This window comes from Uloborus diversus, chromosome 5 (assembly GCF_026930045.1).
Source record: "Uloborus diversus isolate 005 chromosome 5, Udiv.v.3.1, whole genome shotgun sequence".
In the NCBI taxonomy this organism is placed as follows: domain Eukaryota; kingdom Metazoa; phylum Arthropoda; class Arachnida; order Araneae; family Uloboridae; genus Uloborus; species Uloborus diversus.
This window is the reverse complement of record NC_072735.1, coordinates 76,530,328-76,602,416: the sequence shown is the minus strand read 5'-3', so window position 1 is coordinate 76,602,416 and position 72,089 is coordinate 76,530,328. Positions and strand designations below refer to the sequence as shown.

Below are 72,089 nucleotides of genomic sequence, written 5' to 3'. Positions count from 1 at the left end.
ACACAATAATCAGTATAAAGACTGTCCTATCCGGAAGAAATAGTCGAAAGAAAAGACAGAGATATAAATACAAAAGAAAAAAAAAAATTCACGTACGAGAAAGCTGACGATAATACCTATGTGAAGTTGAAAAAGTATTTTAGTTTTAGAAATAATGTTCTTTGTAATTCCAAGTGTCATTTTAGTAATCTATGTTGAAACAAATGATTTTATGGCACATTTCCATAAGTACCATTTATACGCTGCATAAATTAGACAAATTGCTTCCTTTTCTTTTTAATTGTCTGTCATTAGTTTATTTGTAGAATTCCTAGTTATTTCATTTTAGATAAACTGTTTAGTTTACACTTTAACTGTCTCTTATTAGTTAATTTATAGAACACCTAGTTATTTCATAGAATAACTAGTTAAAGTGTCAAATTTATAACATATTACACACTTTAACGGACACGATCAGTTATTTCATGGAATAACTAGGCATTCTATAAATAACTGCATTATATATTTTAACGGTAACATATACTATACATGTGAATAGAATTAAAATTTCTAATTGAAGTCATTCATCGACGTCAAAGCCTTTCTGTGTTAACATCAAAATCCATCGAATCCTACACTATTTTCCGCAGACTTGATTTCTGAAAAAAATTGTTTAAGTAATGGCAACGAATCGCGCGACTCGCTTAGCAATTACAAAGCAAATAAAAAGCCACGATAAAGATAAACCAATAAGCAATTTTTATTCCTTAAAAAAAATAATGATAAACATGCAATTTCTATTAGCAGAATATAATTAATCTGGAGCTTTTTACCATTTACTGGCGAAGAATATTTAATTTTGAAAGAATAAGATTGTATAGATCAGAGAAAATAAGAGAAATAAGTGGGTACAGTTTAAACAATTAGTATTTTCAAAGTTTCATAAATTTGCTTATCCTTATTATTTTGATTTATTTATTAATTATTTATTACTTTTTAATTCCAAACTTACTAATTTTTAAACCTAACGAAAAAAAGTTTTTTTTTTCTTCAGGAAAATTATAGAAATTTAAAATTTTCCATTTGATAATGATAAGTATTAATACGCTTTGCTGATTGCATTATATTGACAAAAAACTTTTTCTTTTTCCTTTTCCAATTGGCATCTGCGCGTTTTTAAGAACAATTATTTATCGAAACATTTAATGCAATAATTCTTTTTCAACAAACAAAGGAAAAAAAATACTCTTTCAGAAAAATGAAGGGATTTCTACTGTTAGGAATTCTTAGCACAATATCTAACCACTAATAGTGTCTAGTTCTTTTTTCCGATGTTTCTGAAACTGATGTCTTGGAGGGGTATTGAAAGAAGTTTCGAAAATTTTATGAATAAAATTTCACTTGCAATTTCAACAGAGGTAAAAAAAATCCCAAAGTTTTGACATGACATGAAATCGAAAAAAAAAAACAAAGAGAATAATTTTCAAAAGATATTTATTAACAAAATCGAAAAACTTTTTTGTGCATTTCCTACACTAGAAAGTCTTTCTGCTAAAGTTTTTTCGAAGATTATCTTTTAAACGGAGATCTATTCGGCAAAATTACCATTTGACGAATTTTGGAGTTCTATTCGGCAAAATTATCATCATTTGGAAAAATTTGGAGTTCCATTCAAGAAATAAAGGATTTCCCCCTTCCCAAACGTTCGAGCACCAGCGCTATGAACTTCTAGGCAACCCCTGTTAAAAATTCAAGATCTTCAATATTTGTCCCTTATTTTGAGTTCATTTGTTTTTATGAATTTATTCCTTTATTCATATATATTTTTAAATGCTTTTAGAAGCTATGTGGGTTTTTTAATCCTGGTTTTTATAATGATGTTGAAAATATTTTCAACTTTTAAAATTTGAGTGTAGGTTTTTTATTTATTTCTTGAAGTATTCTTTGGTTTCTCGGGCCGTGAGCCCCTCAGTAGTGCACTCCCTCCCCCCTGCCCCCGCACAGCGTGGTCTGCGAGTACGTACGTAGATCCGGGCCTGAGCAAATTGTAAAATTAAGGTGGAATCATTCGGAATTTTTCATGTGTTTACAATTATTGACACTAGATGGCAGCATTATATATCTGAAAACAATCTTCCTGATGCTGCTGGGAAGGATTGAAAGAAATCTCGTTTATTATGCCGACTGATGCGGATCGTACTTTTTCCGTACCGTTAAGTTTTTTCTCTCTCTCTCCCCCTCTCCAGGGGCAAATTAAGGCATGGGGCACGGGCCCAGGGCAGAGCCGGCCTTAAGCCGATTAGAGCAAAAGAGCCCAATGGGGCCCCGCGCCAGCAGGGGCCCCGCTCAAAAAAAAAAAAATTTCCATCGCAGAAATAAATAAGAAAATAAAGAAAATAAAAAGTTCAAATGAACTTAACTGATAATAATCATAATATACTTAACTGATATTTAAGCTGGGGGTATGAAGCTACTTTCAGTGTGATTAGGGGGTGTTCCCTGATACTTTTAGCATCCCTATTAAAGTAAGCAAGTATCTGTCCCTAGAAACCTATCTGAAACTAGTAGTATCAGATAAAGTTCCAGAAGAAAAAAATAAAACATACAGCCAGTTGAACATTTTTAAATCCTAACCCCCTAAATCCTACAGGCCGTACCCGCACATTTTTAAATCCTAAGGCCGTACCCGCTGTACCCTATAACTTTTGGTCAAGAGAAAGGAACTAGGTAGTGGGGAACCAAAGTACAAATTTTTAATGATTATCAGCAATTAATACGGGCCCCTATCCCAGGATCTTACTACCACATTGGCAATGCGGAAACTTACCCCCGAGACTCCGCAATTTCAGGAATCTCCAAAGCTATCTTTTTAATTTATTTAATTTATATACTTACTTTTATTATTTTTTTACTTTCTTTATTTGTGTCGATAAAAAATCTTAAAACTCAGCAGCAATGACATTTTTTTAATACACAATTAACACTAACGTAGGAGCGATTCTGAAAAATAAACAAAAGATACTTCAAATACTGCGTGCTCTTATTAGCGTAAAACATCTCCATAACAATTCTATAAAGCAAATTGCCATTAATCTTCTAACGTTTCTACATATAGCCTGGAAATAGGTTTTTAAATCTTCAAGCCCAAAAAATCTCTTGGGGCAAACACCAAACCCTGATATATCTCCTAACGTGACTGAAGATGCGTTTTTAAAATTCAATTTCAAAAAATTCAGGAGAAGGTTACTCAAATGCCCACCCTTACCTCAACTTTATCACAAAAAAACTGATTAAAATTATATTTTTCAGTTTCAATTTTAAAGGATTTCCAAGGAAGGAAAATTCATAAATTTCACCACCCTCCTCCCCTTCTTCTCCTCTAACGTAACTAAAAGCAGGGGCGTGCACAGAAATTTTGGGGCCGTCACAAATGACTAAATGACTTTTCCGGGCCCCCCTTCCATATTGTTTACTCCTATATTTCAACCCTAGTTTAAAAAATATTGGGTCCCCTTCAGGCTCGGGTCCGAGCCAACAAGTGTCCCATCTCTCGCCCCTGCTCCAAATGCAGCCTAAAATAGTGTTTTTAAGATTTAAATTTCAAAATATTTTCTGGTAAAGGTCTCTGAAACCTTTTTCCTAACTAATGACTCCTTTCTTTAGAATCAGAATAATAGCTTAAAATTTTCGTTTTAGAAAATACTACTACGAGAGAACCCTCGAACCCCTCTTTCTCATGGATAGCATAAAATTAATTTCAGTTTCGAAAAAAAATAAGGGAAGTATCTCTTCCCTTTTCCTCCATCGTTTCCAAACAGAGCCAAAAATTGAGTTTTTAACACTTCAATATCGACAAATTTTCGAAGAGTCACTGAATTCCCTAACGTCACTAATGATAGTCTAAAATTGCGCCTTAAAGCCCTCGATAGGAGATCACCAAATTCTTCTCATCTCCATTTTCATCAACATCACCATGGGATTAAAATTTCGGAAAAAAAATCTGAGAGGAGCCCTCAATTCCCTATCATTACCAAAGTTCATCTAAACTTATCTTAAATTTTAAAAATAATTCGGTAGGCGAGGAACCTCCGCCTTACTCCTTTCCCTTTTAAACAGAATTACAGAATTGTCCAAATTTGCGATTTTAGACGTTAGCTTTGAAGACTCTTCCGGGGACCGTGGGTTGTTTATTTGACCTCTAATGCCCCTCCCCCCCATCCATGTCTCCGTACCAAAACTGCTTTTTTAAAACTTCAATTTCGAAAAATTTCCCAAGAAGAAGAGCTCCCCCGTTCCCTGCAATTCCGTTCCACTTCTGACAATCCAAAGACGACTGATTTTTTGCATGTAGTCAAAATTCCTTTTTTAGAACTGATAAATTTTGGTGCACTTTCTTTTTCCGTCTAAGCTGTAAATTGCGTAGGCGGCTTGTACGAGAGGGGGGGGGAGGCAACCGCCCTCTCACTTCCAATGGTGAAGGGCATTGTCCCCCCACTTCTCATTTTCTCAAAGTTGCTCAATAATGATCGATACAAAAATGATTTTTTATGGGTGGATTGATTTATTCCAAGGAAATAAAATTCCAACTTAATGGACTGTTCTAGTGTTATTTCACGATAATCGAACTTTGAATTGGAAGAAGAAAGTCTACGGTGGCCATCCGTCCCGGTTTTGGAGGCCATATTCCACATTTTTTGGAATCAATTTAATCAGTCATGTTAAAATCCCACAATATCGTCCAATTTTACAAAAAAAAAAAAAAGGAACAAGAAATCAGCAGCCGGGGCGCCGTTCCCTAACCCCCACACTTCTCTTCATCCCCCTTTTCTCGTGCACCAAACGCATGTGATTGAGCATAAATATTCTCAGAGCTTCTTTCTTACGTTCTTAAAATTTACACTTATTTTTGTGGTCATTCATTCATTCATTTCTTTAATGCAAATAATAAAAAAAAAGAGATGCAAAAATCAAATGTGATATAGAAATTTGTAGGAAGACTGACAATTGCGGCAGTTTCGAATCCTTGCCCGAATCGGAAAAATCAGTCGGCACTTCTTGAATTTGTATCACCGTTTTGTAAAGGGCCCCGCCAGATCTCTCCAATCGGGCCCCCCATCTGCTAAGGCCGGCTCTGGCCCAGGGCACCAACAATTGGGGGGCACCAATTCTGTAGGTAAATTTTTGATTTGGGACTCATTCCATATCGCACTATAGCAAGATGTAAAGATTAAATCTAGGGCTCTAGGGAAGAAAAAATCCCTGTAAAACCTTCATCTCTTTCGCAAATCCCAAAAACACTCCAAGTTCGTCCTATATTACAACACTTTTAAACTTATACCATAGATAATTTTGATATTAATGGCTTTTTGTAACGAGAAAAAGTTTGACGACATCTTATATTATCGTAATTAGTTTGCTGCGCCATTGCCCTTTTTCTTTCAAATTATAAACCCGTAGATTCAGAGAGAAATGAGGATCTTGTAGGTTACTTTTAAGCAAGTTAATGTTTCTGTATCCTCCAGCCTCATAATTTATATACCTGTTGATTCACAGAGAAAGGAGGTCTTACAGGTTAACAACAAGCAAGTTAACTCTCCTGTATGCCCCTGTTTCATAATTTACAAACCTTTGATTCATAGAGAAAAGGGAGTCTTAGGTAAGTTAACTACAAGCAAGTTAACCCTCCTGTTTGTGCAGGTTTATCCTTCTGTATCCTCCTGTCTCATAATTTATAAACCTGTGATTCACAGAGATTCACCCTTGATTCACAGAGAAAACGTGATCTTATAAGTTAACTATAAGCAAGATAATATTCCTTTATCCACCTGTCTCATAATTTAAAATTGTTGATTCAGAGAAAAGGGGTTCTTATAGGTTAACTACAAGCAAGTTAATCCTCCTATATCCTCCGGTCTCATAATTTATAAACATGTTGATTCATAGAGAAAAGAGGGGAACTGAGGAATAACTGAAATCAAAACTTGATTTTTTAATTTCAGTAGTGAATTTCAAAGTAGTGTTCTGAATTTTTTTACAGATCTGGCAAGCGGTTCTGTCACTTGTATTTCCGCCACTGGCATTCAACAATGTATCCCAGCGCCCATATTTTTACAAATTTTTCACGTGTCAGCTGGTTGTCCGAACTAGTGGTTGAAATACTGAACCAAAAATACAGGTATTCGGCATTTTAACTCATATAATTAACTCGGACATGGTCAAATTGAGTGTTTCCAGTTGTCCTTATGTTCGTATGAAAGTACGGACGCACTGAAAAAGCTAGTAATAATCATTCGACATTATACCACAGTGGCGCACACAGGAATTTCTATCATACTCCAAAAATATTCTTTTGATTTTATCGATTGTCGGTAGTGATTGCAATACCGATATACCGGCACACGGAATACCGGTATTTCGAGCAATTTTGCAATTCCGTGATACCGGTATTTGCTGGGGTAAAATATCGGTATTTTCGGTATTAGCTGAAAAAAAAGGAATAGTTTCAATTAAAGAGTTTTCAATTTATCCTTTTAATATCTACATATATTTCTAATGCACGTTTCTTTTTCAATGATACAGAATCAAAGTCCACGATTGATGTAAAAATATAGTTTGAAAAGCACGAACTAATAAAATATCATTACATAAAAGTAGCGGAAAGATTACAAAATGATAATTATCACTTACAAAATGGTGAGATGAATCGCATTTTCGTGCGTTTTGTACACCATTTTTTTAATTTCTTTTTTTCCCTGATCACCACTCACTTTCTCTTTTGTGAAAGTTAATTTCGAGTGCAAATTTTAATGCCTTTGTCATATGAACAATTTATTAGGCTTAGAGACATTATGTGTTTTACTATTGATATTTTACTATGACATTTGTTCCTTCATTTTATATTTGTTCAAATTACGTTTTCATAAAAAATACAGATTTGCACAAAATTATGAAATGTGGCAACGAAACAACATGTTTTTAAGCATTTTCTGAGAAATTTCAAATACCGGTATTAATACCGGTATTACAGAATCTAAAAATAATCCGGTATCTCCGGCATTTAAAAATACCGAATATCGGTATTGAATTTTCAGTCTGGTATTGCAATCTCTAATTGTTCGGGAACAAAAAACATTAAAAAAAAAATTTACTTATTACTTCGCATTATAAATTCATGAATAACAAATACTCAGCTAAAATACCAGAAAGCTCAAGAATGAATGTACATACTTTTCTCATAGTTTAATAAAAAACATCGGAGCAAAACAATAATTCTAGAACAATACAGTTCAATTTTATAGGGGAAGAAAGAGAGAAAACAGGGGCGGGGTAAAACAGTTATTTTTCTAATCATTATCTTAGGCTATAATTCAAAACATGGAATGTCATTCTTAAGCTAAAATATAAAACTAAAGTGAAATGCAAAATATCAACAGCCCGGCTGTGGCATTCAGAAACTACAGTTTCGTCCTTGTTAAGACCTCATCTGCCTGGAATGGTCAATAACCGAGCTAGAAGCAGATTTCTTCTCATTGAAACTGAGAGTGCCAATAAAGAGGTAGCTAAAATAAATTTAGCATACCAGCGAGAGTCCACAAGGATTTTTATCGATTAAAATCCAACAAAAAGTGACGAAAATTTTTATAGTTAAACTAGTAAAAAGCACTTATTTTGAAGAGACTTTAATTTTCGCTGTGTTGACAAGTCCGTCCTAATCGTGAAAATTTAAGTCTAGCACTCTAAAAACAACAATTTCTAAAATGATGAAAAAGTACTCAAATTTGAACATATCGCGACTCAAGATGGCTCCGACTACGTGGTATTCAAATTTGAAGCATTCAGATACTCATCAAATGCTCAAATCAACATGGGTGCTTATTTTTGAGGTATTTGTGCTCATTTTTGAATGTGTAATAATTTTAAAACCGAGTATTTTGTACTCATTTTTGAGTATGAAATAATTCGGCATATACTATTTGAAAACATGGGTACTCATATTTGAAACAAAAGGTTCCAATAAAATTTGAAAGCATGAATGTACTCATTTTTGGAAACATGATTTTTCTCAGTGTCGCAAAATATATTTTTTTCAATAATACAAAATTTGCGAATTTTTTTTGAAATCTGCGGTTTTGTTATTATAAAATTTGCGAAATTTTCAGCACTCGAAATCTACGATATCTTCATTTTTTGTGAAATTATAGCTTACGAAATTAAGTGCTTTAACAGTATATGGCCGACTCTCACTAAATACAGCTTTAACTCCTTCTTTTTTTAGCAATTATTTTATCTTTGATACTCTTTTCGACAAATACTTGCATGCATTGCGCAAAAACGAGAGGGTTCGTTTTGACTCGCCTGTACCCTTCTGCCCCACTTTCTCCTACATTGTTCTTTCAAACTTAAATTCCAACAAAAAATCTTCGTCTTTTATTTCATTCGTCTATTATTTTTGAGTTGCATAAACGAGAAGGGATAAAAACATTGAGAATGCAAACCAGTTGAAATTCACAAATCTCGTTACTGCACAAAATCCAAGTGTGATAGCGCCACTTATCACCGACTGATATTCAAATTTCTAAATTGTTAAGATAATGGATGAGTTTCCACACTCACACACGGTATCGTCTGCCTAAAAGCAAAAATTGAGAAATAGGAGTGAAACCGGTTTGGCCCTTCACCTGCAACAGGTTGGAATTAGGCGCGATCTGTAACCTTTGTCGATGATTATATAATAGCAGACGCCTAGACAAATTATGCGGATATTTTTAAAATCCTGTCTGGGTGATTAGTGATGGTGGGTTGTAAGGGATGCGGATTGCAGCAGAGAACAAGATTTTCACGAGAACGAAATAGTTTCCCTGTCTGACCTGAATTTGGAGAAGATTCTAAGGACGAATTGCACCAAATAATGACTCAATCGTGTTTGAAAAACAAAATGTTTTACAAACCACAACTGTAACCATTTCTCACTATTTCAACTTGGGCGGGACATCATTCAGGAATTCGGAGCAGGGTTACGGAGTCGGAAGAGAAATGACCGACTTCGACTCCTGGACGTTGCAACCTATTAAATGTTCATATGTTGCCTATTGGATATTGTTAATTGACCCTCAAAACTAAAGATTCACCATCACCGAATTTTAAAACACCGTGATTGATTTTTAAAAATTCACGCGCAAAAGTGCGCTTTTCTGAAACGTCACGAGCTTACGTCACAGGCACTAATGGGCAACCTTCCGCCGAAGATCCCTTGTTTTCGCTACGGACATTTTGAGAGCGCTGAAATTTTTATTTTTTAGAAATTCAATAATCTTTTTGAACACACTATGGAGGCCGGATTCGTTAAAGCACAATCTAATAATCTTCCTCAAGAAACATCAATGATGGTATTCGAATATTTCGGAGAGGATGAGAGGTTTAATTTTCCAGAAACACGAGGAGTTAAATGCGAGGAGGTAAGCCTTACGTTTCGTCTTCGAAGCCAACTGTACGTTCTTCGGCTTCTCCCGCGGCGGAGGAGCGCATGACGTCACTTCCTGTGTCATTTGACGTCACAATCGCTTGAACTTTAAAAATTCATTAAAAAAACTACTAATCGTATAGCAAAAAATTTTTCACCTATGGTGTTCACCTATGGTGGTATGTTACTTTATCATATAAAAATAAAATTGAAAAATCGAAAACTTCCCTATTTGAGAGTCTCAGACTTCGCAGCCCTGATTCGGAGTTAGTATACACTGAGAGAGTTCGAATTTTTTTGAAATTCATTTAGGGGAAACTAAGGAGACTTTACCAATTTTTGCTTTTTTATTTTCCTTTATTTATTTATTTATTTATTTTTTGTTGAATAGTTAAAACGAAATAAAAAATATACACAAATAGTTTTCCATTTGCGCATTATTATGGCTAAAAATAACAGCATAATTCTTAGTAGAAATGATACGAAAAAATTATATTCGTCACATCTGCAAATGCATCAAGTGTCCCTAGAGCTAAGGAGACTTGACCCAACAACAGGGCCGTCCGAACAGAACAATAAGAAGGCTATGCATAATACAAATTAAAACACAAGCAATGAATCTGTTTCGAATATTTGCAAAACATTAATGTCCAAATACCTTTAGAAAAATAGAAATGTTGAAAATCCAAATATTTATCTAGTAAAATGTTATTTCACTAGATAAAAAACAAACATATAAAACTGAGTTGGTTTTTCCTATTGATCAAACTAAGAATGCGAATAAATAATTTGCTGATTATAAATAGAAAATGTATTTATCGAAGTAAATTACATCAAAATTAAATTTTGACCTGGACTCATCCAATGATACTATTCAAGAGTTTTTTGGTTTTACTTGTACGAACTGAATACCAGCTTTCATATATGTTATAAACAAAGATGTTATTCTTTTGCATCAAATACTTAAAAGTTTTAGGGAGAAGCCACAAATACTCAACATCGAAAATCGCTCAGAATGGTGTTTTTGGAGCTTTAATTTCGAAAAATCACTAGCCCTAATACAGTGAAACCTGTGTAAGTTGACCACTGGCGGTGCAGTACTTTGGTGGTCAACTTAGACAGGTGGTCAACTTATAAAGGTTTTTTTTTTTCTTGCACCATGTATTCATTTTTTGATTAATTGACACTTAATTCTTTCCGTTCAATTCACTTTCATTGTTTAACATTACTTTGAAACAATAATTTAAAATTTTATTCAAATATTTTTAGATGTTATTTTCTCAGAATGACCTATAATGTGTCATGTAAATTTAAAATTCCAATAAATTGTTTAAAAAAATAATTGTTTATAAAAAGTTATTTGATAATTATAGTTCCTAAAAATTCAAAGCTAATCAAAAATAACAAATTTTTCGCTTATTTTTTTTTCATATACATTTAATACATTTATAACCATGATGATCTACTTTTCAACAAAATAACTCCTTATTGAAGTTTGGCGCACTTATTAGACACTAGTTTTGGAAATTCCATATGTGTCAGCTAATTTTCTCTGGATTTCTCCCTTTTCAATTAATTTTAATATTTCATACTTTTTAACCGACTTCAAAAAGGAGGCGGTTATCAGTTCATACCGTATGTATGTTTTTTTTTTTTTTTTTTTTGTTTGTCCACTCATAGCGTCTCACCTAGAGAACCGATTTTGATTATTCTTTTTTTAATGGATAGGGGATGGCTCAACTTAGGTCCCATTACTTTGTTTGACCATATTTGTTCATTAGAAAGAAAGTTATGGGCAAAAACAGTACATTTTATGCAATTTCCCTATTAAATGATTAAAATGATATTATAGCGAAGTACGCACTTTTCATCCGTGGATAACGATGGCTCAGTGGTAGAATTCTCGCCTCCCACACGAGCGACTCGGGTTCAAATCCCGACTAGGACAAAGTGAATTTTACTAAAATTTCGTTTCTACTGTTTCCCGTATTTTCTCGAATGATCTATTAATTTCTGTATCTTCAAAGTCTGAAAAGTTCCAGCACTTTCTCAAGTTGTATATAAGGAGATGTAACGTGCATTCGTGGTTCTGAATAAAGATCTCGAGTTGAGACTAACGAGTATTCGCTTCATTTGGCTTTCACATTGTCTTCGCTATCTTCATCTACGCGACAATATGAAACTCATTATTATAAAAGTTTGGTGCCATATAATAGTAATTGTAATGATAATTTTGAATAAAGGCTTTTCTAAAGCAATACAGTGATATAGTGCCGAACTTCTTACTATGTAACTTCTTACTTTTACTGAAATATCTACATTTACACTAAAAAGAATGAAATAAAAAATTTTTGAAAAAAAAAATAGAACCGACTTCAAAATTGCTCTAAAAAGTGAAAAATAATTTTATTCTTTAAACACCATCGATAATGCTTTTAAACATAATTTTTGAAGTTGGCGCAAAAACGATAGATAAAATCATTCACAGTCATAACTCAACTACAACTATAAATTTAACCAGGCCCAGTTTCTTCACTATCACATAAATTATGTATTGATGACAACATATTTGAATAACGATATAAATGTTTCGTTCGTAACTTTGAATGCTTTTCTGAAAAAAATATGAACAAAGCATCGTTACACTGGATTTTACGTTTTGTTTTTGCGCCAACTTCAAAAGTTATGTTTAAAAGCATTATCGATGGTGTTTAAAGAATAAAATTATTTTTCACTTTTTAGAGCAATTTTGAAGTCGGTTCTATTTTTTTTTTTTTTTTTTTTTCAAAATTTTTTTTTATCAATCTCAAGTTCAACTAACTTTTTTTTTGAAGCCATTTTATGTAAAACTATAACACAAAGAGCAACAAGCAGGACTCTCATAGTTCAAAAAGGCAATTGAAAATGAAAATGTACTATTTCTTAATCCCTTGCACCAGAAATACTGCAATGCAAGTAACTTTTACTCTAGCACAATTCCAAACTAAGTTTTAAAAAATAAACCAAGTGGTCAACTTACAAAGGGTTTTTTACAATACTCCAAACCAAATTTGGGGGTACATTAGTGGTCAAGATAGACAGGTGGTCAAGATAGAAAGGTGGTCAAGTTACAGAGGTTTTCCTTCATTATTTAAGATAGGACTAATTCCGTTCCTGACGAAAGCGGTCAACATAGACAGGTGGTCAACGTACAAAGGTGGTCAACTTTACAGTTTTACTGTATCACAAAATATGGCCTTACAAATTGCATTTTAAGACTTGAGTTTAAGTAAATATTCGTACAAGAGTCTTCATGCCGCCTTTCTTTAATATCACAAGCAATGGGTTTTTTAAACGACACTTACAAAACGTTAAGTTGAATAGCCCCTGAATGTAAAACATTGCTTAATTTTTTTGAACCACAATTTTGAACAATTTAGGGGACCAGGGAGATGCTCCAGATCCTCCTATCCATAAAATCTTCAAAGTTTATCTAAAGTTGCGTTTTTGAAACTTCAATTTCGAAAACTCGCTGTATGAAATAATAATAATAATAATAATAATAATAATAAAAACAATGAAAAACGTTGGATTGCGATGTAGTGATTGACTTAAAAATATAAATCGCAGGGCCTGATTACCGCACAAGCTGCCTGAGCCTGGGATCCCATCTCCCAACCCCCCCCCCCCCCCTCTTTTTTTTAACTATGCATAGCATTAAAAAATCATATTATCAAGAAAATAATAAAATAATTACAAAAAACTCTATTGATACTTTTTAGTATTTCTCTTATTTAGTTGGTTTTATATACGTAAGAAAGCTTTATTTCTTTGGCGTTTCATGCAAAGTTAGGTATAGTTACTAGTTTTTTACTTCCTTTTACAAAAAAGAAAGTATTGTATTCGCGAAAAATTTTCACTCAAAAATCGACCTCAATTTCCATTTTGCTCTCCCCCGAATGAATGTTGAGATTTTTTTTCGACTCGACTACGTGTGGTTAAGTGCCTAAGAACGTATAGACACGCGAAATATCCATTTTGACGATTCCCGAGTTAATTACAACGAGTTTTTTCGTGAGGTCTGTATGTACGTATGTATGTATGTATGTGCGTATGTGCATATGTATGTCGCATAACTCAAGAACGGTATGTCCTAGAAAGTTGAAATTTGGTACGTAGACTCCTAGTGGGGTCTAGTTGTGCACCTCCTCTTTTAGTTGCATTCGGGTGTTTCTAAAGGGATCTTTTGCCCCTTTTGGAGGAGAAATCATTGTTAATTTCGGTGTAAACTCAAGTGGTGTTATAATTTGTTGGACACTTGGCGATATATCGCCAGTCTTTTGGTCGCCATGTTTTGTCGCCAACTTGGCGACAAATTCGGCAATTTTTTCTTTTTAAATTTGGTTTCAAATTGGCCACGGTTGGTGATATTTAGAGAGTAAACTATTGAATCACATTAAAATTGCTAATAATGTTGAAATGACGAAAAAATGGAGTAAAAGGAAGTCATGTGATGCACACATCAGCTCGGTTTCCATAAATAAACTGACGAATGAAGCATAAAAGACTCTGAAAAAGGTATTGTTTTGGTAAATGACCTATTTTTCTTTTGAATATATATCTCCGAGAGGGCAGGGCAGGTAACATGCTCTTGCCTATTTAATTGTGCTATAAAAGTATTAAGTAGTGAAAAGAATATATAAAAACATTGACGGGGCTAGGCATGTGCAAACAGTGACTGCACTGGGGCTCGATGCCCAATATAAGGGCCGCACAAGGGCTAGCACTAATACTGTGAAACTGCGACTAATTTAAACATTATTTTGCACTGACTTAAAGTGGTAGCATAGAGAGGTAGGCAGCTCCAAATTATGAGCCCTCACTTTCAGTTAGTCAGGCGTTAGGTTATCGTCCTGGGCGTGGGATATGGGAGGACAGCGTAAACTAAGATTTTGCTCTATTACAACTTACTATGATTTTTTCCAATACTTTTATTTTTAAAAAATGGCTTTTAAAACGTTGACACATTCAATTTAATTCTGACTTTTATGATACACGCAGGTTTGAGATTGCATGTTCAATTATATAATAATATATTTTTTTTTTAAATCGGCACTTTTCCATTATAGACCCACTACAGTTGTTAGTGTGACTTTAATGGTTTTAAAAGCAGACACGTTCATTTTCATCTTACTACGTACTGAGTTTTTTTTTTTTTTTTTCGCCAAGTTCAGTCCAAGTTCAGTGTAATGAGACGAGGGGGCGGAAAATATTCGACCCGGGTGCCGTAATCTCTTAAGACGGCTCTGTCTATCAGTACATAATCGGCTACTAAATTACTACAGGAAAATAAAATTTAGATTTAGAAACAATTATAACATTTTGCTTTATACAGTTTTCAGTACTTAACCTTCTGCTTATATGTTTAATAAAGTTTATAACATTTAATGACGTTACATCTCATTGCAGTAGAGATTACCACAGTTTATAAGCAATGGATTTTTTTTTTAAAAGTAGAATTGAAAATTAATTACTTTTACAGATCAATTGACAGCTTAGGGTACAAACGAAATTTTAAATACGTCTTATTACGATGGAGCTTTGTAATGCAGTTTTACAGTAGCACACTTGTACTTGTAATGAAATGTTTTGTACAGTTTTCAGCATTTCACTGCCTACAAGATTGTTTCAAAGAAATAAAATATATGATTAATAAAGTTAATGACCTTTAATTGCGTTACATATCATTACAGCATTCCTTTTACAGTTCGAATGATAGCTTCTTAAGGTATAAAAGAAATTTCAAACCCTATAACATGGAGGCAGTTTCACCACTGTGCACTTAGACTTGTAATGAAATGCTTTGTATAGCTATCTGCATATAACCATCTGTTGAATTATCAAAGAAAATTAAAAAATATATTTAATACAGTTTATAACATTTGATGACGTTAGATGTCAATACAGGAGAAATTATCACAGTTTGCAGATTTAAGAAATTATTTTAAACAGATCTAAAATATAATTCCCTTTATACATCGATAGATAGCTTAAGGTTAAAAAAAAAAAAAAAAAAAAAAAAAAAAAAACGAGCTGATGTGTGTGTGTGTGTGTGTGTGCATCACATGACTTCCTTTTACTCCAATTTAAAGATAATAGTGCCTCGGAGTGAGCAAAAAAAAAACACTTTAAATACTTTCATTCCCAGTCTGTTGCGAACCGAAGCAAAAAAAAAAAAATAATAATAATAAACGTTTTATACAGATAAATTTGCCCAATATTGGAAGTTTTAATGTGATTCAATGGTTAACTCTCTAAATATGGCCAAATTGAAACCAGATTAAAAAAAAAAAAAAACCCCGCCAAATTCGTCGCCAAGTTGGCGATAAAACTTGGCGACCAAAAGCTTGGCGGTATGTTGCCAAGTGTTTGCGAAATTATTGCACCGCTTGAATTTCCATTGAAATTAACAATGATTTTACCCCAGAAAGGTATAAAAGACCCCCTTTGGAACATCCGAATGCAACCAAAAGAGAAGGTGCACAACTAGACCCCACTTGGAGTCTATGTGCCAAATTTCAACTTTCTAGGACATACCGTTCTTGAGTTATGCGAGATACATACACACATACACACATACGCACATACAACGTACATACGTACGTCACGAGAAAACTCGTTGTAACTAACTCGGGGGTCGTCAAAATGGATTCTTCAGGTGTCAATACGTTCTTAGGCATGTACCCGCGTGTGGTCGGGTTGAAAAATAAAATCAATACTCATTCGGGGGCGAGCAAAATGGAAATTAAGGCCGATTTTTGAGTGAAATTTTTTCCGCGAAAATAAAAATCTAGCGAACCTCGTTTTCACTTCACCTTTATCAAACCTATTTTGAGTAGTGACACTATTGCATCCACATGGCGAACCCTGAGCGATCAAGTTAATTTTCGTTACAGTGATCGGAATGAATACAAAAAGCAGGTAAGCATCCATTTCAAAAATTAGTGCAATATTAACATGCATATTTATAACCTTTGGTAAAAGTAATCAAATAATAACTTCGCGTTTTTTTATACTTTTAGAATTCGAACTTTAGACTGTAAATTCGAAATCAAAATATAATAGACAAAGTATATAATCGATTGTACAAACAGGAGGAAAATGCTTTTGGTAAGTTAGAAATAAAAAATTAAATATAATTGAAAGTGAAATGAAGTAAAAGAAGTGAACATAATTAATGAATCAGTAAAAATTAAAGAATTAAACTAAATAAAAATAAAGAGTAAAATAAAGGAAAAATAAACAAATCAAAATTGAAGAATAAAGCAAAGTAAAGAAATTTAAATTGAAAGATAAAATGAATGTAAGCAAATATGATAAATGAATAAAATTTAAAAAAAAATAAAATATAAATAAATAAATTAAAGTGTTAATTAATTAAATATAAATATGATATCTAATATTAAAAATTCGAGTGAAATGGCTTTGAAAAGTTTTACCAAAAGTTTTTTTTTTTCGCGAATACAATACTTCCTTTTTTGTAAAAGGAAGTAAAAAATAGAATCAAGTCCTATAACGGTGGAGTTCTGTAATGCAGTTTCACCGCTGTGCATTTGTACTTGTAAGGAAATGCTTTGTACAGCTACCAGCAGGACCGTCTGCAGAATTTCGATTTTTTGAGGCCCACCCTATTCATTATATTGTGTTTTAAAGTTATATAAAACATTTGCACTTCTAAATGTATACTAACGAGCTGATGTGTGCATCACCTGATTTCCTTTTACTCCAATTTAATGTCATTTCCACATTTTTGGCAATTTTAATGTGATTCAATTGTTTACTCTCTAAATATCACCAACAGTGGACAAAGTTAAACCAAATTAAAAAAAAAAGAATTGCCAAATTTGTCGCCAAGTTAGCGACAAAAACTTGGCGACCAAAAGACTGGCGATATATCGCCAAGTGTCCGACAAATTATAACACCACATGAGTTTACATCGAAATTAACAATGATTTCCCCACAAAAAGGGGCAAAAGATCCTCTTAGGAACATCCGAATGCAACCAAAAGAGAAGGTGCACAACTAGACCTCACTAGGAGTCTACGTGCCAAATTTCAACTTTCTAGGACATACCGTTTTTGAGTTATGCGAGATACATACACACATACGCACATACATACGTACATACGGACGTCACGAGAAAATTCGTTGTAATTAACTCGGGGGTCGTCAAAATGGATATTTCGGGTGTCTCTACTTTTCTAGGCATATATCCACGTGTGGTTGGGTTGAAAAAAAAAACTCAACATTAATTCGGGGGTGAGCAAAATGGAAATTAAGGCCGAATTTTGAGTGAAAATTTTTTCGCGAATACAATACTTCCTTTTTTGGAAAAGGATGTAAAAATTAGTAATGCGCATTATTGTCCCTCAATTACGGATTTATGTAAAATAAAATAATTAACGCTTACGTATTATCATTACTGTAATTACTATTATTATACTATTATTATGGCTGTTATTGTTATTGTAAACTTGAAATACCAATCCATAATTGAGACTATAAATTTGTGCCTTAAAGTATTGTTTCATCACAAAGAATAAAATACGCGCAAATGTAACATTTTACTTTTGCCAATTTTAATATTTAACTTGCTTGAAGCTCACAAGAAGAAGATAAAAAAAAAAAAAAAAAAAAAAAAAACTCATTGAAAAGAAAATGTAAGCTGAAAATAAAAAATAAATTAAAAATAGGACATTGTAATTGAACCAACTTATGATGAATCGCTTTCTTTCAATGATATATAATTAATGGTAAATAATCTTTATACATTGCTATAGCTGCGTTGTCTTGTTGCACGGTCTACATCGAAAATAAAAGTTGCGTCAAGTGTCGCATGTTCAACAATCAGGATTAAGTAAAAAACTAGTATGTTGTGGCCATCACGAAACTTTCTTCTATATTTTTCTTGTTTTTTCTGATCCCTCCCCATGCTTGACAATATGCAATATTCCCAACAAAAACAAAATTACACATGCAAAAACTTGACGGCCATCCCAATGTCTGAATTATTCGGAACTCCAGCGCTCGAATACGCTACCTTGCGGTGATTTACAAAACTGCCGATGGAACTAAAACATTGCCACGTTTTAGTTCCATGTGTGTCTGTTGACGTAAACACAGGCAGTTTGTTCTGAGTATTTATTAACGCAATCGATGTGTCTTAGTTTGCTTTCAGCTACAGAAATTAATTCGTCCCCTAAGAGTATTCTTGAGCTTCTCAAAATAATGTTAGTTTTCCTTATTTCTTTCAAAAAAGTATTAAATGGTGGACGCGTAAACAAGAAAACTCTGGATTAACAAAATTGGATAACGTTATACCAGGTAAAAATTTTTATTGTTTTGTATGAATTTGTAAGAATATGTGTTTTTTTTAATCTTAAATTAATTTAACTAATCATATTTTACAGCAGCATTTAGTTGGAATGGACAGTATGCAAAATATTTTCTTGGATTTATTATCGTAGAACAAAATGAAAAATGTTTAACCGAGAAAGAATTTACTTTATTCCTTTTATTCTCAGCTGAAAGGTTTCGCCAAATTTGTTTAGGGTTATAATTTTGGTATTGTGCGAGCAAAGTAGCCTTGGCGAGATTTCGCGTTTTTAGTTAAACCATTTTTAATTTTTATCATGAGTGGAATAAAATGGTAGTAAGATTACAGAATTCGATAAGTAAAAAGAAATAATGGTCAATCAACTGAAAAGAAAACTACCACCATATATCCGTGAGAATTTTGTTGATGATTTGCATAACATGACACAATTAAATCGTAACTCAGAAATTAGAAAAATCGAAACAGAAAATTTTTAAATGAACCGATTCGGGAATTCGAGAGAAATAACTCAGCTACAAATGGAAAAAAAATAAGCGCTAGCCAAGCAAGGCAAAGAAGTATCATCTTCTTTCGATAATAATTTGTAATGTCATATTGAATTTTCTAGCATTAATTGTTGTTCTTGTCAGGCTACAATTATTATTTAGTTTTATCAAGAATTGATAAATATCGAATTCAACATCATGGAAATAGCTGCTTAGAACTACGAACTACGTAGTTTGTATTAATCTTTGACGTTTAGTAATGCTTCTTGAATTCTCATTTCTTTCTACGTGGGCCAGAATATCCACAAGACTTTGAAAATTAATTTAAAAAGAATAAAGCGAAAAAATCATACGTACGAACAAAAATCACAACACTTTTAGCATTTTCTTCGTTACCATGTGCGTTTGTTTTAGTTTTCAATTCCGCCATTAGACAGTGACTTCAGTGCCCCCTACAGTTCGTTGGAGTTGCGAATTGCAAAAGCAAAGCAAAGAGCGAAAATTGAAAGTTATTTTAAAAGCGTTGATTGAATTAATTACAAATATTTTATTTGTAAACAAACATAAGATGGCAACAGTTATAAATTTTAAATCATTGAAACAATATTTCCGATCATTTCCATACAATTAAAATCACGAGAAATAAGCAGACGATAATCTATTACGATTTATCTTTCTTATTGTTGCATTAATAAAGCTATTTTTATTCGCTAAAAAATAATGATAATAAAAATAAATCAGTACCTCTTGGCGCGATTGGCGCCAAAATTGAACCAAAGCCTGTTTATATATGGATTCACATATATTCCAAATTTCAACCAGAACGTAGCATTACTTCTTGAGATAGGGCACTCACAATGGAAAAAAAGAACAAGCGATTGCGCTACCCCCTTTTTAGCTGTTGACACCAAAATAAAATCAGTTTTTATACCCACTAAGGGCTACTTGCCGATAAATTTTTCTTTCATTCCGTTCATTATTTCTTGAGATACAGCAGTCACAATTGACGACAAAAAACGTTCTATAGCTCAACCCCCGTTTGAGTTATTGACACCAAAATTGAATCAGCACCTGTTCCTGTTACTGGCAACATATGGACCAAATTTTGTTTGATTCTGCCAGTTATTTCCTAAGGAATAGCAATCACGCGTAACTCAAAAAAACGTCCCATTGCTCCACCCCCCCCCCCTTGGAGGAATTCGCGCCAAAAACCAATGGGCACAAGTTCACATAGGGGCACATATTTGTACCAAATTTCGTTCGATTTCATGCGGTAGTTTTTGCTGTAGAGCGGCCACAAAAAACTGGTCACACACAGACGTGACACACATACACACAGACAGACAGACATTTTCCAAAAATAGTAGAAATGGACTCAGCACACCTCAAAACGTTCGAATCCGTCAAAATTTGAAATTCGAAAATTTGCACGAATCCAATACTTTTTTCTATATATTAGATATAGAAGAAAGTAACAATAAAATTTCCCATCATCGTGCGGAAAAGAGCGATTGTATGACTCAAAATTTAAATTAAAACCTCTTTGAATTTTTTTAAAATTCAAAAATTTGTTCATTGTAATAAATAGGCGTAAACATTCCGTTTCAGGGGTTTTCTGAACCCCTAGGAGAGAGGGTGGGAGGGGGAGCTCAGGCTTATTCCTGAACATCACAGAACCTCTGTGCGAAATTTGGCAAAGATTCAAGGAAAACTGGATTTTTACAAGAAAAATCTCTCTGTGGGAGGCAGTGGCGTAGCTAGACCCGACTTTCGGGGGGGGGGGTTACTTCTTTTATATATATATATATATATATATATATATATATATATATATAATCGCTTGGAATTTTTTCCTTTTCTTTTTTTTTTCTTTCTCATCTCTCTTCTTTTTCTCTCTCTTTTTTTTTTGAGACTAACGTTTCGGGGGGGGGTTGTCCCCAAAACCCCCCCCTTAGCTACGCCCCTGGTGGGAGGTGCCCCATAACGGAATGAAAACTACCCCATGTGAATTCCTAATCATCAAAGGACCTCTGTGCCAAATTTGGCAAAAAACCGACGTAAACTATGGATTTTTATATTAGAAATATACATACACACGCACACACAAATAAACTTCCATTTTTATGTATCGCTCGTTTGGAAAAAGAGTGCCACGATGTAAAATTTTTAATTTTCTTTCTTTCTTTTTTTTTTCGTTTAACGGCCTTCAAAGGACGTTAGCGTCTTTGGAAAATAATGACAGATTTTTTGTTGTAATATTAACCACTGGAGTGCACAGCGTTACTTTACTTAATGCAAATTGCCTGAAGAGCTCAACTTCAAACGCTTCTCCTGTAAAATTTAATTTCTTCGTATTGTCCCTCCTCTTCTTCCAAATGAGTGATATATAGATTTATACGCAACCAGTTTTCCTCAAACTATACATCTTTTATCTATCACTGTTCTCATTTTTGTTTAAACGAAAATAAGTCGAAATGTTTAGATAAGGAAAAAATTCTGTGCCATCGCCTATAAAAATGTTTCCCTCCAAACTAGAAATAAGTGCAAGTTTATGATTTTTATGTAGTTTTTCCTCTTGGCGCAACATTTCCGCTAGCTGAAAATAGTTTTAGACACCTCTTTTTAGACTACTTTTATTTTCTATTCACCTTTCTTTCTTTTCTTTTTTAAAGTAAAATTTTTGAAATAATGATTTTTTTTTTTTTTTTTGAACATTAAAAATTGAAAGGAATGTAAAAGAAAGATATTTCTTTCGATAGCTTTAAAAAAACTTCTGTAAAGAGAGAGACAGAGAGAGTGAGAGAGAGAAAGAGAGCTTCGCTTAGGAAAAAAAATCTATTCATATGTTACTTGCCTTCTTAATGAAAAAAAAATTCCAATCATAATTTTTTTTTTTTTTTTGAGCATCCTGTATCTGAAAAAAAAAAAAAGACTGGAAATAAAAACAAATTTACCTGAGCGCGGCCAGACATTACCTTGGGGACTGGGTTGGGAGGAGAGGAATAATAGTTCTTAAATGTACCTATAAACCCTATTACCCCGCATTAGCCGGCATGCCGAAAAAAAAAAGAGGTTGACCAGCACGCCGGATATTTCGAGGTTTATTTTACAACAAAACAAATTTCCCTATTCAGTTCCAATCAGAAAGCAAAACACTGTAAGGGGGAAAAAATCCTGAAAGTAACCTTCTTTCAAAAGGTTTGTGTATTGCATAAATAATAATATGTGCTTGTTATTTATGGTAGGTCATTTCTAACGGATTTAATTATATACCAATAAAGTAATCAATTCAGAAGCAACCATTGTTAATACGATTTCTTCATATTATCTTTACTAATAATAAAGCTGAGAGTCTCTCTGTCCGGATCTCTGTCTGTCAGGATCTCTCTCTGTCCGGATCTCTTTCTGTCAGGATGTCTGTGACGCGCATAGCGCCTAGACCGTTCGGCTGATTCTCATGAAATTTGGCACAAAGTTAGTTTGTAGCATGGGGGTGTGCACCTCGAAGCGATTTTTCGAAAATTCGATGTATTTCTTTTTCTATTCCAATTTTAAGAACAAAATTATCATAAGATGGACGAGTAAATTACTAAATTATCATAACGTGGAACCGTAACATGGGTACAAGCCAACTGGCGAGAAAATTCACCATACATTATTTGTAGATATACAGGCGAACCAAAAGACCTTTTAATTTTTCTATTACGGGCAAAGCCATGCGGGTATCACTTGTTTTTAAATAAGTTATTTTAGATTCCTTTTAGAGAGGCAAGTTTAATTTTTATTTATTGAACAGCTATGTTGAATTCTTCAGTACTGGTTTTGGGGCCGTAACTTACTGCTTAAATGTTTGCTTGGTTTTAATTTAATTTTTATAAAATTATTCGTTATTATGTATTTATGTATGCTGTTATTAAACAATATTTTTCTTATTTCAATAACAAATGACAGTTAGTAATTATTTTTTACAAAATTAAACTGTTTATTAAGATATTATAAGAATGTGTAGAACTTGTATTCATTTGTAAGCGGAACATATATATTTTTCATAGCATTAATTTTATTTCCTAACCTCGATTTTTCCGGAATACCGAAAAGGACCAGGCAAGTGTTACTGAAAATCTGGTCAACCCCGAATTTTGTGGCATGCCGGATAGTGCGGGGTAATACGGTAAAATACCAATCTCCCTCCTCAGTCCTCTTGTCTACTATTATTTTATTGATTATTCCTAAAAAGAGCATATTATGTTTGCGAAGAGAAAAACATTGCTTTCAACTAGTTAGGTAAAAGGCGAAAAATGAAGAGTTTTGAGCCGAGTAAATGTCATTTGCAGGAATTGGCTTCTAAATCTAAGAAATCTGCAGAAATTGTATCGCCAAAATTACTTTTTAAATATGAAGACATTACTAGTTACCGTAAAGGACCGAATTTGGAGAACGTCGACTTTCACCAGGGATTCATTGCAGTGGCGTATCCAAAATTCAATTTTGGGGAGCGCACATCATGTGAACTGAAAACGCAATTTCTAGAATTATCCGCAGGAAAAACTAAAAATAAACCATGTCCCCAATTTTTCCTTCTAATTAAAACTGTTCAGGGATTGAATTTTCTTGTAAAGATGCAAAATATGGGTCATTCCATGCGAAATGAGCAAATCAGCTGTGGCTGACATGTCACAGATTTCAATGAAATTTTTTTATTTAGGTAAACCATGCATATCTATGAGGAAATGCAAAGTATGGAAGTTTAAAAACTGTTTGTTGCTTTGTTATTGACATTAGAAGTTGATGCTTACGCTAAGCCTAAATTTTCGGAGTTCATTGCTGCCAGTTTGTGACTCAATAACTCCATAAGTTATAAACGTACACTTAAAAAATAAATATTTCCGCATTCTATAAACAAATCTCTATTGGGAAAAAGCAAAGTAAAATTTATTCGGATCTCTTTTTGAATCTGCGATATTAACAAATATTGAAATTTTGCCAATTTACTTCAGATTTCAAATCACTCTTCTAGCTCTTTTAATGAAAATATAAGAGTAAAAATGATTCAGATTGAAAAACTATCTATAACTAACTATTTGCTCTAATTTAGTTATTGTTTATGAATTTCTTGATGACGAAATTGTACTTTAAAAAATCAAAAATTTCATTTTTTTCTCTATTTCAGATGTTTTTTTTGAAGATGAGGGAATGCTCTAAATTTACTCAAGTTTTTTTATGTAATATATTGAAGTGTATTTTAGATGCTATTAAATTTTAATCATTGGTATCAGCGTATTTTAGTTACTAGAGTAATTTGAACTTAGGCAAAGTTTCATTAGTTAGTTCTTTTTATTGTAAGTTTAGCAAAACTAACCATTTCTTTCGTGTTTCATTTTCTCAAAAGCATGTTTATGAAGTATTTGCTAAAATGTACATTTTTTTGAAATTGAAATAAATGTTAGATATACTTGCTCTTGCATCATTGAGTCGTTTATCTAGTGTTTTGAATTCTCGTAATTTCACATAAAAGTCAATCCATACAGGTTCCATACAGTATAAACTATTCATTCATGTTCAAATAGTTCTAAGTTATAAAATTAAAATAATTATTTTGAAAATTACAATATGTTTTTTCAGTATAATGTATTATATAGGGCACAATATACGTAATTAAAGAAGATGCAATGAAGTTTTCACCCTTTTTATTTCTGTTTTAGTGTGTGAATTGACTAGCAAAACTGCTCAATTTCAAAGACCTGTATCTTTTTTACAAACCAAATACAAAAAACAATATGTATAACATGCATAGTACTTGAATGGAATATTCAATTGGCCACGAAATTTTATTTTTAATTCCATCCCCTTTTGGTTTACAGGGGTGTAAAAATGTCATTTTTGTCATTTTTCCGATTTTTGAGAGGCTGTAATCTATAAAGGGTACACAACAAGGGGGGGGGGGTCTTTTAGCATGGTTCCAGTCATTAGTTTTTGCCGTATTTCATTTTGTGTTTCCGTCCCCTACGCGAGTTATCTCCCTTTGAAATGTGTAAAATTTTTACATTAGACCCTGAACTTTAACCTGTTACGTAATTAACTTACAGCTACGTAACTCAGCATGTAAGACTATCAATTTATGCACTTTAACATCAAAGCGTTGAAGTAATTTTCATAAATGTAATTCAAATAGATTTTGGCCAAAATGCAAAGATCTAAAAGTACCATTTTTGACTACGACAAATCACTTTTGATGAACTCTGAAAAATCAAAGGTCCAGTTGAGAGAAAAAATAAAAGTGGTTTTAAACATTTTTCATATCCAGCTTTTAGGGATATGAATTTCAAAAAAATTAAAAATGGTTGAGCGCACAAATCCATCGAACCTGTATGGATTGACCCATAAAACACAAAGAAAATGCTATTTTTCTGAATTTTATTTTACGTTTGGAAATCAAAAACCAATTTCGAGTTTATTCAAGCAAATAGTAGAAACACAGCTCTATATTCTTGTAAAATTTTGAAGTTGTCTGAATTTTCCCTCATTTGAATTTTTGTGTGTATGTGAAGGGGAAAATCATCATTTTACAAAATGGCATTAAGTTTAAAACTGATTTTGAAGACAAAGGAGTTAAAATACAACTTCAAAAGTAAGGTATTTCTTTTATGATACTTTAGCACATTATTGGGTATTAATTTCGTCAAAGCTAATGCATTCCTTAAGGATTAAGATTAAAAAATAAAATGCTTAATTATGAGAAATTTGAAATATCTTCAGTTTTTGAAACTCGGTTAAAAGTTAACTATAAAAACTTTGAAAATTTAACATATAACTTTTATGTTTTCATTAAATAGTTAATAAGATACAAGTCTTCAAAAATGCAACATTTAGCATTTATGAGAATGCTGTTCAATTTGACCAATTATCAATCGCATGTAACTATTCAAATAAAAATTTTAACCAAAAATATTTTAGATATTTTTATATAGGCATAAAAGGAACCTGTATACCAAATTTCATAAAAATCTGTTACCATGCGGCCACCACTTTTTTGCGAATTTTGCTCATTTCGTATGGAATGACCCATATACATAATACAAAGCGAAATGTAATTTAAGAATGAAGACGCAACAAGAATAAAAATCACACTAACCAAAATCTACTAACTCTTCTCTAGAAAATAACTGAATACACGAATTTCGGGGTTTCCAGAAACTTCTTTTTCAATTCAAAGTTGTTGTTTTTTTAAATTAGTTATCGCTAGCTAGTCATTTTCCTATGATACACACAACGCAAATGAGCTTGAGTGGCATACTATACCAACTCAACAAGGGCCGTCTCAAATAGAAAAACTTTTTACTGTTGGGGCCCGGGGCGAATATACTCTGACGCACCTCACCCCTCCAAAAGAAAATGGGTCTTAGCATTAGTTGATTTCGAAATTTTTGGAGCACTCCATTTGAGATTTTGTTTGGTTTTCAAAGAAGGTTTGCGTACTTTTTTTAGTAATGAAAGAACGGGAGAGAAATTTTCAAGTCAATCTGTGAGCCTCTTGGAACTAAATTGAGCTTTGCTCATTAAACAAACAAGAAATCACTCCATTGTTCATATTTTTAATGCTTGAACATCTTGAAAAAACTTTTAAAAAAGGAATAACACACAAGGAAAATAGTTATGCTGTTGAAATTTATCATGAGGCGCCCTCTCATGCCTGAGCTCACGAGGTGACCACCCCATTTGCAGGGGTGTCTACCCCCATAAAAGCAAGGGCGCACCCCCCCCTAAAGATCGTAACGACCCCCCCTCAAAGTAATCGGCGCTCCAAAAAATTAAGAAAAACACCCCTCAACCCCCCTAAAAACTTCAATGGCAAAGTTTACGCCATGACGCCCCCCCCCCCAGGTGGACATCTCTTTGCCTTTCGCCACCCTTTCGGACGGCCCTGCAATTCAATGCATTGTTTGCTCGCCAAACCACTCCGCCAAAGTTACTTTCACATGGGCAGAGACATTCGGAATGGCCGCCATGTCGTAATTCTCTTTCTACCGTCTCCAAAAAGAAAAGGAAAAAAAAGAAAGAAAAGCAATTTGTTGTGTTATGTCTTCGCCGTTCCATCCGATGTCGGGAGTTGAAGTGTTCACATCCTGCTGCTGGAAGTTGCTCGGGCGCATTTCTACCTTGGTGTGTGACGGCGCAAGCGGATCGCAGCTTCTGAAGGGTAAACGCCGGCGTGAGGAATGTGGATAAAAATGAATCTAATATACAGGTAAGAAATCTCATTTAGTAGCGTCACTGTGTTTGTTTACATCAGTATCGCACAGCAGCAGTGGCGTAGCCTCACGGGGGGTGTCCTGCCTGAAATCAGTCAATTCAGACACTTGGAAACGTTAATTGAAGCAGAGATAATTTGATTTTTATTTTACATATGGCGGTATTACATACTTTAATATGATTAGATGATGAAAAAATATTCTAAGTGAAATGGCGACTAACTTTAATTTTAATTATTGCAACTTAATTTTGATCTTCATGGAAGTGGTTCGGACTTGTTGACCATCCTTTTTCTTACGCCACTAAGCCAGAAAATAATTTCGGTGGGGAATGTAGTTAGTTTTAACCCGCTTCTATGGTAAAAAAAGGAAAATTTCTGAGTTTCGGAGGGGAACATATCTTCAAATTCTACCCCCTAGTTACGCCAGTGGTGTACAACCCCTGAGGACCGCTCTTCATATTATGATGATTTTCGCGGGCCAGTTCTCAGATAAAGGTTCAAGACAGTTAATTTTTTTCTCAAGAACATAAGACAACGTGGAAAAGGAAAGAAAATTTATTTATAGTTAAAAAAAAGACACTCTTCTGTAGCATTATGAACTAAAAAGTAAAAAATAATCTCTGAATGTAAAGTGTGATAAAATAATTGATCAAACAGTTAACATCAATGTAAAAGAAGCGTGGGGTGCTACATATCAGTTGTCCTAAATTTCTTCCATTTTTCGTCCTTGCACAAATGTAAATAGACATTTTTACATTAAAGTTTGATCAAACAGAGAGCACCCCACGCTTCTTTTACATTGATGTTAACTGTTTGATCAATTATTTATCATACTTTACATCCAGAGTAGAGACGTACCGAGTAGCACTTTGGCCGAGTAGCCGAGTACCGAGTACTCGGCCTTTTACTACTCGGCCGAGTACCAAGTTACCGAGTACTCGGCCTTTCACTACTCGGCCGAGTTACCAAGTACCAATTATGTTTTATGAAGAACCACCGACGCACATGTGATGAATTATGAACTTATTGGAATAGTAGTATAGACCTCCTTGTCCATATAATAGTTTTTAAAACTAAATTCCTGCTGAAATTCAATTTACGCATTATATAAACAATTTTGTTTGTGTCAACAATTTAACAAAAAAATTATTTCTAAAATTAAAAATAAATAAATAAAAGGTATGATTAATCAAGTTGGAATTAAAACAAATCTATGCCAATCAGTTATAGTTTTAGTCCGCCAAACATAAATAATTTTAATACAACAAATGTGCAGGAACACTGCAGACATGTGTTTCTGACCCCCCCCCCCACAAGGAACGTCTTTTTCAGTGCATAACATGTGTGCTAAAGAATGTAAAGACATTCGACAAAAAAATCCGACTTTTGTCGGATGCCTTTATATCCACGAGCTCCCATGTGGCGCATTGAAAAAGGAATTCCTTGTAATGCCAAAACATGTGTCTGCAGTGTTCCTGCACTGTGCTTTTAACGTTGTTTTATTTTTTAAGCAAAGGTATTTTCATAATTTTTAATAACTAATTTTTGTTTGTAACAAAAATCCATTTTTAATATAAAAATTCCATATTTTCTATACTTTTTTTTGCATAATTTTACATAAATAAGTTTTATCAACTTTGGGGACATTAAAATAAAGATTTATTTTATTGAAGCATTAAACTTCATTATTCTCAAAATTTAAAATTTTACTTATAAATTTTAATTGTAAATGATTGCAGAATATAATACTTGCTCTTTTTTCTATAAATTTTAGTATCTGCCTTGGACAATATTCAATTTTTTGCAACTACTCGGTATTGGCCGAGTATCTGATCAGAATTTGGCCGAGTACCGAGTACTCGGCAAACTGGCCGAGTAGGCCGAGTACCGAGTAGTTACCGAGTACTCGGTACGTCTCTAATCCAGAGATTATTTTTTTACTTTTTAGTTCATAATGCACAAAAGCATGTTTTATTTATTTTATTTTTTTAAATTATAAATTTATTTGCTAGTTTTACTTGTTTTAAGTAAAACTTTATTTTAACATAATTCAAGAATATTTACATTCAAGAATCCCCACCCCCCTACAAAAAAACGACTAAAGGGCTCGTGCAACATTCGAAACGGGGATATCTCGGATTCCAAAAAGAACCATTATGCTTCTTATGGTGTAGTTCTAATTACCTTAGAACAATGGTACAAATTTTATCTGTTGCAGAAAAATCATGGGCTTCTAATGACATTTAATTCTAATTTGCGCGAGCAATTTTCGTCCTCATATTCATGGATTTATGCAAAAATATTGATTAAAATTGGAATAAATTAATAGTTAACTAATGAATTTGATTATAGAATATTGCATTGTCATCGGGTCTGAGATCTCATGACAAAATTCAAAACAATCCGATCGCGGGAATTGTGCGAAATTTGAGTTGCAAGATTTCGTTACAAGATACATACACTAATATACATACATACACACAGGTAAAGCTAATAAAAGCGTATCAATAATATTTACAAACCGAGAACTGTTGTTATCATTAATCAACACGAATTTTGCATCTGTTTTCCAGAAACAGTTTCTGAATATTTGGCTCGGAAATCGGGACACTGAGTAATCGTAGTTTTCGATTAGTAAACTAAACAAAACAACCGGCCATGAAAATCAGTTCGCAGGTCATTTTCGCCCCGTAGCCTACACGGTGTAACGAATTTCCTATTTGTTCATTTTGAAAAAACTCAGTCATCTTAACCATTTCACTTTGCCCCACATTTCCCTATATTTGCAAGTACCCCTCCTCCCCCTCCAAAGAAGTTCAGTCTAAAAACAAATTAGCTATTGAATTATTTTTTCTTTAATTAACAAACAAATATTTAAAGAAATGTTTATCATTCAAACAGAAGAAATACTTGTTTTTAGTAATTCGTTAATAAATCAAGAAGTTGTGAATGAGACAGTTTATATTGCTTAGTAATCAAAAATTCTTTAATAATTGCTGTTTCGGCCCATGTGCAATGTACATAATTGAAACACCACTTACAACAATGTACTTTGTGCATCGCAAGTTGAGCTCCAAGTTTATACTTGTTTTGAAAATTACTAATGATTACATAATTACCTATTAGGCAGTTAGATTTGATACAATTGTTTTATAATAATTTTGCTTTGTGACCGAACAAGGACTCAATCCTTGTGATTATTTTTATCCTCGGAAAAATCTCGTTTTATCCCATTGGAGGCAATTACCCCCAGGTTGGATACCACTGTTTTAGAGTATATTCCACACACACATCACATTTTATGTTTCGGTGGTGACAACTTCTTTGTTTTAGCAGGTGTTTCAAATAAATTATCACTGTCATTTTCACGTGGAAATATATTTTAAACTAATTAAAAGCTAAACTTAATTATTGAAAACTATTGTATGAACTTTCAAGTAGGTTTATGATAGTGTTTAAATTTTTTAATTAAATAAGGAATTTTTTCTTTTCGCAAGTTAGTTTTAATGTAGATAATAGGGCAATTATGGCTACTACTTTTTCTATCATCATCTAGTAAATGTATTTTTGATTGTTATTATTATTATTAAATATTTATTATTTTATTTATTTTTTGTTACTAAATAGCTGATTACCAATTTAGTGTCATATAATACTTGCAGGAAATAAAAAGACAAAATATTTTCATTCAATTAAAAACTGAAGTTTTAAATCATTTTGAAATACGTTTACATACTTTGTATGAAACATAAAAGCAATATATAATAAAAATAATCGTTACGTCATAAAATATTACTTGTAATATGTAGTCTTAAAAAATTTTTCTTGTCCACCCAATGATTAGAACATGCTACGAAACTTTAAAATTTGACAGTGAGCATAGAAAAATATACTGGGAGAAAGATACGCAATTACTGCACAATTTGAACTAATACAGTACGAGTATGTATTATAAGTTACAAACCTTTCGATGTAATTGATACTTACATATATGTATGTTTTATATTTTAAAGAGTTTTTCGTTGAAATATAGTGCTTGCCCTGCACTTTTTAATAGTGTTCATATGCGCCCCCAAGCTTGTTCACATGTTCCCCCCTAAAAAGGCACATGCGAACAAATGAAGACATTTTTAAACTAGTATGTTGTGGCCATTACGACACTTTCTTCTATATCTTTCTTATAATTCTAATCCCTCCCCATGCTTGACGAGGGAGTAATATTCCCAACAAAAAAAAAAAAAAACATTACGTACGACAAAACTTAACGACCATCCCAATTCCCGATTTATCTCAAAAACAAAGCAAAGAATGAAAATTGAAAATTATTTTAAAAGCCTTGTTTAAAATAATTACAAACATTTATTTGTTAACAAACGCAAGATGAAAACAGTTAAAAAGTTTAAATCATTGCGATTTTCTTGCCATTTTTCAACAATTAAAATCATGCGAATTATGCAGATGAAAGTTATAATTAAAATTTATAAATTTTTATAGTTATTATAATTACTTATTTATAAAATTTTGTTTCATTCCATTCGTTATTTCTTGAGATACAGCAGTCACAATTGACGATAAAAAACGTTCTATAGCTCAACCCCCATTTGAGCTATTGACATCAGAATTGAATCTGCATTTACTCCTGTTAGGAGCAACATATGGATCAAATTTTGTTTGATTCCGCCAGTTACTTCCTGGGTAATAGCAGGGACGCATAACTCAAGAAACGTACCATTGCTCCACCCCCCTTAGAGGAATTCGCGCCAAAAACCAATGGGCACAAGTTCACATAGGTACACATATGTGTACCGAATTTCATTCGATTTCATTCGGTAGTTTTTGCTGTAGAATGGCCACAAAAAAACTGGTCACACATATTCGTGACACACATTCACACATGGACACACACACACACACACACACACACACACACACACACACACACACACACACACACAGACAGACATTTTCCAAAAATGGTCGAAATGGACTCAGGGTCATGGGCACACCTCAAAACGTTCGAATCCTTCGAAATTCGAAAATTTGCACGAATTCAATACTTTCTTCTATATATATCAGATATAGAAAGAAGAAAATAAAAATACTATAAAGTAAAAAAATAAAATTGTTATAAAATCTCCAAAAAAAAAAATCCATCACACAAAGAAAAGAACATTCAATCATGGGAACATTTTTGCGCTGATAAATTGACAAACTTGTTTAAAAATAAAGAAATGAAAAAAAAAAAAAAAAAGTTCACATGTGCCCCGCTTCTCTTAAGTGTTTCGGGGTTACACGGAACCCCTTCAGAAATGAATCAATATGTGAACCTATGTCAATGCATAAAATATTCGCTCGGTCAACTTACAACTAGGGATGCGAGATCGGTATTGTTGTTTACAAAATATCGATGTTTTGTTTTAACATTGATGTTTTTACCACCGATGTATTAGGTTCGATAATTTTTTTTAATTTAATGCTTTGTCAATGTATGTTTTATATACGAATGAAAAAAATGTCATTTTAGGCAAAAAAGAAATTTTATGCGATAATTATGCTTATTGAAAATTCAGTTATAAGAAGAATATAACTATTTACTCTTACGAATGCGTTTTTTATAAATTATTTTATTTTTATCTTATGCAAGCAAAAATAAATAAATAAATACATAATTGCTCTACTTAGATTACGTTAATTCTTAATTACGTATTTCATTTATAGTTTTTGTATTGTTCAAGCGTAAGGTTAAAAAGTGTTTCTAAATTATTGCTCTTAATTTGTATTGATGTTGCAATGTTTTGTTGTTTAAAAGAACGCATCAAGCCCTAACTGTTTAAATTCGAACATATTTTAAGAAATTCGAAAATATTGCAAAATCTTTTTACCAATTATTTTAATGTTGGTCTGAAAGCGTTTAAAAAAAAGAAAAAAACTTTCTCAAATGCTAAGTAAAATAGCTCAAAATATGAAATTAAAAAAAACAAACTTTGTAACAATATTTTTGCACACTTATTTTAAAATCTTAACCCCAAAGTAAACAAAGGTGAAACTTATTCACTTCACCTCCCTACACTTTTTTAAAGCAATCAAGGTTACTTATTGAACTCACTTTGCTGCATGAAATACACCGCCAGCTCAGTCATTTCCAGCCGAGGACTGCAGTTTCGTGCTTATTAGCACTCATCAGCCCGGCATAGGGAAGTGACTGAGCTGGAGATGGAAAACTTCTTAAGGAAGCCAAGAGCGCACAACAAACTGGTAGCTAATATAGAATTAGCGCAGACCAGACGAGTGACCAAAGCAATGGTTCGGTTCAACTCGAGGATTGAAGGCAAAGGCATGGTATCTTCAGTAAATTACCGCCCAATAGCCAGGGCTAAAGCAGAATTACATGAAATACACCGCCAGCTCAGTCATTTCCAGCCGAGGACTGCAGTTTCGTGCTTATTAGCACTCATCAGCCCGGCATAGGAAAGTGACTGAGCTGGAGATGGAAAACCTCTTAAGGAAGCCAAGAGTGCACAACAGACTGGTAGCTAATATAGAATTAGCGCAGACCAGACGAGTGACCGAAGCAATGGTTCGGTTCAACTCGAGGATTGAAGGCAAAGGCATGGTATCTTCAGTAAATTACCACCCAATAGCCAGGGCTAAAGCAGAATTACATGAAATACACCGCCAGCTCAGTCATTTCCAGCCGAGGACTGCAGTTTCGGTAATTTACTTCGTTTTAGTAACGGTTAGTTTCGGTTAGACTTCGTTTTTCAACTTCCTTTTTTCACGAAATTATCCTCGAAATGTCAAAGACTTTTATATTTAATGCAAATTTATGTATTAAAGATGGCAATCATGTTTGTCTAAATTCATTTTAAAGGTTACTTCATTTTAAAACAAAAAATAGGCGAAACGGTATAGTTATTGACCATTTAAGCGACCGCGTTGACTGTACGTTTTAATTTAAAAACAAAAAACCGTTTCACATAGATAAAAATTATGTTTATGATATTACATAAATGTATTTATGTATTCACTCTTTTTTAACACTTTTTGGATTTGTATTCTGAATGAGTTCAACACAAAAATATAAATGACCAATGTACAGTAATTGGCCACCTTATTACAGTTATTAGTCATGAGATCGTGCAGTTATTGGACATGTTAAAAAATACACAATAAAATAAGAGTGAACAAAATAATTATAATTTGGGCAAATCAGGCTGATCATTTAATTGGTCAAGAGGGTTCAACCACTCCCCTCCCCTACTTTGAGAAACTACCCCCCCCCCTCCCCTTGGAAATTAATATTCAATTCAATTTGAGCATCTCAGAATTTTATTAAACTTTCTGAAATCTTAATCTTCAAAATCTTAAATTTAGATAAAGTTTTTAAATAAATCTATAATTCATAATTGATGGGGTGGTCCATTTAAGAAATTCGTTAAAAATCACTTTTTTTTTTGCTTGCTAACAGTGCTTTAAAATATTATAACTCAAATTCTATGTTAGCTACAGAGATGTATTATGTATAGCTCTTTTTATAGAGGATTGCATTTACCTTAATCTGATAGTTTTGTCACAAAATTTGAAAAAAAAAAAAAAAGAAATACGATGTTTGACCCCCTTTTCCTCCCCAATAAATTGATCTACAGTTGCAGCAAATAATGTAAGAATGTTGTCATTTTTACTAAAATATTTTGTGCAACTGCTGATTCGTCTATGGTCGCTTTAATTTTATTTAGTTTTCAGAAAAGTACACTTTAAAAATTTTCGAAATATCACAGATTACTTCCGGGTTCCGTTTCGGGATTTTAAGGGTTAGAATACGATTCCTGTGAAAAACAAGTTGTATTGCGAAAACGTTTCCTGAATCACAATAAGATTAAATGAATGCTGATTTTATATTGTAGCGATTTTTTTTTTAAATCTACCAGTGTAATTTTCTTTTTTTTTTTGGCTCCTTTATTAGGTGCTTCTCCTTCAGCTTATTTACTGATACCCTCTGGATTGACTGACCTCTAGTCAAGGGCGAAGTGCAATCTCCGGATACAGAACTTTAAAGGAATTGCTTGCGATTCCTTCATAGCTTCGGCTATATTTCCTTTAGGAGCTTTCCTGGTAAATCAAGAACGTGCCTAGTTATACTATATGATCAAAAGTATTGGGACACTTTCAAAAATTCACAATTTTACGGATTTGGCGAGAAATAAAAGACCAATTACGCTGTAATTTTTTTTCACATAAACGGTATACTCCAGCTGTCATTTTGCAATAAAAATTAAGTCTACTATTCATTTAGGGGCCCAGCAACAAATTGAGAAAACAAAAAAAGGTTCTTGATTATGTTTCATTGTAAATAGCTAAATTTCAGAAATAAATTCAAAAACTATCAAGAATTTATTTTTATATTTTCGTGAAAGTATCTTTGTTACCTACGGAGATATAAGCATTTCTTTCAAAAATGCAAATTTTTTTGAAGGTTTTCGGCTCATATCACGCAGAGTTTTCCGTCAAACGTTAATAAACTTTCAGAATATTTGACAGCATATTAGAGAAACAAAATAAAAAAAAATTGAAGTTAAAATACTGAAAATTTAATTAAATATGAACGTTTAAAGCAATTTTTCACTACACATGCGCGAAAGATAGCAATTTATAACTTTCATAATCCAAAGCTCAGATGTATCCTACAACTCATAAAAAAAATTCCACCCCAATATCTTTAAAATTTAAAACGTTATCAGTGATCTAATGAGCCGAATTTCTATAATTCTTGGATAGGCGATGAATGGTAAGGAGTCGTTCGCAATCTGGCAACACTTTCCTGTAATCGTTGCAGAGTGATTCATTATAAGAACGGATTATTTGCGAACGACCCCTCACGATTCGTCGTTCCAAGAATTATTAAAATTCGGCTCATTAGATCGCTGATAACTTTTTACATTTTAAAGATGTCAGAATGGAATTTTTCAATGAGGTGTAGGATTTATCTGTGCTTCCGATTATGAAAGTTATTAATTGCTATCATTAGCGCATGTGCAGTAATAAATTAACTGCTTTAAACGTTCATATTTCACTAAATTTTCAATATTTTAACTTCAAATTTTATTATTAGGTTTCTCTAATATGCTGTCAAATATTCTGAAAGTTTTAGTAACGTTTGACGGAAAACTCTGTGTGATATGAGCCGAAAGCCTTCAAAAAAAAAAAAAAAATTGCATTTTTGAAAAAAATGCTTATATCTCCGGGAGTATAAGATATACTTTCACGAAAGTATAAAAAATAATTATAGATTCGTTTTTAACTTACTTTTGAAAAATATAGCTTATTCTCAGCTATTTACCATGAAAAATGATCAAAAACCTTTTTTTGTATCCTCAATTTGTTGTTCTTCCCCTAAATGAATAATAAACTTATTTTTTGTCGGAAAATGGCAGCTGGAGTGAAAGCAGGCTTTATGTGAAAAAAAATTACAGAGCAATTGATCTTTTATTTCTCGAGAAATCCGTAAAAATGTGAATTTTTGAATGTGTCCCAATACTTTTGGTTATAAAGTATATTACTATATGCATATTAAAAGTTTTCACTGAAGGTTACTGAGTTAGTCCAGGAACATGACTGGCTTTGATTAGAAGGGCTTCTGAATTTTTCAGAAAGATTCCAGGTTAATTTCAAAAAGGTTACTGATTTTTAGCAGGACATTTTCCATGATTTTACTATATATATTAATGACAGAAATTAGGCATATTAGCTGCCATTTATTTTCCAGGAACGTTTCATTATATATATATATATATATATATATATATATATATATATATATATATATATATATATATTACAGTGTAAACTGAAAAACTAACATTGGAACAAGATATTAAATCTTTACTAATAATAAAGCTGAAAGTCTGTGTTTCTGGATCTTTGGATGTCCGGATCTCCGTTACGCGCATAGCGCCTAGACCGTTCGGCCGATTTTCATGAAATTTAGCACAAAATTCATAGTATAGTGGTGAGCTCTTTTAAGCGATTTTTCGAAAATTCGATTTCGTTCTTTTTCTATGATTTTACGTTTACTACCCTTGGTGGATTTCATTCCTCTGACCGAGCGAATCGCCATAACGTGGACGAGCAAATTAACATAGCATATCGGCAAGAAATTCATCATCCATTATTTGTAAATATTAAGGCGAACCAAATGATCTTTTAATTTTTTACTACGGGCAAAGCCGTGCGGGTACCGCTAGTCAGTTATAAAATATCAGTTAGTTTATCAATTAATCGTCATTCAGTTTCCTCATTTAGGACAGAATCTCTTTGTGTTTTATCGATTAATGCACATCAATCATCATGAGTGTTTTCCACTCCAAGAGCTTTTACTTTTCCTAACGACACAAATAAGTGTGTATGCTCTGTCTCGTCTTTTTTATTCATCTTTCGTTTGTTTTTTCCGCCTCTGTCTCCATTGAATGCGCAAACAATTCTAGCCATCAGAGGTCATTCAATTCTTCGCTGTTTAGCCATCCTTGGCGAACAAAGATGCTGGGTTTTCTCTCTCTCTCCGAGGATTAAGGTCAGTTACAGAAAAGCCTTCTCTGGCTGGAATTTGGTTATTCATCAGTTGTTATTGCAAATGGCATGCGCGTTTTGTTTTTGCAGCTCAGTCGGTGCTTTGGAAAGTGAAATTACTTTCTGAAACATTTAGTTGCTGTTTTTTTCTCTCCCGGTGATGAGAATTATTATAATCGTTAAGTTAATCATTTAAATGTACTCTGATGAACAGAAAACAATCTATTTATTTATTTATTTTTTTCCTGTTTCTTCTTCTTATTATTTACTCTAGTGGTACACGGATTTGCCTGTAGTGGAAAATTAAAAGGTCATTTGGTTCGCCTGTGTATTTGCAAATAATGGATGATGAATTTCTCACCAATTTGTTGTGCTCTTTTGCCAGCCCATGTTATTGTGATTTGCTCTTCCACGTTATTGTAATTTGCTTGTCCACGTTATGATAATTTGCTCGTCCACGTTATTGTAATTTACCCGGTAAAATGTTCTTAAAATTGGAATAGAAAAAGAACACAATTCAATTTTCGAAAAATCGCTTCGAGGTGCTCACCCCTATGTTACGAACTAATTTTGTGCCAAATTTTATGAAAATCGGCCGAACGATCTAGGCGCTATGAGCGTAACAGATATCCATACAGAGAGACGGATATCCAGTGGTCCAGAGACACAAACTTTCAGCTTTATTATTAGTAAAGATTTCGTTAGCGTCCGTGCCGCATGTTAAATATCCTTTGAGTGTCAATTTGACTTCGGTACTCTCGGCTAAATTAGATTTGTAAACTCTGTTCAGCAGAAAGGTAGAAAGAAATGGGTTGCTTGAAGGTTTGCCACTTTTAGGGATTTTTCCCTGCAATAAAAATAAATAAACCAATATTCGCCGTCTGCCTGGTGCCTATTTGTTATTGTCCACGCCAAACATGTGGTTGAGGTCACCAGATTGCGTATTTCTTCATTAACATCTAGTGTCTATCTTTCTCGAACGCAGTACTGTAGTGCAATTTCGCATCGTGAGAGCCCAAGTGTCGCCATCTGGTGGAAAACTGGGCGTCAAACTCGGGGTAGTAGCATCCATCGACAGTGGTGCTACATGAAGGAATACTCTGTACCCTAGTGGCAAGGACGGATCCAGAAATTTTTCAAGGGAAGGGCGATTGATTTTTATTACTAACTTTTTACTATGCATACTGATTTAAAAATATTGATCACAAAGGCTTTTAGACTTTAATTCCGAAATAGTTCCGAGATAGCGTCTCAAATCCAAACCTCCTTTCACCCAACATCATTGAAACTCGTCTAAATTTGACTTTTTTGAATTTCATTCTCGAAAAACTACCGGTGGAGAGTCCCTCAAGGAAGGGGCGATCGCTCCCGTCACCCCCCCCCCCTTGTATCTTTCCCTGCCTATTGTTATGTTAACTATTACGAATCGAAAACTTTATTCTGCAATTTTCCAAAGCAACCGACCATCTTCATTTGGCATTAAGAACGATTGTTGGTAATTTAGAGCCAAAAAGTCAGAAATCAGTTTCCCAAAAACAGATAGCAACTTCGTATTAATAAAATAAGCACACTATAATGAAAACAATAATTCTTGCTTTGTAATTTCCTTTCCTTCCCTAAAATTTCTCCTGTATCTAAAGAAATTTAAATAATATTAAAATTATGTATTGTTCTGGCCCGCGAGATTTGTCTTAGCATAAGGTGCTGTCCTTATTTGGTAAAGAAAGGTCTGTCTGCAAAGTATGTGTGGTTATTTTCAGTTGTAACTCGTTGTTCCCAGATGGGTTTCTCAATCTATACCACACTTAAATTAAAACTTGATTTTTTTAAGCATTTCCCCCCTGATTCAAAAAAACGATAAAAACAAAAAAGCATTTTTAAAAATGCTTTTCGAAGATCACTTACTTAACGGATAAACTATAACAAGCATGTAGTACATTTAAAAGTTGTGTTTAAAGGTTGTTAAAGTAGTAGTTAATGTAGTAGCCGCGACTTAGATATTTCTAAGGCCCCCCTATACATAGGAGCCGACGCATCAGCTTAAAGTGAGCCATTTTGGATCGGAGCGCGTGTTTCAGTGGTTGTCTTTTCTGGCGAGTTATCGTGTTTGGTGATTGTTCACTGTGAGCAATTATTAGCGGCACGTGAATTGTTTATTAAATAAAATATAATTTTCGGCAAATTTGGCGAAATCCGAAACTTTGCTGTGGAAATCCTAGCAGAGCGAAAATGAAAAATCCGATCCAAAATGTCTAAACTTAAGCTGATACGTCGGCGATATTTCCATGCAACGTTGCAGAAGCAACACAGATTCAAAAGACATAACGTAATAGAGCAAGAGCCTGTGAACGCCAGACCTACGTCATATTATAAAGGTCCAAAATTTTTCTGCGTAAACACACTACAGCAGGTAAGAAGGGTTTGCTATTATTTAAGCTGAGTCGTGCAGAATTTGGCAGGAAACAAGAAGGAAAAGTTGCGTCAAAAACAGTGATTCCATGTCAAGTGACCTCGTCGCCTCCACCCGACCATCTCTGGTTTGAACGAAATTTTACTTAGGTGCACACAGACATGCCTTTTAAACTCACCTATACAAATTTTCAGCTTCCAATACCCAAATCAGGGTGATCTAGAACTTAGAACAGGAATTAAAATGGAGGGAGCAAGTTCAATCATTGGCTTAGCAAAAGCTGCCCCAAAGACTACAAGTCACGTGACTCGACGGCGACGAATAACAAGCACGTTTTGCTTGAAACAAGCGAAGGAAAGCCGATTTCTTCCAATGCTTTGCATTAAAATCTAACACGTGATTTGGGGTCTTGGCTTCACGTATGAAAGTGCTCACTCCCTCCATTGTACTGTCCAACCTCGGATTGTATGGAATTTTCAAGCTTCCAGATAAGACGAATCTATCTGAATGAGGGGGGAGAGTAAAAATTTGATGCGCGTATTCCGCTCATTTGAATGAGACTCTGCTTCTGCAAAAGCTGGCATCGCTAAAAAATAATAGATTCGTCCATTTCCGGCTGTAAAACAGATGTTTGTCTTTCCATACAATTCGTGGTCAGACAGTATCTCTTCTCAATGATCTAGAATCAATTAAAAAAAAGGGCTCGAAAATGGCGGATCAGCTTTGTAAAATGAATTGCCATGTCTAGCACGGCTCCTCAATTGGAGGCTATTTTGTGTAATTTTACGCACCTTTGCTACCTGTTTCCTGCCAAAGTCATCTCGACTCAGCTTAAATAACAGTGAACCTTTCTTACCAGCTGTGATGTCCTCGCGAAGAAAAATTTTAGGCCTTTATACTATGACGTAGGTCTGTCACTCATGAGCTCTTGGACTTTGAGGAAGGCACTTGGAACTTTGAGTGCAAATCAGAAACAAGAGCACAAAAACGAGCAATTTTTTACAGTAGAGCACATGCCTTAAATGTAAGAAGATGCCACTAGCAAATGCTGAGAAAAAAAATACAAATCGTCATTCAGGGTATCTTTGAGCCAGTCCGAATAGTTTTGTGTCACATTACATTTTTTATGTTATAGTTCATTTAAAATCATAAAGAACAGAAACCTTATTTTATGACCGCTCCAGTAAGAATTCATAACTGGGACTTCGAATGTTGAATAAACTAAAATATATGGGGTTACGCCAAGTTATCCGGTCCGGACTGACTCCAAGATACCCTGACACTAAACCAGGTGTTTCATAAAGGTCAGAATTCCCTCAATCACAACTACATGTTTAAAGTATAGAAAAGAAAGGTTGAGGAGAAGTCATTAATTGCAACATTGTTTTAACAGCAAATAAGTTTTTGAAGGATTTTTTTTTTTGGAACAATGCTACAGAGCAGAATAATAACTAATGTTCCACGCTTGATTCATGTATTGCATCATACTTCCCTTTTTACTTTGTCTACTGAACAAACACTTTGTAATATTGCATTAACGAACGAGATTAGCGTGAAATCTTTTGCTTTTTAAAGAAAAGACCATTTCGAACAATGAAACTAAGTAACAATTGAAGAAAATACATTGATACTTCGTAGAACAATCTTCGCATTAAGCGCTTAATGCATTTTGTTGCTGCAATGAACGTACGATTGTGAAAAGTTGGAGGAGATAGTTTTATTTTGATGCTGCTTGTGTTTGTTCAAAGGACCTTTATTGGAAAAGTTGACTTAATAAAATAATAAATTTAAAAAATCTGACGGCTCATTCTGGGACTAGCCCGAGCAGTCCTGGGTTCTTAGTGCTGTCCTAGCTAACGTCCAGGTCGCACAATGTCCAGGGTTTTATGAATTTTATGACTGGCAAAAATTTTGTAATTAAAATTTAGGATAAATATATTAAACTGCAATTGCCTGGTCTGATTTGCAAGAGTACAAGTTGTTAATGAAATTATAAAATATCAGATATTGATGATATCTTCGAAGAATGTACGTCATTGAAATCTAATCATTCAAAAAACCAAAATTTAGAGTGTATTAAAATTCTGATGCAATACTTCAGTACCGATGTAAATAAAGAGAAGTGAAAAGCATTTTTTAAGGTGTTGCAAGTAGTATTTCGTATAGTGATATTTTTTAATTAATTGAGTTTGAAATGTGTTTGCTTGGAATCTTTGCCCTAGTAGAAAAAGTTGTTTTCAATTATGAGGAACATTTGGAAAGAGATTTTTGGCTCCTGCTGTTTCAAATTTGTTAAATGTTTAATTCAAAAGCTTCATATTGTGAGCCTCCTGATGAAATGAAATTGCAGCAATAAGCCTCTTCTTAAACAATTTAGGAAGTAAAAAGTTCAACTCTCTGTCTCTCTCTGAGACTCTCGACATAACTTTTTGAACATATGAGGCAATGGAAAGCAAAGGGATGAGAGCGGACTTTTCAAAGTTTCGAGTAAAACGCGACTAAAGTTCAAATTCTAGGTGAGCTTTCATCGAATTTTTTTTCCTAAATTATGCTGTACTGATGATACCCGCACGGCTTTGCCCGTAGTAGAAAAATTGATACGACATTTGGTTCGCCAGTATATTTACAAGTAATGGATGGTGAATATCTCGCCAATTTGCTTGCCCATGTTACGGTTCCACGCTATGATAATTTGGAAATTTACTCGTCCACGTTATGATAATTTGCTCGGTAAAATGTTCTTAAAATTGAAACAGAAAAAGAACAAAATCGAGCTTTCTAAAAATCGCTTCGACGTGCACACTCCCACGCTACAAAATAATTCTGTTCCAAACTTCAAGAAAATCGGCCGAACGGTCTAGTCGCTATGCGCGTCACAGAGATCCAGACAGAGAGACTTTCAGCTTTATTATTAGTAAAGATAAAGAAGATAACAGCACTCACTCTAGAGCTACAAATACAACGCTTTGCCCCAAAGCAGAAGAAGGGTTCTCCCATTATTTAAGCTGATTGTCTCCAAATTTTTAATTTAGCCACTCACATCCCTTTGCGTCTCACTGCCTCATATGTAAAATTTAAATAAAATATCAAAATACGTAGTTTCAATTCATTTTTTTTTAATACCAGGAGAAACGCACGAGCTTAGAAAAAAGCCTATTTAGAAATGGAACAAAGCTTTTTTTGAACTCTACAGGAATTGCTGCAGTCGATTCGACCCTCAACCACTTGCGCTTTAAAAGCATGCGACGCCTGTCACGACGTTTTATGTTGTCTCAAAATCGCCAACGACGTGCTATATACGACGACAGCCAATTATCTATATACGTAACAAGAAGTTCCGTCTCGGACTAAACGATCCTACTTCCCAGTATACCCATATCTACTTTCTAGTACCTGATGAATTTTCTCGAAAATAGCTAAAATCGCAAATTGTTTCAAACATAATTTTTTAATATTTTAAGCTGATTTCTAAGAATAAAATATGCCTAACTCATCTAAAAAATTAGATGCGCAAAAAAATAAATAAATAAACGAAAAAATAAAATAGGAGCACCTTTTAAACAAAGCATATAATACACTTTTTCCATAAAAAAATCTTTACCGCTTTCAAATCGAAAAAATAATAATTAAATTAATAAGCTCATTAAAATAAATACATCATATCAAAAAAAAAAAATCGTTTCTTTTTCCCCTGTTGTCAAAAATGTTTTTTTAAATGAATTAATGCACGTACCAAAATAAATAAAAACAATAAAATGTCAACTTAAAGAAATAATTATCATTGTCAAAACAAAAAAAAAAGTCTGCGCATATCTTTATGTAGAAACATAAATGACTTCAAATTGATCCGCCGAAAACTGAGTACCTAAATTTAGAATGAAAATAAAAACAAGACATATCAACAATAATTATTTTCACAGTTAAAACCATGGCTGCGGAGTCGGAGTCAATCTCATTTTGGGATAAAGGAGTCGGAGTCGAATGTCCAAGAATCGGAGTCAGTCATTTTTCCTCCGTGTATAAATTTTTGCCAAAGTAACGAAGTCAGAGTCGAAGTCGGGGAGTCGGAGTCCGATTAATTGTCGGGAACAGGAGTCGGAGTCGGAGTCAGGTGCCTCTAAATTCTCGGAGTCGGGAGTTGGTCGTCAAGAGCTATTTCCAACAAAATTTGTTTGAAGTAAATCCGCCTTCAAGTACGGAATCTACATTGACTTTCAATTTCCCCATAGGCGCTAATGTTAAGGGATTTGAACTGTTCAAAATTGAACGGAAAATCGTGCAAATCAAAAAGATATTTTATAAACAAGTTTTTCATCAAAAACTTTTTCCCGCAAAATTTGTTTGAAGCAAATTCGCCTCTAAGTTCGGAATTGCCTTGAATTTCCCTGTAGGCGCTAATGCTAAGTTTTTTTGAACTGTTCAAAATTGAACAACAAATAGTTCAGATCAAAAAGTGAAATTAGGGAATGAATTGTCCTCGCCGAGATCTTTCGAACAAAAAAAAATTGTTTGAATCTAACTATTCACTCAAAAGTTATTGGGGGGGGGGGAGGGACAGACAGACAGACCGACAGACATTTTCCCCCATCTCAATACCCTACTTCCCAGTTTTTAATTTTTCGATATTTATTTATTTTATTTTATTTTATTTTATTTATTTATTTATTTATTTATTTTTTTGACTTTTTTTTTTTTTTTGTAATATTTTCAAGATGCATTAAGCCTTCTTTCATGCTTTTTTCTTCTTTCTCTGACTTTTGCTGGGAAAGTAGGCTAAAAAATGGATGTATACGGGTGTTTGTGTATGTATTTTATGCAAATCTACAATTTACGTCGGATCTTTGTTTCGAATTTAAAGCATGCACTTGCTACCTCTTTGCTTTCCTTGATGCTACCTTTTTTTCTTTTTTTTTTATTCATCCTTCTACTTCATTTAAAACCGTTTTAATAAACGTCTCTACCCAAATTAGTCCGGATTTTAATAAAATAAGAAACCGTTATCAGGATTAAGCTAAAATAGACTTGAGCCATACGGTAAATTCGCGGAAGGTGTTATATAAGAAATTCAGACAATACAAAGTTGCTTTTCAATCAACACCTGATGCTTCTAAAAACACATCTATTTTTTACAATGACCAGGAAGCAAATTGCCTTAAAAAAACAGACACTGATAAATTTTACAATCCGAGGAATAAACATCATTCATGTATGAAATACATTTCATACAAATAACTTAGAAATAAGATGACAAAATGAATATGTTTTAGTCATAAACTTGATGTCCATTTTACCTTTCAAACAAATGGAGTGTGTCACGAAAGTAAAATTCTATATAAACATAAGTTTTCCCATACACGTTTACTTAAAGAAAATAAAGAGAAAAGAACTTGAATGGCATTTAAAGAAAACAAAGGGAATGCTTTGAATACAAAATGAACCTTGAAATGCGAAAGCAAGCAAGGTTAAGAAAAATGGCGAGATATTTAAACAACCCATTCTTATTCTGCTTGAGAAAGTTGCTCATTGGCAACATCTGGTAAATTATTGGATTTTAAGTGTTTTCTTTTTATTTATTCGATCACGTTCTACGAAACACAGGATAACTTTATTTTTAGTTGATCTTTTCAGATTTTTTTATTCACTACTTAATTAAACACTGTTACCAGTTCTTGGATAGAGTACTTCCATGGAAAGGTGAAGGGCAGTAACTGCGATTTTTTTTCCTCTTTCAGTTTTTCTGTATTTTTGTCGTCCATTTTCTACGAGAAGGCACTTGACTCCTCCCTCGTCACGTGGTATCCGATGATTCTATTTTACTGTTTTCGGCAGAAGTTATATTCGGATTATAGCATTTTGTTGTAAAAGGAGCAGTTTCTTAAGTGTAAGAATAGCTTAAATGACAACAAACAAGTGAAGGAAGTGATATAAAGGACACTAAGACTTTTTTGCACATTAAACAGCACGCCCAAGTTAAAACTGTCTGGCTATCTCCTTCAGAAGCGCGTGGATTGCTCACCGATCACCCCTGCGTAAAATCGAGCTGTGCGTTCGAAAAAGCGTGGCGAAGTGCTTTCTCGTGAAAAACGAACAATACATGTTAGCTCATTTGGTTTCTGCTGAAAATAAGGCTCGAAAAAATGTCAGATCCCAACATTTCCCTATTGCTAGTGGAAGCCAAATTGGTTTCTTTAAATAATATCTCAAAAACTCATCTCTGCAGATACTGCCCTTTTCCTTCGCACTGCAGAATAATTGGTATATTTTATATTGGTAAATTTTGGCATCAATTTCATCTTTAATAATAATAAAGATGAAAGTCTCTCTGTCTGGATCTCTCTCTGTCAGGATGTCTGTGACGCGCATAGCGCCTAGACCGTTCGGCCGATTTTCATTAAATTTGGCACAAAATTAATTTGTAGCATGGGGTGTGCACCTCGATGCGATTTTTTGAAAATTCGATTTTGTTCTTTCTCTATTCCAATTTTAAGAACATTTTTTCGGGCAAATTTTCATCACGTGGGAGAGTAAATTACCAGATTATCATAAAGTGGAACCGTAACATGGGCGAGCCTTTCAACATAGCAAATTGGAGAGAAATACATCATTTATTATTTGTAAATATACAGGCGAACCCAAATAACCTTTTAAATTTCTACTACGGGCAAAGCAGAGCGGGTACCACTAGTAAGTGAATATGGCGCGAGCTCCTTTTCTCGCATGGACCTTATTTCTGGAAAAAGAAAGACGACAGTAAATTAGCTTTGTGAATAAAATGGTACTTCAATGGGGTCATTTCCAAAATTTGAAAAGTATTTTGTTTTCTGAAAGAGCATGCTTAAAAACATAGGATCTGACCATTTTTTAAATAATTTTTTTAAGTTTAATATTTTTAAAAAATTACATAAATCCTTGCGTTTTTATTGTTTAAAGCTTCTGCCGACGACATCACAAATGATGAAATGACATTCAATGTCGCCATTTGCAGAGCAAAATATTTAATTCGCACCTTTACTCATGTGTATTGGCAACGATCTGGTTGATAGATAGCAAGCATAGAGCACAATTTTAATTCGCTTCTTGATTACCATAACGTGGAAATTAAAAAAAAATTAATTAATAAATAACTGTTGGGTAAATAAAAGTATTTTCTGGGTCCATGTTATTTTTTTCGCTTATTCTATCAATTTCAGTGACTAAACGTATTACTTTTGACTGATGGAAACAACCCCATTATAAACGTGTGTGTTTATATTAAAGTTACCACAAAACAAATTAAGGCATTTAATTGAACTTAGATGAGTTGAAAAACCGAAATTTTGCGAATATTTCAGTTATATATTCTTGTGTGGTTTTAATGTGAAAAGGTACTATTGACGAAAAGTTTACCTTTTTGCTTCAATGGCGTGGTAAACATAGTGTGTTTTCTTGTGTTGTGAATTTCTTAAATCCTAGGAGTTCTTGACCGAATTTATTTATTTATTTTTGTGTCAAAAAAAAAGGCTAAATTTTCCATGAGTTTTGAAATAACAATCAAGGTTGTGTGATTAATTTTTGATATGATATTAAGTAAAAAAGACATGTGATTAGTCTGAGCTATCACAAAGACAATAGTTTACTGCTTAAATCCTAGGAGTTCTTGACAGAATTTCTTTATTTATTTTGTGTCGAAAAATAAGGCTAAATTTTCGATGAGTTTTGAAATAACAATCAAGGTTGTGTGATTAATTTTTGATACGATATTCAGCAAAAAAGACATGTGACTAGTCTGGGCTATCACAAAGACAATAGTTTACTCCTTACACCAGGCTGAGGTAGTAGGGAGATCAATGAGCAACATTCTTGATTGCTGAAAAACAATAAATGATTACATTAATAAACAAAATAATAAACAAATAAATTTAAAAAAATCAAACTCAAAGTGAATCAATAACGGTGATCTCATAATAGTAGTTCACCCGTTTTGGTAAATCACTTCAGAAATGACAGAGGTGCTTTGTCTAGGCATTGCATAATGCTCTCCTTATAAATTGTGAGGAAACCGTCTTGCATCATTGGAAAGATACGCTCTGATAAACACACCGTGTATGTCTCTCAAATAGTTACGGATGCGCTTATTTAAAATTCACTTTAAAAATAGATGATCCCGAGCCCAAATCAACTACACTACGCCACCGAGTGATGTCAAAAGCTCATAAACAGGGATGAACGTTTCTAGTGATGGCACGTGGGAATGTTTTTCCGAACCGTGCGTAGAATTGGTAATTCTCAATTCACATTAAAAACAGAGAGGAATGTCGAGTTATTGAGGAAATTGGTAGCTGTGTATTAGTGATGGGCATAATCGAGAACTTTTGATAATCTAGATCTCGGGAATCGAATACTTCTCATAATCTAGTGATTAACAATCGAGATCTTTCGGAACCGGGAATTCGAGCGATTGATAATCGAAAAGTTTTGAAATCGGGAACTCAAGCGATTTTCTTCTCGATAATTTTGAATGGAGATCTCGGGATGGGATAATCGAGAACTCAACATGTGACAATCGAGAACTTGACAGTCGAGAACTCGAGCGATTTTCTTCTTGATAATTTTGAATGGAGATCTCGGGATGGGATAATCGAGAACTAACCATGTGACAATCGAGAACTTGACAGTCGAGAACTCGATATGTGATAATCGAGAATGTGCTAATCGAGAACTCGTAGCAATCGAGTTCTCAAATGATCTTGAATAATCGAGTGATTCGATTATGAGAACTCGATTATATCCATCACTACTGTGTATAAAAACAGGGAGGTAAAAGAATTTAAAGTCACGTAATTTATTTCTTTTAACAATTTGGAGGCGGGAATGTTTCAATGCTTTAAAGATGTTCCGGTTCTGCTTCTCTGGGAAAATATTCTTTTTCCTCCTAAAAATATATTTAGTTAAATATTTTGCATCAATACTTATTTAACAGTAAGCACTCATTGTTTCTTTATTTCAGTACTAAGGAACTATGGCGCCCCTTGCTCTCTGTTACTCATCAACCCCCGGAAACTTGGTATGACTTTTCGATTAAAGCAGCCCCTATGGGAGGTCACTGTGACCTACCTATTTTCTAGCTGAATTTTGCATCGCATGTGCGACAATGATCAAGAGCTTTTAGTTACCCAGCCATACGTATTAGGGCATTGAAAAAAAGGGGGGGGGGAGTTGTTGCTGTGGCAACCTCTTTCCCTCCTCAAACATGTAGTATAAATCAGATACATAGTAAGAGGTAAGTTAAAAAATCAGCCACCCCTTCCTTGGAACATTTCTGCATCCGTCCTTGGGCGGGGGGTGCACATTGGAGCAGTATTAGTGCATGGGTAAAGAGAGGTCTGCCTGCTCTCGACGGACCCTGTTCGTCCTTGTTTTGCATTTATAGTAGGGCCCCACGTTCAACAAAGCTTTTAACTAGGCCAAACTTGTTCCAAAAGGACGTAAAAAAATCTGAAAAAGGTTTTAAATACAAGTCAGCGCGGAGCCCCCTAGCCGCGAGGCCCTGTGTGGCTGCACGGCCCTGGAGTCGCCCCTGGATAAACCTAACCTGACAACATTGTGAACGCTAAACAGATCTAAATCACAGCATTAAGGCCTGATTACGACTCTACCGTGTAGGTTAGGTTTGGCCCAACTGTAGGGTGACAGTTTTTTAGAAAAGAAGAAGGAAAAAAAAAATCAAACATGGGCAATTCAGTAGCTTAGTGATATATATTTTAAAAACAAGACTTTTAGACGCGCATTGGCGCATTGAAGTGGACAACAGTTTTACAATTTTATGCTGAATAGGATCGGTTTATTGAAATAAATTATAAGATTTTCACTATTTCACCAAATCCCTCCCTTTTTTCTTTCTTTCTTTTTATGCTCTTCCAGGTCAGGTCCGTTAATTCGGACTTGGAGGGAGGGGAGCAAACGAGCCCTACTGATCCCTTTTCCAGAGTTATATTACATTTACATGCAGATATGCTTAGAACTCATTTAACTAGATTACGTTTGGTTTTGGTACCCTAGTGGTCATCTTAACTTTCTACGGAAGCAGTGAACAGTTTAATTAGAGAAACATCTAGTTAAGCTTTCTGAAGCCCTAGCCCACATCCTGAAATTACTTGCCCTATGTAACTGATACCCCCCAGATCCGAATTAAGTATCACTTCAGTTTTCAAAGACACCTCTTGGCGCAAATAAGGAACACCTCTTGTCCACTAATTAAATCCGATTACACAAGATAGCTCAAATTTTCGGTCACAGCGAAACTTCCTCGATATGCGCTCGTCGTGTGCGAGTAGGGATATAGGGCAAGAAGGCCTTGGGGATACAGGTTTCGCACATGGCCAAGGATGTTTCCATGACATTTATGAAGCAGGGAAGGAAGGCCTCTTCCACGTGACGCCATGGACATCATTTTCTGTGACGTCATTCCATTCGAATGACTGCCGAACAGGATTTTCCCTCCCGTTGGCATCTATTGATTAGACATGCCGTCGCTACTATGTCCGGAAAGACCATCCCTCGAAGAAGTTCTACAGAACACAAAATATGTATTCCTGAATTAAAAACTATTCTGTTACAGTCGTTTAGGCGCAAGGCTTCACAAGGACTTTTGAGGACACAGGGCAAGAAATTTATTTGATGCCACCTCCTCCCAGGGGCGGATACAGACTGCCATTTTAGGGGGGGGGTCATGCTGAAGAATGACCCCCTCCCCACGAACGAAACTATGGGTTTGGGCACGAAAAACTTTGGAAACTGCTTGAGTGTCAATAAAAAGCACCAAATCGACCAGGAATAGAGCATAAACTTTACTAATTAATTTCATCAGCAATAAAAAAGAAGTAATATTTCCATTATTTACTTTAAAAAAAAAACATAATGAATCGAAAATATTGCTGAAATCGTTTACAGTTTACTCATTAACTGTTTGAACACAATATGGACGGATAATTTTGTCGACAATTTAGGGGGAGGGGTTTATGACCCCCAGACCCTCCTCCCCGCTTATTCGAAGTAGTTGATGTGATCAAGTATTTTGATTCTTGTATATCATCGCAACTTCGCCAAGTTTGCGTTATTTTGTTTCGCAATTACATTACATCCTCATAATAGCGAATGATCGAGTAACGTTCCTGACGTCATCAAAAATGAAACTCGCGCCACTACATTATAATTTGATAACATTTATTGGTAATGTTTGACGTGCAAGGAAATGCTTTATTTCGACAAGGCTGAACTGGATCAGGAAACTTAACTGTAATACTGTAATTAAGGAGAAACGAAATAGTGGGAACTATGAACGCTTTCTACTGGATTTAGTGTTAATCCACTGGAGTTAGGGTTGAAATTTCAACTATCAAAATGTTACCAAACAGGCAGTTGCTTCGTTCAAATGTAGAAGTAATTTTCATCCGTCATGCCTTGATGGGCGATTTTCTAGTATAATTATATAAGTAGCAAATGCATTGTAATTAAGATATTGCCAAATTGCACTTGGCTGCAAAAAAAGGTAAATTATCAGAAGAATCGATGCACAGCATTTAAATTATAATAGTTTAAATATAGAGGTAAACCTGGAGTGGCTGTGGGAAATGAGAAAGAGCTTAAAGTTTTTCGATCGTTTATTTTTTCTGTATTTAATAACTAGTGGCACCCGCACGGCTTCGCCCGTAATAGAAAAATTAAAGGTCTTTTGGTTCGCTTGTATATTTACAAATAATGTATGGTGAATTTTCTCGCCAATTGGCTTGTACCCATGTTACGGTTCCACGTTATGATAATTTCGTAATTTAAGATAGTTTTTTTCTTAAAATTGGAATAGAAAAAGAACCACATCGAATTTTCGAAAAATCGCTTCGAGGTGCACACCCCCATGCTACATACTAACTGTGTGCCAAATTTCATGAAAATCGGCCGAACGGTTTAGGCGCTATGCGCGTCACAGACATCCTCCGGACATCCTACAGACATCCTCCGGACAGAGAGACATTCAGCTTTATTATTAGTAAAGATAATGAGATATTGAACAATTCGATTTTTTAAAAACTTTAGTTACAGTTGTTGCCCTAGGGCCATGATCTATGTGCCCATGCCTCAATCTGACCCTGATTCAAAGCAACATCGATACAAAATTTCACTATATTTAACTGCCCTACAGTGGCATAAAACTGAAGAAAAACTCCTAAATATTGTACAGTTGTCTAAAACTTTCATGGATTTTCTAAAACTAATGGATTAGTCAGCGGCGTACGCAGACAAATCAGTTCGGGGGGGGGGGGGCTGAGCTCGAAAGTCTTTGAGCTGGGGGGGGGGGGATACTTATGAACTGTAGCTAAGAAAAGTTCATGTATCGCTTTTCTGATATCAATACGAATGTAAGATTTCAAAAATACATCATGAAAAAAAAACTTGTTCTTTATTATAATTTTTATATTTAATTTTGAAAATTTCGGGGGGGGGGGCTGTAGCCCTATCAGCCCACCCCCTGGGTACGCCACTGGGATTAGTTAAATTATACTACTTGCATCAAGTCTTTAAAATGGGTTTTCCAACTGCCCATTGCACAAAAATGACTATAACATCTGAAGGGCTGTCCATAAATGATGTCATCCTTTTTTGTTCAACATCCTTTGTCACTAAGTGTCGTACTCCCAACCCCCCCCCCCTATCGTCACATGACACGCTGTTTTTTTATAAGCATATTCCATGTAAAAAAGGCGTGATGGCACATTTCTTGTCATCTCATCCTTCCTCCTTGTCACAAATTGTTGCAATTTCATGAACTTCCCTTCCCACCTCAAAGTGTGGCATCATTTGTGCGGAACCCCAAACACGGAAAAACAACATTAATACCGAATGATTTTTTCCCCTTTCGGGGCTGGAATTAAAAAAGATGTTTTGAAAAAATAAGTCTATATATATAAAAATGGATGTATGTTTGTGGGTGTGTGGGTATGTGTGTATGTTCCTTATACAAATCCAGTTTTCGTCGGATTTCTTCCAAATTTGGCACAAAGGTAAATTTTTGCTCAGGAATTCATATACGCGGGTTTTTGGAATTTTAAAAACACCCAAAGAGGTCTAATTTCATATTTTGAGTCATAAAATTGCTCTTTTCTGCACGAACTAATTTTTGTATAGTTATGAATTTAGTCTAAATGAAAAGCTCGTAAAAAACTGCCCTAGATGAAGTTTCTTTAAAGATTGACTTTAGTCATTAAATTTGTGAACCTTGGTTCAAAGCAAATGAAAACGGTTATCAACATATAACCACCAGGAGCTATTTTAAATGCAATCAACACAAAACGTATCCTAAACGATGGCCGTCAATGCCGTTTAGCGATGAGCGTTGAAGCATGTTTAGCGAGAAAGCCGTAGATATAATAAATGATGCTATACATCGTTTCTTAAACTGCGACCTACGAGGCCCCAGGGGTCCATTGATGCTACTCATGGTGCTACTTAATTTGATGTTACCGTTTAATTATAATTTTTAAGTATTGTTTAATTATAAAATCCACAACAGTAAGGCTTCGTGTAATTTTTGATCAGTGTTTATCCCGTTAATAGCAAGAAAATACAAACATGAGTAAGGTAATAGTATTGCATTCAATATTGACGTACAACCTTCGACTGTTTCAACATTAGACTACTTTTACTAAAACCACATCTATTTCATCCTTGCAACAGAAATTTTATTTAATGTTCTATGATCCTTATCAAACCAATCTGCAATTTGTAAATTTTCTTTATTTAATTGCTTGATTTACGTCGAATCTTTAAGTAATTCGGTTCAACTTTATCGGTATTTGTGAAATTTGGTTCAAAGCAAATGAAAATGTTTAACAACATATAACCACCAGGAGATATTTTAAATGCAATCAACACAAAAAGTATCCTCAACAATGGCTGTTAATGTCGATTAGCGACAAACGTATAGCATGTTTGGCAAAAAAGCCGAACGAAAAAAAATGCTGTCTCTCAGTAGATCTTAAATTGCACCCTGCAAAGACACAGGAATGCATTGAAATCACCAACGGTGTTTCTTCTTCAATTTGCTTGCGCATTTCGCTAATAAGTTTTCAAGTAATAATACTGTAACAGTAAACGAAATTTTGATATGTATTTTCTATACATAAACAGCACAGAAAATAACAAAATGAGATAGGTATTATCGAAGTACAATCTTCAACAGTTTTACAATTAGAATACTACATTTATATTAAAACTACATCATTGCATCGGAAATATAATTTAGTATTGTATTATCTTTAAACAAATCAATATGTATATGTTATTTATACTATTCCATGATTTACCTAATTCAGTTCACCTAAGTTTCACAGAAATCGCTCCATGTTATCAGAGACCAGGGGTAAAAATACTAATATGGCTAATGAAATGCAAAAGATTCATTTTTGTGCATAGTAGCGTAGATTGAATTTACCTTTCAAAAGGAAGGGGGATAGCCATGGGGTTCATTACATGTACATAAACTATCATACTAGGATTGCTAATGTGTGGTAGAGTAAAAGGCTGTGCACCTTTAGACTCGAAACCACACGAAAATTTAATACGGCGGAATTCATAGTTTTAGAAGGGTAAAAGTTAAAAGTTTGAAAAATGTAAAGAAATATTAATTTACATTTAAACTTTTAAAATGCATAAAATGTCTCCATTTTTTACGTAAACAAATTTCTTAATCGTTTAAAATTTTATATTACTTTAACGCTCGAAGCAATAGTACACCTGAAGGAGCATCATCGCTGATTAGCAATAATTTTAAACCAGTTAGCGGGTATGAGGCAACTTTTGACACGAAGAGGTTGCTACTGAAATGGGCATGATGAAATATTACGCCACATTATAAAGTTCTTTCGTTTTAGTCTTCATCGGGAAATTATTTGAGCGAAGCTCCATTTCCAGTTACAAGACTCTCAGTTCGATAACTTTTATTGTAAACAATCGAAAAATATTACTGTTTGTAACTACCACTAAGTAATTCAACCGTCATTGAAAAAATGCTGTAAGATAAAAATGGATACGTATCAGTGTTATAGAAGCAACTCTGTTCGCAGTGGAGGGATAAGGTGAAACAATTTGTATCTCACGTATGTCCGCTAATCGCAATACATCATTCTTTAAACTTCAAGAAATTAAAATCTCCAGTGAGACTTAAGTTCTGTATCACGATCAATAAGTCAGAAGGGCAGGCGATTAAGTACTTTAAATGCATGTGAAATTTACCTATTTCCCATATAGATAATTTTAAGTTGCATGCTTAAGGTTGTGTTCATTCAAAAATGTATTTTATTTTGCTGCTGGAAGGGGGACTAAGAATTGTATTTAGGAGCGATATTTGAGTTAAATTTAAGAATTAGAAAATTTTGTATAATTTAACTTTTTAGTACTTGGATTACGTTTCTAAATGTGGAAATACATTTCCTTCGTTTTGAAGCAGTGGATATGGGGAACAGAATGTGCAACAAGTTTTTGTAAAACATAAACAAAAGAATTGTCTATTATACAGTCGTAAGTAGAAACAAGACGGTTTTTTTCTTTCTTTTAATTTCTTGGCCTGCAAATAATTAAAAAGAAAAAAAAAAAAACGACGCGGATAGTGACCAAAATGTGCGCGCCTATTTCTTTTTCTATAAGGCAGTTCAATTGACGGGTTTTATATAGTTCGTTTCATAAGTTCGCGTCCACGTACTCCATTTTTAATGCTTTATGTATCTTAAAATAATAACTGTTTCTATGGCAACTATTATTCAGTGGAACCATTCCTACCCCTTATGACGACTGTGCCTCTGCAAATTAAAATTTCGATATTCTCAAAGGAATACTTCAGAGCAGCAAACCTAAATAAATGATCTTACTACCTGCATCAGTTTGAGTTATCATGTACAACATTTACGGCAAGTGTGAGGTTTTAAAAATTTGAAATAAAATTTTAATCTAGACAAATTTTGAATCGTGCAAGACACCAATATTAATATCTAACTGTCATTTTTACCTACGAAAATAGAAATTTGACATAAATATAGGAAATAAAATGTAGTTGACGTACGTCTTTTTACGCAATTTACACTTATCTAATATTTCTCCATGGCATGCTACTAAATCGCCACGGAAAGGGAAAACAGACACATTTTGTGAAGTTATTTATACTAAGTGAACGTTTTCTACGGAATGTGCTTACATTCCTGAACACTTACAAAAAATTATAAAATGAGTCTACCCAACACGTGAAACCTTGAAAGTAAAAACACCGCCAATTCTCCGTAAAACGAAATGTTAACGGCTATTAATAACAATGACCGAATTCCTTATTTTCTGTACAGTGGACTATCTGTTTAGCTTTTGGGCCATTGAGGATGATTTTCATATCTGAAAATATTGTAACGGTGGCATATTTTGCATATATTTGTAACTGATAAAAGCCACTGAATTTATTAACGACTCTTTCTAGGAAAACACTCCAAGATTTTTTTTTCCAGAATAAAATGTATGTGAAGAGTACTATAGCTTGCTTTAATGTCTTGAGGTATACAAAACCGTCAAAGGCAGCACAATGGTTTTCGTATTCGAAGCACCACGCAAAAGGTTGTCCCACAAGATATGCAAGACAATCATTTGTCTCTGCATTAAGACATTGGATGTACCGCCCATCTGATTCAACCGCAGATAACGTGCCAGTGGACACGGCAGAACCAAAGAATATCGTTGACAGAACCCCGATAACATGTCTCATTGCTTTTTCGTTTTTACTTGATGCTATTTTTCCTGCAAATGCTCAACTTTCTGTGCTATTTACAGTCTTTTGAAAATTTGAGCCTAGAGTGAGGTGAATGCAGTTTTTTGCTCTCATTTAGATAGAATTCATCCATTTAATTATCTAAATGATATGTTGTATTGAGAAGCACCCGGGCAACGCCGGGTAATAAGCTAGTGTAGTAATAAAACACGTAGGGGAAAGTGGGGCAAAGTGAAATAGGCAAGATAATTTACATTTTTCATAATGAACAAACTCGAAGTTTGGTTTAGAAATTACAGTATAATACATAAACGACGAACAATATATTTCATTTAAAAAAAAAACTAATTTTTAAACATTATTTTTTATTTTCGATAAAAATTTAGACTACAAAAAAAGTAAAAACATTTCACTTTTTTTTATTTCCTGAGCGAAAAAAAATTCCCTCAAATTTCGGCCTAATTTTGCATTTTGCTCATCCCCGAATGAATGTTGAGTGGTTTTTTCGACCCGACCGCACGTGCATTAGGGTATGTCATAAAAAATCTTTTTTGAACTTTGACTTGCACATTTAGGATGCACTGTATTTTCACCCAAGAAATTCATTTGTAGTAATATTTTTGGAAAATATTAAGATTTTTAGCTACCGGGAATCGAGTTTAAAGGTTGAAAAAAGGGAAAAAAAATGGCAATTTCCAAATATTTTTATGAAAATACAAATGTTTAAAATTCTTGTTCTAAAACCACAAAAATGCTTCCTTTTATAACTCTTTTCACATATCTTTATGATTAACTATATTCCTTTATAGTTTTGACTGCGCGAATCCATTAGCTCACGTTAAGAAACGCTGATGAGTGCAATGTTAGAAATTTTCGACAGTAAGATTAGGGTCACATTCTCTTCCTGTATTGCATTGGCAATACTCATCAAGTGAAGTTGATGATAATCCAAAAACAGTTGAAGCTTCATCAATAATTCAACAAATGGTCCTCTTTCACACTCCGGCTGCTGACAGGGTAATGAAACTGGTTAAAGAGTAGTTAAATTGGTATTTAGAGAAGATTTATAAGAAAAACATTATACTTGTGATCACCAATGCTAAAACTGAATCGAAATCTAACTTCAAACCTCTACTCAAAAGTAGAAACGCGTGTAAAGTCATAAAGAAATAGTAAATTCGTAAATAACTTGGCTGGGTGGATGGGAATGGCGGGATGGAACTCGAAATGCAGCCACCTCCTTGTGGTGGTGGGGTTGTTAATGTAAATGACATATAATTGCATTTCCAACAAAGAGCTGCATAGTACACATTCATAGCGAAAAATAAAACTGGACCATAAAAAAATATTGCGATGTGCAGAAAAAGCTAAAAAAAAAAAAAATCGGTTTTGGTTAATTTCACTAAATTTTTGGCTTATGCGCGAACAAGAAACTGTAAAGGAATGTAATTAATCTTAAAGACATACGGAAAGAGTTTTATGAGGAAGCATTTGAATGGTATTAGAACAAAAATGTTATGCATTTGTATTTTATGTATTTGAACTTTTTGAAAGAAAACCCGGAGTTATATGTGAATTATGTTTTGCCAGTAGCTAAAATTGCATTCCCAAAACTTTTTATTTTTTTGTACCTATCAACTCAAAAGGGGTAAATACACAGGAAAATGTTCATTCCAAGTCGAAAATAAACATGCATTTTTTTGTCATACCCTAACGACAGTCAAAATAGAAAGCAGTTGAATTAGAGAAAGGCATTAGATGATTAGAGACAAAAGATGTATTTATGAGAATAACTTTATCCTTACGATCATGATGCCGAAACTGAATAATAAGTACAACTTCATACCCTAGTCGAAACATTGAAATTAGTTTAAAATTGCACAGAGAGGGAAAATGTAAGTCTTGTAGTGTCTATCCTTCTTGGTTGGGTAGATGGGCAGAGCAGCGTAGAGCTCGAAGTGCAGCCACCTCCTTGTGGTGGGTTCTCGGTTGTTAATGCAATAAAATATATCTGCATTTCCAACAAAGAGATGCAGTGTACATTTATTGCGAAACAAATATGAGGCAAAATATTGCATACGACCATAAAAGGCAAAATATTGCAATGTACAAAAAATGGTTTAAGAAAATCGATTTTTGGTTAGTTCCTTGAAAATGTACGGTTTATTCGCGCGTAAAAACTGTAAAGGAATGTAGTTAATCATAAAGTTATGTGAGAAGAGCGTTAAAAGGAAGCAGTTGAATGGTTTTAGAACAAGAATTTTAACCATTTGTATTTCCATAAAAAATTTTGGAAATTGCTATTTTTTGCCTTTTTTTCGAACTTTTAAACGCGTTTCCCGGTAGCTAAACCTTAATATTTTTCAAAAATAATGCTAGGAACGAATTTCTTAAGTGCAAATACAGTGCTTCCTAAATGTGCAATTCAAAGTTCAAAAAAAAAAAAAAAAAGATCCTAACGTGCCTATATGCTTATAAACGTATGGACCCTCGAAATATTCATTTTGACGATCCCCGAGTTAATTACCTAGCTTTCTCGTAGTCTTCCAGTTACTGCAGTATCTACAGAAATGATTTGTGATTCCCCCCTCCCCCCATTTATGAGCCTCAGTAACTTCTGACGTTTGGCAGCGTTTGTTCTGATTGTCACTGTTATGTACCAGCTTTTTTTTTTTCTTCTTTTAAATTTTGAAAACAGTTTTGAAAAAAAAAGAAAGATAAAAAGTGGTGGTGCGGCGGGGGGAGGGGACTTACCAATCTACAAGTTCTCCCAGCTCGTATGAAGCGTAGTCATGTTTAGTTACTACTCACTAGAGCAGTTATTCCCAAAGTGTGTTCCGCGGAACCCTGGGGTTCCGTCGAAGGATGAGAAGTGTTCCGCCAAGAGTTAGTTATTGCAAAAAATTATTTTCTACAGTAAATAAATAAAAAGAATAAACAATATCAAGGATTTAAAGTGCCACGCCTTATGTTAGTTGTAGTCGTTATTGTGTTTTATTCAGCTATATTCATATTGTAACGGATCCGGTGCGACTTCCAACTTTCTTGAAAGGACGACACAGTTCTTGATTAAAAACACAGGAAATTTATTTATACTATGTACAGGAAAGATCGTCAACAACTGCTAAATTAATCATCAGCAATTAAGCAAATATCACACAACACCCTAAACTCAACGGTTACACACGTATTTACTTCCAAATACGAAAAACAACACAGCGAAATGCCTCGCAATAAACAGAGCTAATACACTCTCAGTACAAATTCTCAATCAAAACTCCCTCTTTATCATGCATAACAGCTTTTTTACACACCGAAAGAGACCTCTCAACTATTCCAGAAAATGCAACACCGTTCTACACTTTCTTATTTCATTTACAAATTTTATTAATAAAAAAAAAAAGAATTGGGTGATCGTATACTTCAGCCGAATGTATAGGGGCTGCATATTCATTACAGGAAACTATTTACAGGTTACGTTACTACAATAATTACTATTTACAGAATTTGTAACAATATTGGAGGCATGAGGAGTTAACACAAATAATTACTTCTCCATACCGAAATGCACTGACTTATCGAAGGAAAAACTTTTTGGAGATTATGTGAATTTCCTGACTAACCGAAGCTTTTTTCCACTGGAACAAAAAACATCCAGTATCTGTAACAGTTTTTGATGTTTTGCAAGTGGAGCGATTTCTAACAGGATCAGCTTATCTTGCTAACATTTTTGGCAAACTGAACGAAGACGTCATTTCTATGCATGAAAAAAGTTACCACATTTGTTACCGGAGATAAAACACAGCATCAAAACAAAGCTGAACTCTCTCTGTATTCCCTGCCTAAAAGAAAACAACAGAATGTTGAAAATTAAAGAAACAGAATGCTTCTTTCCTTTTCTTTTAAATAAATTTTCTGCTCGGAAACTATCTCTTCGAAGTGTAGTGCAACTGTTGCGTGACATAAAAAAATAACATTGCTGAGAATTCGAGAAACCTTTTAAAATCTTGTCGGAATGCTTCCCGTCCACTCATAAGGACTTTGAATCGACGGTGCAACAGCCATTTACCAATAGAGATATGACACTGTCCAATTATGCCGGAGTATGAAGCATTAATTGAATTTTCGAGTTCATCTGCTTTTAAATGCACGTTCGTTTTGGGGTTGGGATTAAAAATTGTAACCGTTGGGAATAAGAAAGTTAACCTTAAATCTGTTTTTGTTCGTAATATCTTATGGAATCCGAAAAAAATTTTTAAACCTATTGATACACAAAAAACGAATTCAGATCTTTATATTGGATGCAGCTCTGGTTGTACGTAAGTAAATTTCGGTCATAAAGCCAGCCTTGCTTTATTGCTGTAACGTCTTTACAGCCATTTTCAGTAATATAATGAATCAATAGCATTTTTCATTGTTATGTAGTTTGTTGTGAAGACAATCAATTGCTTTCAGTTGTAGCAGCTTCATGAGAAAGTTTGTCTTTATAAATAGGGATTATTTTTAATCGAAGGTAATATTTTTTATTTGCTTAGCCTCATATTTTTTTAAAAAAAATTTTACTCACAAAGTTATTTAGTAAATTGTGGACTAAGGCTGAGGTAGTCCTATCGGTAAGGAGCTGAGGTCACGGATGAAGGGTCACTGGTTCGATACCAGCCGATCAAAGAATTAATTTGATTGGCGTGCGTTAAACTTCTCGTGGTCACAAAGTTCTCGGAGTTTTCCTCCAAAACCGACAAATACGACTTGGGTGCTGGATCAAGTACTAATTTGTTCCTGGATTGGATCAAAAACAAAAAACCTGCTTTTAGGGTTCCATCGGCAAAGCCATCCCTGTGCGCATACAATGCACGGGGGACCTTATAGTGTGAAGTGAAGTATGTTGTGGACATCACAAAACTTTATATTTCGAAGAACTTCTGTAGAACTTCTCTGTATATTTCATATGAATAATCGATGTTTACGAATTGTCGCATTAACCAAAATATGGTGTTATAGTGACATAATCAGAATCACGTATTATGGCAACCAAGATGACGCAATATGTTGTTTTGGTGGAGTTTCACATTCAGATATTATCGCAATTAGGTTGGCGCGAGTGTCTTACCATCATTTCAAATAACGCATAAGCACTAATAAATCATAAAAGAGACTCTCATTTACGTTGGGCGAGAGAACCAGTTACATTTGTACACCAGTTTTATGTGAATCCTTTTTTTTTTTTTTTGAAATGCAGCAGTCACGCGCTAAACACGCATAAACGCATAATCGTTCGATTGGGACACCCTCTGAAGAAATTGGTGTCCAGAACTAAGCATTACCGTTTCACATAGGGTTGCATGTGAACTGAATTCTGTCCGATTCCATGCTTTACGTTTTGAGTTGGAGTGGCCACAAAAATATCGGTCAAATACATGCAGACACAGACACAGTGGCGGATCCACGAGGGGGGGGGGCGATTGGGGCGATCGCCCCCCAAAAGGTTTGTAAATTCGAAAAATTTCCGGTGAAAGGTCACCAAACTCTCTCTCTCTCCCGCCCCCCCCCCCTCCCCAACACATCACAAAAAATCGCCTACAACTGTATTTTTACGACTTTAATTGCAAAAATTTTCCAAGGGAGAGTCAATCAACCCCCTCTCTCCAATGTCAACGAAGATTGTCAAAAATTTTGAATTTTGGAGCTTCAATTTCGAAAAAAATCGCCAGAATCGAAAACTTTTTCGAAAATGTCGTTAATGAAGGTTACGTTTTTAGAACTCAATTCCGAAAAAATTCCGAAGGAGAGCCACCGATCTCGAATCCTTCAAAATGGGAAGATTCGGCACCCAATGTGCTCGGCGCCCAAAATGCTCGGTGCCCAATATACCCGGCGCCCAAAATGCTCGGCGCTCAATGTTCCCGGTGCCCAATATACCCGGCGCCCAAAATGCTCGCCGCCCAATGTTCCCGGCGTCCAATATACCCGGCGCCCAAAATGCTCGCCGCCCAATGTTCCCGGCGCTCAAAATGTTCGGGGTCCGATGTTAACAGCGCCCAATGTTCCGAGCGCTCAAAATGGCTCAAAATGCTCGGAGCCCAATTGACGCCGCCCAATCGACGACGCTCAATCTGCGGCGCCCAATCTTCCTAGACTGCGAGTTCTTCCCCTAACATCAATGAAGACGCACTAGCATTAGGTTTTGGAAGCTTTAATATTGAAAAGTTGAGGGACAACTCCTGACTCCATCCCTTCTCTTAACGCTACCAAAGATGGCCAATCATCGCATTTCAGGGCTTTAATTTCGAACAATTTCCGATGGAAAGTTCCAAACCCCGTTCCTCCCTGTACGTCATAAAAGCTGGCTTGAAACGGAGTTTTCAAGGCCGTGGGGGTTCCGGAGAGGAACCCCCACGTCCTTCTCTTCGCATCTTTCAACATCATTCAAAGATCGTCTGAAACAACGTTTTTGACATTCCTGCATTGAAAAGTTTCTGAGGAAAAGTTCTGAACTCCATGTCTCCTGCTACGTCATCAAAGATGGCCTATAACTGCGTTTTTAGGCATTCAATTCGGAAATTTTCTCCGGGGGAAAGCCCCCGAACCACTTGGCTTTTAACATCACTAAAGGTATCTAAAATTGCGTTTTTGAAGCTCTAATATCATAAAACGACTGGGGAGAATTCCTGAATCTCATCCTTTACCTTCAAAAAAACAAAGATAGCAAACAATTGTGTTTTCGAAATCATACCCTTAAATTTCAAAAAAGTTCCGAAAAGGGACCTCCAAACTTCCCTTCTTATTATTAACCCCTAAATAGTCTAAAAATGCTTTTCTATCAAAAATTTTTGGGTGAGGACCTGCAAATATTCCTACTTATGCGCGAATATTAAACAACTCCATCAACAAAAAAAAAAAAAAAAAAATCCGTAACTATTTTCAAATTTTATTTACAAACGCAATTTTAGTATTTCATTATGGTCGGTACGAAAACTGGTTAAAAGAGATGCCATCTTGATACTGCAAAAAAGTGCAATTGAGGAAAGGGGAGAATCCAAGTTCGAAAGCCTAATTCTCATAATACGCCGTCAACTTATTAGCTTGATTTTAATGATTCTCGAGCACGAAAAACAGTAAAAAATTAACTATTAAATAAATAATTAGCATTACTTAATGAAATAAATTACCGGAAAGCGAATTCATAATTGAATTTGCTTTCTTAGTTGATCTTGCTATGAATTTGCTTTACCAGAAAGTAAATTCATAGTTGCAGAAGCACCGTGTGATTATAGAAGTTCATAAGAATCTCATTTAATGTAATCTGTAATTACAAACTAAAAACAAGATTATTACAGTGTATTCATTTATAAACACCATTCTGCTTGTTATAGACAATTCGTCATAGGAAAAGTGTACGATATTTTTTAAAAATTTTTTAACATGAGAATTTTATTTTTTCACTTATTAGAACTGAAATTACTGTTACCTTTGTTAGAAATTATTTTACGTACAAAATAAATCGGAATCATTTGGGAAAAAAGCAAGATCTATGGGAGGGCTCTGGGCTCTGGACTCCTCCCTTGTGTGCGCCACTGGCTCTGCATATTTGTCTACAGTTCTTATGTTTTACTTAACGCAGAAATTTACGTATTATCCAAATGATGACTCGAAAATTATTCGAAAGGTTAACTTTTTAGACTTTACAAATTGAAAAATTGATGTAAAAAAAATAATAATAATGTCGTTTTTTTCCCTTCCAGAACTATAGGACCTTGGATCACATAAGGATAATCCACCATTTCTATGCTTCAGAAATGAGACGACTTTGGTACCTCAAGTATGTGGTCACTTTGCTGGCATCAACAGCCTTAACCTTCCACTTGTTGCATTCGAAAGTTGACCCATCAGAAAAAGATAATATTTTCCCATCGGAGCCAGACATACATCAAGAGACCTCCCCTGTCAGTTACCAGTTTACGAAAAGTAACCGCTACCTGATGAGGAAATTGTCTCAAGGCAACCTGACGAATTCTTCACGAAGCCTTGAAGCACCGAGTTGGATTGTGCTGTCTGGAAATGTCACCGTCCACGAAGGAAGCGAAAACGTACCTTATGAAATTTCGTATAAAATCAACGCAGAAAATGTGTGCCAAAGCTTTGATGATTCAAGACGAAAACTCCTCATCTTTGTCGCTTCCAGTGCGGATCATTTCACCCAGAGAAAAGTTATTCGGGAAACATGGGGTTTGAAAATGCTCCAGGACGCCTATAATTACAGGATAATTTTTTTGTTAGGTGTCGGGGACGAAACTACGGAAACTACAACTGTTCAAGAAGGATATCGATTCGGTGATCTAGTCCAAATTAACCTAACCGAATCATTCCGCAACTTGGGCAGAAAATCCGTTGCAGGACTTCAGTGGACCAAAACATTTTGCCAGAAGGCGGAATTCCTTATGAAAACAGACGATGACATTCTCATCCATGTTCCAAACTTACTGACAGCCCTCAGCAACAGTCCCAACCAGGATTCTCTCTTAATGTGCCATGAGAACAGAATGAGAAAAATCTTGCGGAAGGATATGCTAGATCAAGTTGCATTGCCTCCTAGTTATCATAAATATGAAGTGTCCGAGAATGAGCTGCCAGGGGAGTATTACCCCCCATACTGTTCCGGGATGGCCTATCTCTTTTCGAGTGCAGTGCGCGATAGACTCTTACAGGCCAGCTTGGCAACTCCCGTCTTCTTCATTGAAGACGTCTACCTGACAGGTTTCTGTCGTCATAAAGCTGGTGTCATCATTACCAACCACGTGGGCATAACCTTACGACCTCCCATTGCCGTCAATCAGGCCGCGGTTTGCACTTTCCGAGACGGTCGCATCACCTCGCAAGAAGTGGGCGCTGATGAGCTTCGTCAACTCTGGGCGGAACTGAACACGCAAGGATTTTTTTGCCCCGAGTTAGTCGGTTACGCCCGCAGTAGATCGTGGGCGTAATAACGAATTAAGAGATTTTTAGGAACAAGCCTCATTATCGTGACGACGATCCGAATACTGCTGGTTAATTACACTGTCAAAAGGAATGTTTGCTATGCATACTAACTGCAACATTTTCATTGCTGTTATTTTTCTTTCATTTAAAATAGATGAAAAAAGAACAAATATCTGTTATACGCTGTGGCATTATGCAAATAGTTAGGAACTACTTACATCCCATTCGTCGATAATTTATAAACTTCATGAGAATTCGTCAACAGGAAAAACCTAAACACTCTGAAAACATAATGAACTCTTGAAAACAATTTTTGATCAAAAGGTTCATTAAATAAAATGGATGTTTAAGTTATTTGACTTTTGTTACACTGTCACAAAACACGAACGATTAGCGCGGAACTACTTGAGGTCGTCCACAAATGATGTCACGTTTTGGCATCATTTGCGACATCAACCAGCAGTGTACAGGGCTGCCACTGAGTTTTGTTACTAAAAAAAAACTACGACAGTTGCGTTAAATACAAAAAATATTCTCCCAAATTGTCACCAGGCTCGGAAAATAATTTCTATATTAGTCTCTTTTTCTTTTCTTTTTGAGCAATCACGATTGCTTATTGTTCTCATTTGACTGTTTTGATGTCCTTTAATTTTATTTTCCCACCGCCACCCGCTGCAGCATCACCGTCGACCGGGTCCTCACGATGCTGCTCCTATAGCGAAGGCCGTCTCCAGGTTGCATCCATGTCCTACACACACGCGCATACATGCACAACTACACACACACATACGCAAACATGCACACACACACGCAAACACATACACCTACACACATACACACACGCATACATACAGACAGCTACACATACACACACACGCATACATACAGACACCTACACATACATACACACAACTACTCACACATTCATGCATACATACAGACACCTACACATACACACACACACAAAAACATACATACATACATACAACTACCCACACATTCATGCCTGCACACAGACACAAACACATACACACACATACACATACCCTCTACACACAAACACACATACCCCCACACACAAACACACACGCCGACATACACACACTCGTGATTGCAAAGAACATAATTTGAATTCAAGATGTCAAAATTCAAATTAATGTTTATTTTTAATTTTTTCTTTTTTTCCTTTTTTTTTATTTTCTTTTTTTTTTTTTTTTTGAGAGCGATATCATAATAATGCAATGACACGTCGATAAATATACGTCTTGGGTCAGGAGCGCATACACACTAGCATTTTAGGGAGTCATGCTGAAAAATACGGAGTTATGTGTACGAAAAATTGACACTATTTGGGTGTCTAAAAAAAGTACCAACTCTGCGAGGTATGGCACTAACTTTTTTAATTAATACAAATCAGAAGCAATCAAAGGAAGCATTATTTCAAATATTTACTTAAACAAATAGTAGTTAATAAATCAAAAATATTACAGAAAACACTAACACTTTATTTATAAAAAATATTTGAACATAATGTGTAAGGGGCTATACATTAATTCCGTAAGGAGTCCGAGGACCAACAGTACTTACAGTACAGGATGTCCTGAAATAGACTGACTGTCTTCAAAAATTTATAACACGAAAATAGTTAATGATAAAAAAAAAAAATTCTTGCAGAAAATTCATGTGGTGGACCGTAAGTTTCGTCCCTCAGAATTCAAAATTGTAGTTCAAGAATTTTCCAATAAACGGTGCTGCAGATTGTAAGACCGTAAATCAAAGAAAGATAGAAAATTACATCATAGTTTTTCGAAAACTTTTTAATAAACAAAATTACGCATCAATATCATCAAAATTTCTACCGCTGGCTGTAACCACAGGTCGCAATCGGATGTAATATCGGTGAATTTCAACCCTTCTTTTTTGAGTTAGAAGCTTACTATCTGCAGCGCCAGCTACTCAAAAAAAATTTAAAATTTGAAGCCCTGGGGGAAAAAATTTACGGTCCATCACATGAATTTTCTCCAAGAATTAGTTTTTTTATCATTTACCGTTTTCCTGTGAAAGTTTTGAAAAACCAGTCAGTTTCAGAACACCCTGTATGACATTTTAGTTGTGTTTAAAATTGGGGAACATTTTTGTGTTTTTTTTTCTCAAAATTTTGAAATTTTGCCAGCCATACTTCGAACAGAACGTATTATTTGATTCAAAAAAGATTTTGTATCTGTAATGTCCATGAGGATTGGCTGGACTTTTGGCAGGTATTACATTTTGCTCCGGGAAAAAAAGCAAAACAAAGCACCCTTCCAAGCAGTTTAATTAATCAGTTATTCATTTACATCGCAACTCACAGATGTCGCTCAGAAACGGGAACATTTTCAGATTGGGAGTTATTTGTGCCATCTATGAATCTACTAACTAAATACTTCACCGTGGCCTGTATTAATTACATTATTATGATTTTTTCGTTATAAAATTACTGCGTTAAAAATAATTTATTCTGGTACACTAATAAATGATAATTAAGGAAAAAATAATAGCCAAAGAAAAAAATCTTTTTAAATTACTATTAATCAATTCAATTGATTTTATCTTTTTGCCTACCAGTTTTTTTTTTTTATAGTGTATGGTTTATGTAACTAAAATAATTGCTTCAATGCATCGCGTGCGTAAGAACATCACTTTTGTTAGTGATTATATGATATCTCCTTCGCTATGTGCTTGAAGGGGATAGATGAAACACAAGCCTCCTGCTACAGTGGACACTTTATCTGAACACTTCCTAGTGTGAACAACCAGATACTTTGAACACATTTTGATGGGCCCGGCCATCACATGTGGGAAAGTTGTATCTTTCCAAACCCATTTATCACATTAAATTTCCACTGAATCTCCTATCTTTAGCTACATTTAAATTTTAAGTATTTAGCCGGATTTTTCACCAAACTGGCGAAAATGAAATGATAAAATGTAATTATCATTTGAAATAATGTATCTTTCATTTGAAAAAGATCCGAGTGTGCAAAAGGGAAAAAAAGGCAATCCAAAGGATCCCCCTTAGTACTGATCTGAAGGGGGATGAGCGTGCATGGAAAGGATGATGCAATATTGTTCTGATTATTGCTACAGGCACGATAGTGATTATGAAACTACATGTCGTCGCCCCCTCCCCCCTGAGTTAGAGCTCCTTGAAAAGAATAGGCTGACTGGTTCCAAGACAAAATTGGATCCCACCTCGTTTCTAGTATTTGTAAGTACGTTATAATATTCGCTGGTTGCTATGCCGTAAAACAATTGATAAGTTGAGTAAAATGTCACTTAAGGTGACTCTAGAAAGATAACTTAGTTCACAAATTCAACAAAAATGTATCGAGAAATGTTTACTGTAACAAACCTCATTTTCACACCTTATTTGTTTTTTATTTGTATTAATTAAATCGCCTTCATCTACAGAATAAAATAATCAAACATCAATCAGGCAACACATCTAAACCTTGGACACCAGTTTTCTACAATGAGACTTTTTTAAAAATACTGTTTTTTTCGCCCGACAATTTTGGAACCAAAATGTCGGATAAGTCAGCTCTCCCTATATAGGAGCCTTCCCCTGAGTGGTCGACAACCCCGGAGGAAGAGTGCTTGCTACAAGACCCATAACTCACGAACTATTTGCAGGGGCGGACTAAGTCCCGAAAGAGGGCGCCAAACTTAGTCTCCAAAAGAGCAAAATAATAATAATAATAATAATAATAATAACAATTTGAATTTTGACATCTTGAATTCAAATTATGTTTTTCGTAATCACATGTTTTTTCGCGGGTGCAGGCATATGTGCGTGTGGGGGGGGGGGGGGCAAGTGTGTGTGTGTGTAGGTGTGTGTTTGTGTCTGTGTGTGTGGGAATGTGTGTGAGTGTGTGTGTTTGTGTCTTTGTGCAGGCGTGTATGTGTGTGTGTGTGTGCAGACGTGTGTTTGTGTCTGTGGGCAGGCATGAGTGTGTGGGTATGTGTGTGTGTGGGTATGTGTGTATGTGTGTGTAGGCATGCGTGTGTGTATGTGTGTGTAGGCATGCGTGTGTATATGTATGCGTGTAGGATATGGACTCAACCTGGAGATGGTTTTCGCTAGAGGAGCGGCATCGTGAGGCCGGTCAACGGTGGTGCTGGCAGAGGGAGGCGGTGGGAAAATAAAATCGTAGCACGCCAAAAACAGTCAAGTAAGAACAATAAGCAATCGTGATTGCTCAAAAAAAGTGCAAAAGAGGAGAGGGAAAAAAAGAAAGAAAGAAGAAGAAAACAAACGATGTTACATAAGGTTTAGGGGTTTAAAGAAAAGAAAAAAAGACGAAGTGAAGTCGCACAGGTTTGTTAGAGCAAAAAATAAATAAATAAGGAAGTTGCACCAAAAAATTTAAATAAAATAAAATAAAAAAGTTTTTCTTAATAAAAAAAAAAGGTGTTCAGGTTGGAGGGCGCATCGACCCGTGGGCCGATGCGCCCTCATGTGATAAAACACTGAAAAAAGTGGCAATGGACGCAACACAGAGGCATTCTAAACTGAGCTCTTAGGCAAAAATTTAAGGGGTGATAGGGATAGTACACATCAAGACAAACAATATACAGTCGGACCCCGATTTACGAACCTCTATTTAACGAATTTCGCGATTTAGCGAAATTCTTTCCCCAATAAAAATGAAGGCAAAACCCCCTATTTACCGAATAATAAACCCCGATTTAACGAATTATTTAAACAGTCGATTTTTTTTCTTTTTTTAATATGAGTTAGAAGTATTGGATTGTTTTCCAAATGATATATCGATCTTGTCCGAAATAAACTATCAAGCGTTTGAACCGTTTTGTTGAAAAAAAATAAGCAAAAAGAAAATCTTTTAAGCTGCTTGGTGTTAGTATGCGTACGTTAATTACAACTTGATTTATCTAATGCCTACTGAGCAGTTGTTTTGTTAGCTATTTTTTCTCGCGTAACTTCAAAGATCTTCATAGATTGCATGGTATGCTCCTTCAGCCATACTCAAAGGATAAAAATCGTCCTTAGATATTAAGTGTAAAAAAATAACTATCCACCTAGAACAATCGGGAAATCCCTCTGCAACGTCCCCATATTAAGAAGAATAAAGCAATCGAAAAGCTATCGTTTAAAAAAAAATGATAAAGGCAAAAACAGTTCCCTGAATAAGCGAAAATCGCACCCCCCCCCTTTCCGATGTAAAATAAACGCATTCTTCAACTAAAATGACCAAAAACTCTTTAAAAACCAAAAACAATTCTTTTCAATTTAAAATATTTCGTTTAATAAGCAAAAAATACATTTAATTACATTAACAGTAGCTTTAAAATGTAAACAAATAATCACGCAACTCCATTGTTTATGACCAAAGTCGGCAAGCCACCACGTTCCTGTAATCCAGCTGATCAGTGAGCGAAACGAACTCGGACCGATTAGCGGTCCGATCTTTTGAACGAAAACTTTTTAAACTTCATATATTGCCTAATTTGTTCTTTCCACCAAAGATAAAAATCTTCCACTGCACTATTCTTTTGTGTACAGAACTACTCTGTTGTAATTTATCTGGACGAAAATAAAATTTGTGTCGTCTTCAAATTCCACCATCTTTATCATTAATAATATACTGAGAAGTTTGATAATCCTTAAAGTATTCTTTATTTGGTGCCAAAACTCAGATGGATTTGAGCCGAGAAACAAATGTTGCTAGGTACGGTACTTTCTGACCGTTTGATTAGGAACACCTAAAGCACCGATCCGGTCACATGGATCAACTACGGCGGCAGAAGACACGT

At 34.5% G+C, this 72,089-nt stretch overlaps 1 protein-coding gene across 1 annotated transcript; it reads left to right on the top strand.

Moving 5' to 3' along the window:
• Positions 1 to 27,388: 27,388 nt before the first annotated feature.
• On the top strand, positions 27,389 to 66,922 carry LOC129223344 (beta-1,3-galactosyltransferase 5-like). The gene is made up of 2 exons (XM_054857914.1): positions 27,389 to 27,546; positions 65,042 to 66,922. Exon 2 carries the CDS (start codon positions 65,096 to 65,098, stop codon positions 66,278 to 66,280), a length of 1,185 nt encoding a protein of 394 aa, XP_054713889.1. The 5' UTR covers positions 27,389 to 27,546; positions 65,042 to 65,095; the 3' UTR covers positions 66,281 to 66,922.
• The last annotated feature ends 5,167 nt before the right edge of the window (positions 66,923 to 72,089 follow it).

Coding starts and splice junctions, on each gene's coding strand:
- LOC129223344 (XM_054857914.1), top strand. CDS start 65,096: ATGAGACGACTTTGGTACCTCAAGTATGTGGTCACTTTGCTGGCATCA.